This window comes from Crotalus tigris, unplaced genomic scaffold (genome assembly GCF_016545835.1).
Source record: "Crotalus tigris isolate CLP2741 ecotype Arizona unplaced genomic scaffold, ASM1654583v1 scf7180000018954.1357295, whole genome shotgun sequence".
Classification (NCBI taxonomy): domain Eukaryota; kingdom Metazoa; phylum Chordata; class Lepidosauria; order Squamata; family Viperidae; genus Crotalus; species Crotalus tigris.
Genome location: NW_024097293.1, coordinates 723941 through 786731, shown reverse-complemented (window position 1 = coordinate 786731; position 62791 = coordinate 723941). Strand labels below are relative to the sequence as shown.

Here is a 62791-nt window from a genome sequence, read left to right as displayed (position 1 = left end):
GAGTAAATGGCTGAAAGCTTTAGGTTACTGTACTGTTTCCTAGATGACTGCAAATAGATTCTCAAGTGACACTAGTATATGAGAGAGAGAACTATAAGCAGAGACTAACCAGCTTTTGGAGCTATTTTTTTTAAATGGTAGCTGAATTTTTAAATTACGAATGCCATTAGCTAAAACAAGTTGGGAGTTCACATATTAAACTTAAATGACTATTTTGAATCCACAGTAGCTGGGCTCACATATACACTGTAGTTTACAAACAGAGCCAGTTGTAGTTAAGGCATCAAACCAGCAATGAGAAGACTTTAGTTCTAGTCCCATCTAAGGTGCATAGCTGGCTATCGTGACCTTGTTCCAGTCCCTCTCTCAGCCCTAATAGGCAATAGCAAACCAGTTGAAAAACCTTGCCAAGAAAACTGCGGAGACTTGTCCAGATAATCTCTGAGAATTGGACACAATTGAGTGGAAGAAGTTTATAAACCAGTATAGCTGAGCTCACACAATAAATATATACAATGTGTGAATGCAATGTAGCAGATGCTAAGTTTTGTTGGGGATTCATATACCAGTGAAGATTGATCCACAATACATTTTTTTATTTTGCTGACTATTGAACGCTTGGAGAAATAGGATAGCACGTGCTTAAAATTCTGCAATATTTAATAAATATATTTGGATGAAGATCCATGTTTTCATGAACTGAAACTACTTTTCACAAGTACTGAAAACCTTAATGAAGACTTATGCTACACCAGTGGTTCTCAACCTGTGGGTTGGGACCCCATTTGGGGTCCAACGACCATTTCACGGGGGTCGCCAAACAACACAGTCGGCCATTTTTTCCCCCTTTTCCTTAGCTGTGCTACTCCCTTTTATTTTATTGGCTTTTGAAAGCCAGTAGGAATTGTCCAGGCTGTCTCTGCCCTGCTAAGCCCGCCAAAAGTCCCATTCTGCAAACAGTGCTGCACCAGTTGAGTAGTCCTCGACTTACGACCAGTTAGGGGTCGCGGCATTAAAAAGGTTGAGAACTACTGTGCTACACTATATATTTTATATTGTGACTTTTAATACAATCAAGGTGGTCTACATAGCAATTACTATTTTATCCCAACAACAATTTTCTGGTAATTCTGGTTGACAGAGTGATTGGCCCAAAGACATCCTTATGCCTTCATGGACGAGGAAGACTTAGATTCTTTCTGGATTTAAACATAGCAGTAACTGTGTTAATTAAATAATGCCTAATATCATGTCTAATGCTAACTTAAGTCATGTTTCAGAAATCAAAGTGGCTGGATTCACACAACATGTAAAACAACCCTACATTATGGCTTTCCTTGATGTGTGAACCCCAGTAATTCTGTTTTTTTTATTTCAGTTAACAGTGAATAAATAAACATTGGCCTTATGTGGTATCAGGACATATCTCAGGCAATCAACAATTCAGACTTCTTTTAGTATATGACATAAAGCCAACTTCTGATGTTCTTGTAATTTCATTAAAAAAAAAGCTAGTCTAAAAGCTGAAGTTGCTTTTTGTCTTACTATAACTTTTTTATTTGCTATCTAGGAGTAGTACATAACAGAAAATATAGGAAGCGATGAAGGAAAATACAACCCAGATAAAGCATTCTGAGAGTATGAAGTATCTGACTTAACTTATTTTCAACCAATGTATGGCAACTTATATTATGACATAGTCTAAGTTCTGTAGTGATGTGTAGTATAATGTACTAAAATGCACCAAATTTAAAATTAGCAAAGTTTAGCAGGTGTGAATATAACTTTTAAGACAATGTGATTTCTTTGGTCTAGCTGAGACATTTTACTTTGTAAACAATTCATGTGATACATAAACACAAACATTGTTTTGAATTATTTATTACATTGAAGTCTCTGCCTTGCCAATATATTGAAAAATTACATGATTGCAAAAAACACCTCCTATAGTACAGTTGTATGGATGGCAATTTTAAAAAGCCTATATTGAATATATTGGGCAAATCACAATAACTTCCTCTATTTTCTTAATATGAACCACCTGGAGGGTAAAAGATAAGGCCATTTAGATGTTAATACAGTAAAGTAGAACAATCAGGATTAGTTCATTCTTTTACATTGTCAGCAGAAATACAACCATTTCTCCTCTTGTTTCTTTACTCAATTGCTACATAACTTTGATAATATCTTGAATGGGGATGGGAATAGAAAATAAAAAGGAAGATGGGCATTTAGTTACATAGCTTCTCTGTCCATGTGCTATTCATTCGTTTTGAATTCATTAATCCTTGGATGACTTCCTGGTATTCTTCCATCATTCAAGGTTGACTCAGCCTTCCATCCTTCCGAGATAGGTAAAATGAGGACCCAGATTGTTGGGGGCAATGTAAAATATATATATATACATTGCTTACTGGTGTACACCGCTTAGAGAGTGCTTGCACTTAAAGCGGTATATAAGTCTCATAAATAAATAAATAAATAAATTCAGCTTTATGTTCAACACCTCACATTTTGTTAAGTGTCAGAGGTTGATAAAACTATAAACAGAAGCCCTAACTTTTATGTTTACCTCTATATTAGCTACAGATCCTGGTAGTGTGAAAAAAGACAATGAAATGTCAGAATATTGTATTCAGTATGACCAACATTATATACTGAAGGACACTGATGTATTAACAGGGAGTATGGATTCCAGTTAGATTCTATAGATGGATTCTATAGATTTCAGATTATTAATCTAAATTTATCTCTTTTCCCAAGAAGTGGTGCAGCTTAGACTCTACACTTCATGATGTAAAGAGACAGTGCTATTAGACAATCATATCTTACTTGAGAATGAATTAAATGAATCCTCAATTTAACAGACTAATGAAAAGAAGAGAAATCTGTTAAAGTAGAATGTCTGTTGAATCTCAGTGGGCTTGCCACTTGCATAAAATAGCAAAAAGACTTTTAGGCATGTGTATGTATAAAATAGTGAGATTTTATATATGGTATTTTACCTAAAATATAGGATAGGGTTTTACGGATGCACAGAAGCTTATAGTGTATTGAAGGAGTTTATTGCAGTTGAATTTTTTAAAATGTTTACTTCATACTATAAAATTGCACTAGTAAACAACTAATTGGCTGCTCCTGACTTAAGTGGTCTTTTTAAAAAGTAGGACAACATAACAGTAGTTAGGACAGTCTTGCAGTTTTGCAATTGTAGATTACAATTTTATGATACAGCTCAATTGTACACAATTCAAAAACAAGATCAGTAAAGCCTTCAGGTTAAGTTCTTTGTGCTGACTGCTCATTCTTGGTTTGTTATTTATCAGGCCATCTTCTACAGTAGATCTTAATTTCTTTGTCAAACTGTTGGTTCATTCCTTTAACTTTGACATGTTACTGAATTACAATTCCCAGAAATCCAAGCACAAGCGTGGTGTGCCAACCCAACATGGATGCTAAGAATTGCAGAGATTTCTCAAGATCATAGATTACTCACCTACCATACATCTTATTCCTGAATCTTATTCAATATCTCTCTAAATTTAAAATCCATCAGAAAAATTACTTTTTTAGTTATTTTCTTTTTGTTTTGGTTAAAAACTCATGAAAACTGCCTTGTAAATTGAATCCAAAACAAAATCATTCCAATTGAAACAAACATTTTGATGATCTGCAGAGATATGTGCAAATGGATAGTGTAAATAAAGTTAACCCCTAAAACGGTAGTGTTAAATAAACTTAAAAGACATTTTCTAGTATTCTTCTCACAAAGGTTTGAAAGTTTGCCTTTTAAGTACCATGTGTGGATGGACTATTTTGAAAAACAGTTTGCTGTTGGAGAGAGAAGAACTAATTCTCCCTAATGCTATGAATACATTCTACAAAATATTTCTAGGCAGCAAAAAGGAAAGAGCTGCCTGAGCAGGGGGTGAACTCGATGACCTCCAAGGTCCCTTCCAACTTTATTATTATTATTGTTGTTGTTATTGTGTTGTTGTTGTTGTTGTTGTTGTTGTTGTTGTTGTTATTATTATTATTATTATTATTATTATTATTATTATTATTAATCTCTACCTAGATAAATTAACACATGGCACCAGCAGGATTTAAAGCAGTTTTCATTGTTGTCATTTTACATTATCTATCTGTTGAGTCCTCGAGTCAACGGCGAATGAATACAGCACATTCTGTAATTCCAACAGCCCTTTATTTCAGTAGTTCTCTCTCTGTCACAGCTCTGAGGCTCGCAGGCCCCTCTGACTCCTTTAATAGAATCCCCGGGCAAAAAGGTAACATTCTGGCGTGCTTCTGCGCCTCGCGCATGTGCACAAAGCCGGCGCCACTCAGTCTGGTCCCGGGCAGCTTGCAACTGCCCCGGACCATTGCAACGTCCCGAGCCTGCCTTTGCAGGCTCGGGACACAACACCCCTTCCCCCCCGAATGAGACTTATTAACTATATAGGTAGTTATACGCGACCTCAACACGAGCATGGTGTACCAACCCAAAACCTGCACATCTGTTGCAGCTGTTCACTAGCTACACCACAAATGGTACTGGGCTATTGTTTTGGAATTAACTGCCCAACACTCACACTCCCAGTTTCCAACAACAGCAGGCACCCTCTCACTTTCCTTGCTTTGACAGCAGGGTTACAAAGTCCTCAAGATACTTGGGAGATCTTTTTACTCTCTGTGATCTCCTCAGGTTCTGAGAACCCCCTACTTCCTCTTGTGCAGAGGATAGAGTGGAGTTGCCCCCTCTTTCAAACCCTGGCGGTCCCCGTGAACTGTGTCCTGTTGCCTGGTCTGCTTGCTTGCCCACCGGGCTCGTCAGACCAGGACTTTGCTCCCCCCTGAACCTGGTTGACCTACCTAACTGTAGGCTCTCGGGCCCCTTTGTATGCCTGCCAATGTTTGGCATTTCTGTAGAACTCTCCAAGTCCACAATGGACCTATCAAGGGAATGCATCCCTTTACTCCCAAGCTCCGTAACGGGATTGTCTGGGGTTTCTGCAGTGCCCCAATACTCAGTTGCCCCCCAATCTATGCCAGAGGTGCCAGAATCAGGATTTGCCTCTCTGACTACCTCCCTATGTGAAGACTTCCTTTTGGAAGCAGTAGCAGTACTGGGCCAGCTTGACTGTTTGTGTGCCAGTTCTCTTGCAATGTTTGGTTATTTGGATGCTCCCGGTTATTCTCCCTGACTGGAGTGCTGAATGGTAGTTGTGAATGATGAGTATGTCCCCTGGGTGACTCCCTGGCTGGAGTAGGCACTGGTGCCTGTATTATTTCTTGTTCCCCTGAATTCCTGTTTGGAACACTTGCGGAACCCTGGAACAGGCCTTCGGCCTCTCCGTTTGGCCCCGGCTGCTGCCAACACCCTTCCCTTTGCCCATAGTGGTCCCCCTCCTCCCTGGAGAAAGCCCAGGAGTTGCAGAGGGTAAGTCCAGTCTCGTACGCAGCTGATCGATATGCCGCCAAAGGATACGACCGTCGTCCAAGGAAACCTCGTAGGACAATGGACCAGTGACCTTGCATACTACAGCAGGAACCCACAAGTGACTGGGCCCATAGTTCTGGGTCCATACTGGGGCACCCACTTGCAGACACCGCGGTGCCCTGGGTTGGGTGACCTTAGGATGCAGTCTGTCTGGGTGCAACCTTTCAAGTTTGGTGATCAGTTTGCGCCCCCAACGGAGTTCAGCTGGGCTCTTCCCAATGGAAGTTGAAGGTGTGGTGCGGTAAGCAAGAAAGTCTGCCAACCTGTAGTGCCAGTCCCCGTAGGTCAGTTTCATTAAAGCATTCTTGGTGATGCGAACCACCCGCTCAGCCATACCATTGGTGGAAGGGTGGAATGGTGCAGAGGTGGCATGACGAATCATGTTGGCCTGCAAGAAAGCCTGAAACTCGAAAGAAGTGAATTGAGGACCATTGTCAGACACCAGGACATCAGGGAGCCCATGTGCAGCAAAAATCCCTCTCAGTACTTGAATGGTCTTGGCAGCAGTGGTGGAAGAGACAGGTACAACCTCAAGCCATTTTGAATAGCTGTCAACAAGGACCAAGAAGAATTGACCCTGAAAGGGCCCAGCGTAATCTACATGCACCCTAGACCAAGGTGACTGTGTTTTCTCCCGTCTATGTACAGGAGCCTGAGGCATTTCAGGGCATGAGCGCTGACACAAATGGCATCCATGTACTTGAGCCTCTATCTCCCTGACTAACCCTTGGCTACGCACAAGTGCCTTCATCCTGACAATGCCAGGATGACCCTCATGAAGGGAGGCCAAGACCCTAGGTCTCATTGAGGTAGGAATAACAACTCTTCTGCCCCACAACAGACAACCCTGAAAAGTGGATAACTCATGGTTCTTGAGCCAGAAACTCTGAAACTCAGTACCTGGAGAACTCTCAGGCCATCCAGACAAAACCCAGGACAATACATGAGTGAGTGTGAGATCTGTGGCTGATTCAGCAGCCACATCCCTGGCATTTAAGGGAGACTCAGGCAACGCCTGAATGGAAAGAATGTTTGATGGCAGGGGTAGGGTCAGCCTCTAGCATTTGTAAAGGTAATCTACTGAGGCCATCAGCGTGGCCCATTTCCTTGCCAGGTTTGTGAACCAGTGAAAAGTAATAGGCTGACGGAAAGATGGACCATCTCAGAATTCTAGGGGAAACAATATGGGGAGTTTGTTTGTTTGTAGTAAACAACCCCAACGAGGCTTATGGTCAGTATAGACCGTGAAGTGTCTACCATATAGAAAATCATGGAATTTTTTAATTCCAGCAACAATGGCCAAGGCTTCTCTGTCTATTTGAGTGTAGTTTTGCTCAGCAGAGGACAAAGTTCTGGAGTAATATGCAACAGGAACCTGAGTTCCATCAGTTCTTAAATGGCTAAGTACAGCTCCCACCCCATAAGGGGAAGCATCACAAGCAATGCACACAGGAAGAGTTTCATTAAAATGTGCAAGCACATCATTTGATGTAAGTAAGGCCTTGACCTCATTGAAGTTTTCTTCATGTGCTTGTGACCACTGCCTGTTTTTCTAAGAGTCTATGAAGTGGCTCTGCTACATTAGCTTTGTTAGGTATGAATGCATTGTAAAAATTCAAGAGGCCCAGAAAAGCTTGTAACTCAGCTTTAGACTTAGGCCTAGGAGCTTGCAGTATAGCCTTTAATTTAGACTCAGCAGGGTGAATACCCCTGGCATCTATTCTGAATCCCAGGAAATCTGTAGAAGACACTCCAATTTTGCATTTGTCTTTTTAAAGCTTGAGACCTGTTTTCCTGAAACGCAGCAGAACAGCCCTCAATCTTTCAGCTAAATTTTGAGTGGATTCTCCTGCTATTAGGACATCATCAAAATAGGAGCAAACCCCTGGTATACATCTCAGGGTGTTTTCCATTACACTTTGGAAAATTCCAGGAGCTACATTTACTCCAAATGGTACTCTTTTGACTTTGAATGCCCCCCTATGAATTACAATAGTCTGTGCTTCAGCAGCAGCTTCATCAACAGGTAACTGTTGATAAGCCTGTGCTAAATCCAGCTTTGCAAAAACACGCCCTCCCTTAAGGGAAGCCAGAATGTGGTTGACTACAGGTACAGGATAGGCATGCTGTTGCAATGCCTTGTTTAGAGTGCATTTGTAATCTGCACAGATGCGAATGTCCCCATTAGCCTTGAGAGGCGTGACTATGGGAGTTTCCCATGGACTTGAGTCAACAGGTTCTAAAACACCTTGCTGAATCAATTTGTCCAATTCAGCATCAATTTTCCCTTTCAAAGCAAAGGATATTCTCCTTGCTTTCATCTAATGGGAGTGACAGTGGGGTCCAGTTTCAAGGAAACTGGGGGGCCTTTGTATGCTCCCAGCTGGGGGCTGAAGACATCTGCAAATTCTTTGCAGACTTCTTGTAGACCTCATGTTTGCAAATTGTGAAGCCCTGTAACTTGTATTCCCAAGGCCTCAAACCAATTGAGTCCAATGAGACTCGTTCGTTCACCCCCAACTACCAATACATCTAATGGACCTTCAAAATCCTTGTATTGTACTTTAAGGGTGGCCTCCCCCTTAACACACACCTTGGAATTTTGGAAGTCTGTTAAGCTATATTGGATGGCCTAAGCTTGGCCTGGAACCCACTGCTAGAGCAAATCTTTCTGAAAGTGTGAATAGAAATGATTGAAAGGGCAGACCCAGTGTCCAGTTCCATAACCAATGGAACTCCTTGCAACTTCACCTTAAGTGACAGTTTCTTTTTAAGTGGCCTGTGTGTGCCTGTCCTATAAATGCTTCTACGTGATGCACAGAAACCCACCCTGTTTTGTCTGGGGACCCTGGTACCTTTCAGGCGCAATTCTTCTCAGGGTTGTACCTTCTGACGGCCCAGACACACAGCTGCTATGTGGCCTTGCTTTCCACATGCTCTACAGATTGCAGAACGGAACCTGCAGTCGGTCCTCTTGTGGTGACCTCCACACCCGAAGCACTTGGGTACAGCTGAAGACTTTTCTTTGCCTTCCTTCTGCTTCCTTTCTTTGGCTGGGTAGAGATGATCCACCTCATCTTCAGGATCTTCTTCCGAGCTCTCCTGGACTCCCTCATGGTGCACGGAGACGGCTTCTGGGTTGTTCCTGATAGGCCTCATGTTCTTGACTGCCCCACCTGCTGCCTCTTCTGCAGTGACCTCTCTCAAGGCATCTTGGAATGAAATGTCTTCCTTTGCAAAGAGTCTCTGTTGCAAGTCTCTGTTCCTAAGCCCACATACAAATCGGTCTCTCAACCTTTCTTCTAAATCTTTAAAATCTTCTCAAGGCTGCAATGTATTCTTTAGCTGATTCACCAGCTCTTTGATCCCTCTGTTCAAAAGTGTGTCTCCACGCAATAACAGACAACTTGGGCTGAAAATGTTCCTTCAATAATTTTTTAAAATCTGTGTAAGTGACAGATTCAAGAGGAGCAGGGGCTGCCAAATTTTCTGCAATTTCAAATGCATCTTGACCACAGACACACAGCAAAGCAACGGCCTTCAAGCCATCTTCTCTTGTTTGATTTACTCCAAAGTAATTTTCTACTCTGGCAAGATAAGACTCCCATCTTTTTGGGTGAGTGACATCGAATTCAGACAGTCTCTCTATCTTTACCATTCTTGCTTCAATGTTAGGAAGGGATCTGTCAGCCAGCTTACCTCCAGCGACGCTGTTCTGGCAGGCCAGGTGCTGAGTTTAATGCCGTCTTCCTCTCTCCAGGACTCTTGGGGTAAGCTTACAATTCTTTGTTTTTGTAAGCCATCCCACCTTCGTTGCCAGTGTTGAGTCCTCGAGTCAACGGCGAATGAATACAGCACATTCTGTAATTCCAACAGCCCTTTATTTCAGTAGTTCTCTCTCCGTCACAGCTCTGAGGCTCGCAGGCCTCTCTGACTCCTTTAATAGAATCCCCGGGCAAAAAGGTAACATTCTGGTGCGCTTCTGCGCCTCATGCATGCACGCGAAGCCGGCACCACTCAGTCTGGTCCCGGGCAGCTTGCAACTGCCTGGGACCGTTGCAACGTCCCAAGCCTGCCTTTGCAGGCTCAGGACACAACACTATCCATGGGATTTATTGGTGAAATACAGTGCCTTCTGTGCAGTAAGAACTTATTATGTGATTATCTATCTTGGGTATCTTCCTTTAGCTAGTCAATTGGAATGACCTCCACATCTGCTGAAAATATTCTTGGCATACACTCCTGGAATTTTCACTCATCGCTCATTCAACACCCATCTGGCTTCCTGCTACAATAAGGCAACACAATGGGGCTTTAGGAAGAGAATAACTAACTTACAATGATCAAAGATAAAATCTCTCCAGAATGCATATGGGTCAATATAAAAGAGAAAAAAGTGACATTGCCATAGGTGTATCTTACAGGCCATCCAACCAATCAGAAGAAATAGATGAACTCTTTGCCCACCAGTTAACAAATATATGTAGGAAGCATACCACAGTAATAACTGGAGACTTCAACTATCCAGGTATCAACTGGGAGACAAACTGCAGTGAGCGGGAGATCAAACAGATTCCTAACCAACCTAGCCGACAACTTTGTCACCCAAAAGGTGGAGGAGGGAATTAGATGTAAAGCTATACTGGACTTAATTCTTACTAATAGAGAAGAAGTGAGAGAGAGAGTTAAAGTTGCCAGAACCTTAGGTGAAAGTGACCATGTCGTACTGAAATTTAATATAATACAAACACTAGCAATAGAAAACAACCCAACCAGTGTCTTAAACTTCAAAAAAGCTGACTTTAACAAACTCAGAGAGAACCTAGGAAAGATCCCATGGATGGAAATCCTAAAGGGGAAAACAACCCAAGAAGCGTGGGAAATCCTGAAAAAATGCAAACATAAAAGCCCAGACCAGCACAATGCACTGAAAAAAGAAAAACAAGACATTCAAGAAAAAACCAACATGGTTGCACAAAGATCTCTCTGACAAACTGAAAGACAAAAAGGACAAATACAAAAAATGGAAAGAGGGGCACATAACTTAGGCCGATTATCAGCAGACAGCCAGAACATGCAAAGATGAAGTCAGGAAAGCAAAGGCTCAGAACAAACAAAGGGTTGCAAGAGAAATCACGGATAATAAAAAAATGTTTCTTCCAAATATTAACAACAAGAAAAAAATCAAGGAAACTGTAGGTTCACTAAAGAGAGAAGAAGACAAGGAAATAACAGGAAGAAAGCAGAGCAGCTTAACTCATACTTTGCATCAGTCTTCACACAAAAAGTAACTATACCAAAAAAACATACCAAAAAACTCACTGCAAAAGACAAACTAGAAACAAAAATTAAAATAAGCAAGAAAATGGTAAGAAAACACCTATTTGACTTTGACAAATATAAATCACTGGGACCCAATACATCCCAGAGTTCTGAAGGAACTGGCAGATACTATCTCAGAACCATTGTACCACACCTTTCATAAATCCTGTAACACCTGAGGATTTGAAAAGGGCTGATGTGGTTCCCATCTTCAAGAAAGGGAAAAAAACAGACTTAAGAAACTACAGACCAATCAGTTTTACATCAATACCTGGGAAGATCCTAGAAAAGATAATCAAAAAACAGATCTGCGAACAACTAGAAGCAAACAAAGTTATAACTAATAGCCAGCACAGGTTTCTTAAAAACAGATCATGCCAAACCAATCTTATTTCATTCTTTGATAAAGTGACTAAACCAGTAGACCAAAGAAATGCTGTGGATGTAGTATACTTAGATTTCAGCAAGACATTTGATAAAGTAGACCACCACCTACTCTTTAATAAGCTAGAAAAAGATGGAATAAACAACATCACCCCCAGATGGATCTTTAGTTGGCTGGCAAACCGTACTCAATGAGTAGTCCTCAATGGCACTACATCCACATGGAGAGAAGTAAGCAGTGGGGTATCATAAGGTTCCATCTTAGGACCAGTACTCTTCAATATCTTCATCAATGATTTATTGATGATTTAGATGACGGAATTGAAGAGGAACTCACCAAGTTTGCAGATGACACCAAACTGAAGGAGTAGCTAACACCCCAGAAGACAAACTCAGGATCCAAAAAGATCTTGACAAACATGAACAATGGGCCTTATCCAACAAAATGAGTTTCAGTGTGGAAAAAAGCAAAGTTTTACATTTAGACAGGAAAAACCAAAGGTACAAATACAGATTGGGCGAGATCTGACTTAAAAACAGTACTGTAAGAGGGACCTTGGAGTCTTAATGAACAATCACTTGACTATGAGCCAGCAGTGTGCAGCAGCAGCCAAAAAAGCTAATACAATGCTGGGTTGTAGAAATAGGCATAGAATAAATATCACATGAAGTATTAGTACCGCTTTATAAAACCCTAGTAAGACCATACTGCAGCCAGTTTTGATCACCATATCACAAAAAAGATGTTGAGAATTTGGAAAAAATTCAGAGAAGAGCAACTAAGGCAATTAAAGGCCTGGAGACTAAAACATATGCAGAACTTGGGTTTGCTAGTCTAAAGAAAAGAAGAAATAGGGGAGACATGATAGCAGTATTCCAGTATTTGAGGGGCTGCCACCAAGAAAAGGGGGTCATGTTATTCACTAAAGCACCAGAGGGCAGGACAAGAAACAATGGTTGTAAACTGATCAAAGAGAGAAGCAACCTGAAATTAAGGAGAAACTTCCTGACAGTGAGGACAATTAACCAGTGAAACAGCTTGCCTCCAGAAATCATGGGCACTCAATCCCTGGAGATTTTTAAGAAGAGGCTAGACAATCACCTGTCTAAGATGGTATAGGTCCTCCTGCTTGAACAGGGGGCTGGACTAAAAGACCTCCAAGGTCCCTTCCAGCTCTATTCTATTCTAAAATCATCCAGCAGGCTTCCAAAGGAAAACTAGAAGTCATAGTTTCTTAGGTTGTAATTCAGCAGCTGAACCCCTACAATAATCAGCAAGATCCTTCACAAACACAACATCAAGACAGCATTCTGCACAAACAGAAAAATATCCACCATCCTAAGAAACCCCAAAGACAAAATTGAGTTAGAAAATCAAGGAGTATATGAAATCCCATGCACCGCTTGCCCCACCACATACATCGGACAACCAACAGAAGAATAAGTGCACGCATTGAAGAACACAAAAACTCAGTCAAAAAAGAGGGACCAACTTCTTCCCTGGTCCAATACCTTAAAGCCACAGGACATGAAATTGACTTTAAAAATACCAGAACTATTGCCAAAACTGAACACTTTAATAACAGAATAATCAGAGAAGCCATCGAGATAGAAAAACGCCCACATAGCATGAACAAATGAGATGATACATCCTGCCTACCAGCCATTTGAAAACCCACCCTTTTGACAAATGAGTCCCTAACACAAAGTATGACACCAGACCCAAACTCACGAAAACCACACACGATGTCACCACCACACATCCACGCAAAAAGCAAACCCACACCGATGATGAGGCACGACCACAAACCAGAAGCCAGACCACAGCTGCATCATTAGCCACTTTAAACCCCTCCAATCCATACATGAAGCAAACTGACACCCACCATGAAGATGAGGCACGACCACGAACGCAAAGCCAAACAACAGTAACGCAGCTCACCATCTCAAATCCCCCTGCAACTCAGACTAACCTGAGCACAACAAAGCCCCCACCCAAACAGAACACTCCCCCATCCAATCAGAGCACAGCCAACCCCCCATCCAATCAGAGCACAGCCAAGCCCCTAACCAATCAGAACAAACCTCCACCCAATCAGAACACAGCCAAGCTCCCACCCAATCAGTTCATACTCCCACTGGCAGTTAAAAGGAAGAAATAGTCACGATCACACATTGCTCCTAGAAGCACGAAGCCGAAAACACCAGCCTGAAGATGACGAATGGGACTTCGTCAAAACGATGCCATGACACTTCCAATTTTACGCGGGAGAAAACCCGAATAACCAAAGACACACACACACACACGCACACACACACACATACTTTTTTGAAAAAGCAAAATTGCAACTTGTGACAAAAAGTCATAAAATCAGGGCAAAGGTAAATTCAATATTATAAGCAAGCGTTGTCTCATTTAGAATGCAACTATCTTTCCCAGTTTATAGTTTCCCAAATTGTTGAATCATAACTATTGAGCATACTGGAGATAAATTATGAGAATTGTAGAGAGTTCAGAATGGGAAGATTAGGTTGTCTAAAAAAAGGATACATCGATCTGTCTCACAACTGAGCAAAAGTGACAGAGTTCATGTACAGTAAAGATTTCCTTAATCATGATTAAATAATTACAATTATCTGGGATCGTAGCACACATGTTTACCCAAAGCAAAAAAGTCGTTTTCCTATTCCTATTCAGATATGGCAAATACTCGGAGTACTTACAAAATTTAGTCCCCTGCTAACTTTACTCAAATGGTACACAAACAAACATCTACCTGTTTGGGAATGACATCTACTGTGGGAAAACCTTCACATTTGCAGTCATGGATAGTTTGTTTTCTGTACAAATCATGACTCTTGCATTATCACCCATCACCATTACACATACTTTGTTGCATACAAAGCCTTTCCTTTTGCAAAGAAACATGCTGAAACTATGGATATCTCTAGAAGATTGTATAATTTGAATATGTTGAATATAGTTTTTAATAGGCATTATGCATTTCTGTGTCAATTGATGCTTCTAATAGAAAAGATAACAATAAAATAATACCTGTAATTTGTTAAGTATTGTGCAGATAGAAAGTAAAAATCTTCATATTTCTGTTGCGAAGAACGTCTACCATGTTTTGTGTATAAATATATATGACTTTTCAAAATCAATTTATGAAAAACAATTTATAACAAAGCAATTGGATTGGGTGCTGATAACACTGCTAGGGAAAAACAGTATTTCCTACAGACTGAAAGAACCAATTCCTAGAATTATTTGATTTGGAGATGGTTGCACACACCCCATATTGTCCATAGTTCAATGCAAAATGCTTCTGACAAAGCAACAGTAAACGAATTACTAAGGCTTATGGGTACTTCCATATTTGTATAAGAATTACAAAATTAAACATTTTTATGCGTTGATTTAAATAGCAGCAACAAGCAAACGTATAGGATTTTCCAATATCTACAGTAGACGGGATGTTAAGTTTTTGAAGCTTTCTTATGTTCTGGCAAGAACTAATCCAAACAACAATTGTTATATTCGTTGATTATCCTTTTGATGAAAGCTGGGTTTCATTTCTCTCTATTCTCTCTATTCACTAATACAATCAAAATACGGCTGCATTTTCCAAATCTCCTGTGTGATTTCTTCGCTTTTTTCATTTCCAGCTTAGTGGCTTCTATGGGAAATTGGCGTGGCTTACTGGTTGGCAGGAAGAGGGTTAAAACCATAGAGCTGGAGCTGTCAAGTAAAGCGGAGGCGGGAGACAGGATAGACTCGAGGGGTGCTTTCCTGTGCTTGAACCCGCCACTGCCTACACACGGGCACGGGAGTGGCTCTTTCCCAGGCCTGCGGTTGGCAAAGGCGTGCAAACCCCGCTTGGATTCCTTCAATAAGAATGAATCGGTGAGATTCTGCAGACAGACCCAAGGTGGAGACCGATTTATGGGGACAAGGACGGGCAGCACGTAACGCATAAAAACATCCATTTATGGGCGAACGCCTGTAAGAAGAGCAGCTCCATCCACCACCTCCATTCACTGTTCGTCTCCCAGAGTAGTTCGCAGCGGGGAGGATCTGCCGTGGAAAGTCCTGTCTATATTTCTCTTACGGCTTTTTCTCTCTCTTTATTTTATCTATTACTGCGACGGGAGCATGATTGATACTGAGCGCGATTCATTACTATACTTGTGTAGCGTAATGGACAATATTGGCTGTTACCTGTTTCGTCTAGGTTGTAGCTATAACGCAAACCTAGAAAATACAAACACTGATTTCTTTGTAAGGGTTCATAGAAATGTTTCATTTCTTGTTCATAGAAATGTTTCATTTAATTTTTCCACATTCTTTTCCTATTAGCCATGTAAAATTTAATTTATATTATGTTTATTTTATTTGTATATCAAACCTTTATTATTTTTATAAATAATTCAAGGAGGAGGATACCCCTTCATCCTATTTCCCCCACAACAACAACCATATGAGATGGATTGGGCTAAGACAGGGTGACCAGCTCAAAGTCACTCAGCCAGCTTTCATGCCTAAAACAAGACTAAAATTAAGGGTTTCCCAATTTCTGGCCTGGTGTCTTAACCACTAGATCAAATTTGTTAAGAAATGCTTTTGCTCATATAACTATATACAGAAGGAAAGTACTGAAGTCAGGTTAAGACTGTCTAAGCAATATTATTGAATGCTCTAGGAGCAGAATGTTGGTATATAAATTATACAAATAAGTGTTAAATATTAATCAAATGAGCAATGTTCTAGATTCTCAGGTACACATTTTTCTATCTGAAAACTTTGCAATGTAAAATAAAACAGGTATCTATTGAACTTATATCTCTTAACAATACTGTATCATGTAAAAAAAACAACAATAGAGATATAACTACAAAGAAAGTGGTGCCAAATTAATGGTAACAGTGCAATATTCCAGAGGCTAGTATTGCAAATACCTTAAGGGAACATAATTTTCAATATCTTTTCAAAAGAAATCCAAAATATATTTCTTTTAAAAAAATACATTTTCTCCAATACATAATAAAAAAATAATATTGCTCTTCTAAAATTTTGATTGAAATGCTGGCAACATAACATATAGCCAATATCAAAACTTCTTCGAAAATGATTTCCTGATTTCCTCCATTTAAGATGCAGAAAGTAATTATAGCAAATACATTTAGAACTAATTTGCTCTCAGAAAACATACTAATGCAATCAGCTACTCGTATTAATTACATTCTTATACCCTCATCCAATGAAGTTGATAAATGCTTTTTTCCTTTTTCCCTCTTAGGGAAAACTGCATAGAATCCTATAGGTTTACTTAAAAAGAAAGCCCATCCGATCATTCAGAGGATTTTATTTTCAGATGGAGTAGAAAACTATTTGGCATATCAGGTTGTCTGAATTACAATTCCAAACCTCCATCATCATTGGGAGCAGCTTTTAGGCAAAATTGGACCATAAATACCTTACCCTTGCTGTCAGGCAAGTGTGTTAAGGACAGTAGCCTATACAAATGATCAGGATCAGAAGAAGTTGGCATATGATCTTTATGCAGTCAAAGTCTTGTTTACTTTGTGTATATTTAAATTATAAACTGATTTGGAAACCTGTCATTTTGAAAGAAGAAAAGTGAATTGAATGAAAGATGCACCACTACAGATTAATACATCTAAATTTCACTGGCTTGACTCCAGACTTAGTCATGCTTAGAATAAATTTATTAGACTCAAGAGGACACCTCAGACATGGATCCCACTGATTTCAACGAGCCTACGCTAGGCATAGCTAAATCTGGATCCAACCAGTAAAAACAAATAATTGGGACTATTTATATTGATACTAATCATTATTTTTAATTTACAGAATTTTCATTCTCAAAGAGAGAATATTCTGAACATACAGCATCATTATAACTTATTTTTAAAAAGAAACATCTGGATTATGCATATGTGAATTACAGAGCAGATAAGAATAGAATATATTTTTAAACTTCATTTGTATTACATTGTTTCTTTTCCACCCAAATTACTCAGCTTTTGGCAGGAGCTTGTGTTTTCTTTCTTTTTTCTTTTTGAAATTCTGTTTTTCTCCCCAGCAGGTTCTGAAGGCAAAGTTATTTCCCAGGATCTCAGAGATGTTTATCAAGCTTTAGAAGAAAGACAAAAGCCAGAAAATCATAACCGATAACTCAGTTCAGGGGTTGAAGGAGTCTTTTGAGGTAGAGCACTTTAGCCTCGTGTCAGAAGAGCTAGCCTGAAGAGTGTCAAGAAAGGGTCTTCTTTTTCCTACCACCACCACTCTCGCAAGACTGGCAACCATGGGGGAAAAGTCCCACACTTGCCCTTACTGTGGGAAAGGTTTCCGGCGAAACTCACACCTTACTAGGCATTTAGCTACCCACTCTGGTCTGCAGCGCCCTTTAGGTGGGAAGCGCCTGGGACAGCAAGTGCCAGAGGAAGACCGTCCCTTTAGCTGCAGCTACTGTGGGAAGACTTTTGCCCGCAGTGCCCACCTGGCCCGCCATCAGGAGACCCATTCTGGGGAGCGACCCTACAAGTGCACCTACTGTGGCAAAGCCTTTGGGCGCAATTCTCACCTGACCCGCCACCACAGCACTCACACTGGAGAGCGTCCCTATGAATGTGGTGTTTGCGGCAAAGCTTTCACCCGCAGTGCTCATGTTACTCGCCACCAAGGAACTCACACCGGAGAACGTCCTTTCCGCTGCACACGTTGTGGCAAGTGTTTCACCCGCAGTGCCCATCTCCAGCGCCATCAGGGCATCCATAGTGGGGACAAGCCCTTCTCTTGCAGAGACTGTGGAAAGGGGTTCACCCGTTATGCACACCTTGAGCGTCACCGTGCTACGCATTCAGGAGAGAAACCCTTCAAATGCGCCAGCTGTGGCAAAGGGTTTGGGGCTGCCTCTCATCTTGTAAGACATCAGAAAACTCATAAAGTTTAATGGCTGGTTTTGCACCTGCTATCATCCAAACAAGTATGAAAATTGGCCAGTATGAAGTACTTGGACTTATCCTTTGACTTTATATCTGTTTTGTCCATTCTAAAATCTATTTTTAGAGGGAACTGAGTTCAACCCATTCAACAATATTTACACTTGATCTGCAGACAAATTGAGGCACTTTGAGCTTTTGCCACTTCAGTTTAGCAGCACCCATAGCAAAAACAATTTTAGATAGTAAAATAGCAAACTATTCTAATTTTTTTCATTTGGGAAAAAGAAATCTCAGACCTTTTCTGGTAAGAAAGATTCCAGGCTTATGCATTTATCATACCTCCCTAGAAGGTATTTCAAAATCCCCTTCCTTGTCCTACAGCATCATCTACATTGTGCAGTTATACTATAAATGTGACAATCTGAATCAACAGAAGCATCTTTTTGGCAATTCCCTTGGAAAAATTCTTTTATCAGCTTTGGATTTTGAACCTGTGGCCTGATCATATTGTTAGAACTATGTGCCATGCTCACCTAAGAGACTAGCATTGGAATAAGGAGTTGTTGTGCCTGCATCTTAAGCTCCTCAGTAGCCTTAGCAGCAGAAAAAAATCTTACTGCATCTGAGGCCAATTCTTAAGATTTGTCTGTCTCTTCCATGCCTCTCAAAACTTTGAGGCTTGATTTGCAATCGTCTAATTACAAGTGGTGCCTGCAACACCATATTGCAGCATAATTTATTCCTAGACCATGTAGCCATATCATCGTTCAGAGATAACTCAAGTTATTTTTCCCTTCCTTTGAACTGTTTCCTTTAATAGTATGTTGGAGCACCTATGCATGTTCTGACATTGATTTTCTTTTTAATTTTCTTTTTTTGAAGGGAGGAAGTTACTGCTTTTGGATTGTATTCCTAATTATTTTTCTCTGTTTTTGCAAATTTTGGTATTGTCACATGCTGATAATTTTCCACTTATTTCTCTTAGCCCCATTTGGGTTGCATAGCCATCATAAAATGTGCATGTATTTACCAGCAATATTGATAGTTATTCATGTCCAGTACTAGAAATTTTTTTATGGGAGAAGTAAGGAATAGACCAAGACTTTTTATCAAGTGACTTGCAATGTGAAACTGCAAATATTTCAAGTCTTTTCCATTGGAGTATATGAGTTCTTACCTCTTATTTGTCTTACGTCTCCCAATCCTCCAGCTTTAGTGAATCTGAATTATTTTTTCTTTTTTATAAATAATAATAGCTAACACAGTTACACTGATAAATTTTCTTACCTAACAACAGTGTTCTAGTGTAGGTAAATTAGACTCAAATTCAACAAATCACATTGTTGAAAAACCTGCTTTGATTTTTTGTTTATTTAAACTTTCACATTTTTTTTTAATGGAGAAGGAAGATTTTAAATAATTGCTGTCTCAACAGAAGGAGAACCGTAGAAGAAATATGGAGGCAGCTGGAACCTTTAGCAGAAATTTAAATGAATGTCCTGCTGTTCTGAAGTGCTTCAGAAGACTAGAAGAGGCAGCAGGTAGTTTTTTAGCTGGAATTTCAGATAAACTATGGCTACCCAAACTTTCTGCTTTGATCCTTGGGGAAAATTGCTAAGTTATCACAGCAATTTATTGTCGCTGTTGTGATTCTTATCTGCCTCCTGATCTGTGATTCTTTGAGGATGTGGGATTCCAGAATGTTTAAAAGCTCTAATCATGCAAGAACCTGATGATGTTCTTACATCAAGGATGGCTACAGAGTGCTCACGCTCCCAATGATTGAGTTATATATGACATTTGGACATGGAAACAGCTATAGGCAACTAGGCTCTGTTGTATGGTCTGGTAATAACTTGGGCTGTGTGGAACCAGAGAAGCTCAGCAGAAAGACTGCAGTTGTGCAGCAAAACTGTCAAAAAGAATTTTCAAAAAGAAGTGGACAAATAATAGATGGGAATAATTGGAAATAAGAACTAATCATAACTTGCAAAATATAAATGATTTTACTTGATTGCCAAATAAGCAGGGCTTTTAGCCTAAGTGAATTGTATCTGAACGAGCCTTATACAAGTTATGGTCAGCTACTCTGAATTCAGTCTGTTTAGCAGATGGAGGAACCATTTCCTGTATATTCCAGCATTTCTTTGATGATTATCTTGATCCAGCATTAAAAAAAACAGTTTTTGGAAAGAATATCAAGAATTAACTTTGCTATTCCTCTATGCTCTTGCAAATCTCTTATTTTCATCTATATACACTGCCTGTGATACACCAGCTCTTTATACCAGAATATGAAGAGCAAGTGGCAGCACATTTTCTTTGGCTTTCTATGATTTGAAAGCTGCATTAAGGTGGACATTTGTTTTTCTTTCTCTCAAGTTGATAGAACGCTGTAGAAATGCTGAATCCAACAAACACTACTTTATTTGCATAGTATTCTGTGTTGTAAAGATGTGTGATCCTTGGCTGCTTTTTAGCATTCCAGGAGGCAGCGGTTGCTGAACTGTTCTTGAGATATTCTCCTTTACCCTAACCTAAAACATGGAAAGACTTTCTCTTGCATTTTCAAGAGGCAACTGGACTTTCGGGGGGGGGGGTTCCGCTTCTCATCCAAGAAGCTTCTTCAGCTTTGAGCGGAATAGTTTTTTCTGCTAAAGTTGAAGTTGGTCAGTTTGAAGAATATAAGTCAAGAATTTCCAGTCTTGCTTTAGTAAATGACCATATGTTTTTCTAATTAGGATTCAAATTATTATTTTTTTGATAGCGCCTATTAAGCTACTGTAATATGCCTGGATTCACATATTGCAGTAAGTCATTATAGCTCTTTTGTTTATTTGGGGGATAAACATGTTGGATGAAGCCAACCAATGTGATTTGTAAATTATGATTTATAGCGTAATATGTGCAAATCTTGTCACAGGTATAGTTCAGTAAAGCGTCATTGAACAAACCATGGCTTAATGGAGTCTGTGGGGCCAGCCATTGCCTTCTACTGAATATTGAGCTTCTGAATGGAGTATACAGTTACTTACATATAATTCAATCTGATCATGGAGAACTTTTTATCCTCTCCATTTTGTTTCTTCTAGATTATTTGGATTAGAAAAATCCAAACCCCTATTGATCAAGATGTAATTGTTTCCAGTTTATGTTTTAGAACGTTAGCATCAATAGGGCAAGTTTGTCATAGCTGTCTCAAATCCCATGGCTTTGGATGGTACTAAAATCCCCTTCCTAATCAAATATTCCTCAGACATGTTGGCTTATACACATGTAATGTTCCAGCTTGCAAAGATTATACAGGCCAGAAGAGCAGGCCTGGAGGTATCTACTGAGAATAGCTGAACTGGAATACATTTTAACAGGTAGATTACTATCATTATTCCAGTAAATCCTTTTCCTGATATAGCTTAGCCATCCCCCACATTATGGATGCAGATTTATGCTAAAAAACAGTTAATACTTTAGTCAGCATATTGATGGCACAGAAAAGAAATACAAGTAGTCTTCACTTAACAACCACAGTCAGGACTAGCTAGCAATTTCATTGCTAAATGATGCAGTCAAGTGAGATATTATAGCACTACAACTTGTGATTTTACTGCCAGCTTCTCCATTAACTGTTTATCAGAAGCTCCCTGTGAAGTATGCAAGTGGTGATCACATGACAGCAGGTTGCAACGGTTGTAAATGCCAACCAGTTGTAAAGCACCTGGAACTCAATCATATGACCATGGGGACATTCCAATAGCCATAACTGCAAGGACTGCTCATAAAGTTACTTTTTCACACCATAATATACTAATTAGAGCAATCCTTAAATGAGATCTGTCTGTACTGTCATGCTGTTTCTGAGCTTAAATCAAAATGCACCTATAAAAAAGAAAACCAGAGCCATGCTCATCTCTTTGAAGGCAGAAACAAAACCAAATTTGAGAGTGAAAGAGCACCATGGGATAAATGACTTTCTAAAAAGAAGGAGCCCGTTCATTCCCTAGTCTGTCCTAAAAGATATACTACTGTCTCGAAAAAAAATCTGATGTATCTTTCTTATACAATCAAGTTGTATAATATTAAAAGGAGAAAGAAATAGGAGTGTTTGGACTTGGCTGGTATTGTGGAAATGTTTGTAAGAAAGAAGGAAGACTATTGATCTGGTGTTTTATTAATTTTTCATGCATATACTGTGTGTTTCTTGTTCATAGTAGTATAAATGCCATATTTTAGAGAAACAGAAAATATTATTTCAAATAATAAGAATACAATCTAGAGAAAACAATCAGCCAAGGACCAACTGATGTCAATGGAAATTAAAAATACAGATGAGGGGGCTACAGGGGAGATATAACAGAAAGAATGGGCTGAGCTGGTCACTGGGTGATCCCCCCCCCAAGATAAAAATAGAAAATGATTGAGGAATGTGAGTAGCAAAAGAAACTTATAAAATATTTTCTCTTGAAATGAGTGAAATAGAGGATTTATTCAGAGTGTAGTATGAATATTTTTATGTAAAAGAATGCACAAAATTGGAATATGATTATTCCTATGTATATAATAGACCAGGATAAGCAACTTTCAGATATTATTGCCAGATTAGTTGAAGTTAACAGGAATTGATAGCTAAAATGTCTGGAGAGCTGTTATCTAAATGCATTTCTATACTTTGAGTGCTGCCATCTGTTTGGTAGAATTCAAACCTCTTTAGTTAGAAATTGTGAGTTGTTTGCTGATATGCAGTGGTTTTGGTTTGGAAATAATCAGAAACAAATAATCTGCAACTGTTGATTCTTTTGCATGTGAGTTAGATATTTTGTACAAAAATAAGAAAAGGTTTCAAGACTGTTTTCATATGATCTCTTACTTGAGATATAGTAAGTTCATGGAATTAGGAGTCTTGACTTTGAATACATTTGCTTAAAATTTCTTAGTAACTTTCTTAAGCCAAATACTACAATTCCATATGTTCAATTATAAATGATGTTCTTTATGTGTTTTTTTTTAAAGAACATCTTATATTGCATGGATTTCAGATATTCCCAACATTTCCAATTTTTATCTGGAAAGAAACAACTTTGTTTTCCTTCAATTCTTCCAAACTTTTGGCAATATTACAAAACATTGGTATATATATCATTCTAACCAATATTTATATTTACATAGCATATAAAGATTAGGTATTTGTTTATAATAAATTTTCTGGATAAGTATGCTAAGTTATGAAATAGCCCATTAGACTGGATTCATACAATATATTGTTTTTTAAAAAAACAAAATCAAACCAATGATCTGGTACAGCAGATTAGATTAGGTCTCAGGTTTATCTAACCAGTGACTTTGATCATATCAAACAAATAAGAAAAATTGCAAATCAAAAGTGACATTCTAAAAAGGCTCTATATAGATTTTTTTCATACTGACAGTGTTATAAGACTGTAATTTTAGGATTACATGCCTTTTTTTCTTCTATAATTTTAAACAAGTGAGCTGAGTTTATACTGCCTTCCAGCAAGATCTAAAAAAAAGCAAAGATTAATTCTCAACAGCTGGCCACCAGTATTGCAGTTAATGTATGCACACCAGTCAGGGCTGTTCTTCAGTTCAAATTTTATTTGGATTTGCAAAGAGAACATAGAGCAGGTTTTCCCTTGCAAATATCTGCTCTCAAATTAATAATGGAGATGGATCCTTCCCACTCTCCTAATTATTCTAATTCTGTGCAGCAGCTCCAACTAGTGATAGTGATAATGATTCCCAACTAGAATAGCCAACTATACATTGCCAGTAAAAAAATGCATCATCAAAAGAAAAGACATGGACATGGATGGTTAAAATTCAATACTGTAGGAATGCAGTGGATTTTCAGGGTGATGGAAAAAGCTGATATGGTTCATCCATTGCACTAAATCATATATAATTGCTTTTCAGAGTGAGATGGACAATGTGTAAATTTGCTAAATTAAAAAAAAAATGAAGCTTTTCACCCAACAGTTCCTCAATCTTGAAAGTTGGCAGTAGGGATTCAAGGAGATTGATGTTTGATAAAACATTTTTATTACAGATACTAAAAAGGCAATAATATAGCAGATAATCAGTAACTGCAGCATTGTAGCATTCCCAAAGTTCAAACCCTACATCCCTGAGAGCAGGTTTGTCTCAGTGGAAGGGGTGGAATGCATTTGTTCATTGATGTTCTTCCACTGATGTTATGGTCCTTCTGATCTTGGGATTTTGACCTCTGATCTTGATTATTCTGGCCCTCACAATTTGCTTAGTTTCAGTTTAGTATATTCAGCCAAATTTAGTTTGCAGATCCTGGTTTGTAACTTGATATACAAAGTTCTAATTGTGATTTATTCAATAAAATGTAGCTAAACATATAATGGCTGAGCACAGTGTGTGAATGCAGTCAATGACTAAGTGACTTTTATGCCTACTCAGAATATTGCCTTGGGAAAGTTTATCAATAACCTTCATGCTTATATTGCTGTTCCTTTCTGGATGGTTGTGATTAACCTGGACTTCTGAATAGAGATGAGGAGGGAATCTTGTTTCCCAGTGTTTCTGAACTTAAATTTCCAATATTGTTCAACTCAGTATGATTTAAGGTGCTGTCGGGATTTTTTTTTTTTTAAGCATAGTTGTATTCTGTAACTCAAGCTTCCCCTATAGCTACATTTTAATTAGAAGATTGTCAATTCTAAAATAACTCTTCTACACTTCAAATTTGGGATAGTTTTTTTTTAAACTATGAAGTTTTATTACATTTTAATATTAGTGTACTAGTCTCTTTAAAATAAATATGTAATCCATGCTTCCTGTGCTCTTTTTAGGAAAGAACAAGATAGGATACAAAAGATCCTCTGGAAAACATCTATTGATGTCTTTATTTGTGGGACCTTCAATTAACTGGCCATACCTATCTGCTTTTTCTTAGACTTTTCCACTGAAATATTGTCACTTCCATGTGAACATTCTGTATGTTCTTGAGAACTTTAGTTATACCATAACTCAGATATTTAGAGTCCAAGTAGTTCAAGATGCAGACCTTGACGTATAAAAGTGGTCTCTGGTAATAGGTGATAGGCAGGAATCCTTGCTTAAATTACTGAAAACCCAATGTAATTGTGAACTTCCAAGTTATTGAAGAACCAATGAATGATTACACTGATTAACAAATTGCATTTTATTAATGTTTTCCAACATACCTGGCTGGATTTATATAGCAGCAAGCCAGAATTTGATTTTATCTCTCGCTTTTTTTTAATCTAATAAACTGTGCTTTGCAACTTGTAGTTTATTGCTGAGTATTGTATGTGTACCCAGCCATTTTTGCTTATTCAGCTTACCATGATTAAAATAAACCATAGGCTTGCATGGCTCTACTTTCCACTCCAATATATATTAGTACACTTCGTTGTTGTGCAGCTTTAAAGCATTGTATATAATATCCTTTAGCATTTTCGAACCTAATATCTTCTTGGTATATTGGAGAATAATTCTCACTATTTCCCAACCAAAATAGTTATGTAGTTTTGTCTGAAGAGGGTTAAAACAGTTAACAGTCTAAATGTTTCTGAACTTTGCAACTCTAAGATGTATGGCCTTCAACTCCCAGAATTCCCCTGCCAGCTGAAGTACAGGATACACATTTTAGAGTTGCCAAGGCTGAGCAACACTGGTCTACGACATTTAGAAAGCCAACGAAATTAGGCTGTGGTCTCCTCAAATAAGATGAAATAGTTGCTAAAAGCATTATATGTCTAGCCTAGACCATGTAACTGCTTACTTGCTAGTTACTGGGCATCTTTGCTGTAGTGAAAAGAATTTTATCTTATGGGAAAATATAGGCACCTGCACTGCAGGAGAAGTGGTCACAAGGCTAACACTAGAGACACAACTGATCTCTTCTTCCTCTCTGTGGCTTGTAAAAATCTGCAAAGAAGTATTTAAGGTCCACTCTATAGATGAAATGGAGAAGGATCATACAGTGGATTACGTCAATTCAAGCTGTGGGTAGCACAGTCCAGTTGTGAACATTGTATATTAAAAATAATCATGCATATATACAAACCTTTATGCATTTTAAAAGCACAGTAGGAAAGAATGCTTATCCATCCCTGCTAGATGTTTTGTTTTTCTGTTTGTGTATGTGTGCTTTTGAAACAGCTAACACCATCTGCATTTTCTGTCCATTCTGTCTTCTTCCTGACCCCATTATTGCTATATTCTGCTTTAGTGTAAACCAGATTTCATTCTGCAAGCATTGGTTTTGGACCTGTTGTCTTTAGTTCTTATTTATCTATTCTTTCATCTTACTGATTCCTTTCCCATGGAAAGGAATCATGATAAATCATGATAGTAAGGAACATATGACAGGAAAAACTGAAGTCATAAGGCAAAGATCATTCTGGCACATTGTAGGTTTGGGGCAGCTTTTTGGACTAAGAAGAAAAGTTTTGTTCATAAAGTATGGTCTGAATGCACCCAGCTATGGTACGTTTTGAGTAATCCATTGTTAATAAACCACTTCATTTTTCTCCTGATTGTTCCCATCCTAAACATTTTTTCTCAAATATGATTAAGTTTCGATAGCATTGGTTTTCAAGCAAGCCTGATTTAAGTGGCTGTCTTTCAGATACAAGTTTATGATTTCGTTATAACTTTTGGTACTATCTGCAAATGAAGTTGTGTTGTTGTTTTTCTGACTAAGGAATAGTAATGGAAAATGTGTTTCATTTGCCATAAGGTTGTAGCAATGGGGAAAGGTCACTTGTTGAGGGACACATCTTTCCTCTTCTCAATTTGGAACCAACCTGGGAGTAGCTTCACTAGGCCAGACTTTCCCAAGCTAGTACCAGTTCAGTTAAAACAAGAACACTAAGCCTGATGATTCTGCCTGGCTTTCTTTCATATTATAAATTCATTTTTGGCTTGCTGTGGCTTGGGTGCAGTCTAGAGGGCAAGAGTAAATTTGTTTTGCTTGTATATTGCTTTAAGGCAAGATTAGACTGGATTTATTTGGCAAACTGTTTGGATTGTTCGTATTTTACCTTGATTTGTAATAATGCCAAGGTATACAATTTAACAACAATTATAAATGGCATTGCAATATAGCAAAACTGATATCTGGGTTTCCCAACACCTTAGTTTTCCTGATATTGTCCTTGGTATCTTTCTCTGTTTTCCTATTATATGAATAATATCTGTCTTTTTTCTGTATGAAATAAATTCTTTTTAAAGAGGTTCTGAAATGTCTTTTTTAAAATTCTAGTCCATCTGTGATACCTGTGATTATTTTTACAGGAATTGGGGACACTTCTAGAATGACTTAAATATAAAACAGCACATAATAATAATAATAATAATATCACCATTGACTGTAGTCAAGTCTGTGTGATCTTCTTGCAGCAGCCTACCAGTGGATCACCTGGTAAGCTGCTGCAAGAAGATCGCGCAGACTGACTACAAGCAGCAGCATGACAAAGTAGCAACAATGGTGCATTGGAAGATTTGCAAGAAATATAATTTGCCTGCAAGCAAGAACTGGTGAGATCATAAAATAGAGAAAATCATAGCAAATGAAAATGTTAAATTGCTCTGGGACTTTAGAATACAAACAAACAAGCACCTGCCACATAACTCCCGGACTTAACAATTGTCGATAAGAAAGACAAAAAAGTCTGGATAGTGGACATGGCAGTGCCTGGAGACAGCAGAACAGATGAGAAAGAACTGGAGAAGATAACAAAATACAAAGACCTACTAATAGAAATAGAACGACTGTGGCAAAGGCAAACAAGGGTAGTACCAATAATAATAGGTGCCTTGGGTGCAATCCCAAAACAACTGGAGCACTACTTGAACAACATTGGTATTGACAAATTCGCCATCAGTCAATTGCAAAAGGCAGCCTTACTAGGAACTGCTTCCATCCTGCAACGATATCTGTAATACCATCAATTTAAACATCCACATCTGCCTATCCCAGGTCCTTGGTAAGGACTCGATAGGTAGACAAAAATGTCAAATCCAGTCTGAACATCTGGCTGATTGCGATGATTAACAACAACAATAATATTATTATTAATAAAGTTGGAAGGGACCTTGGAGGTCATCTTGTCCAACCCCCTGCTCAGGCAGGAAACCCTATACCATTTCAGACAAATGGCCATCCAGTCTCTTCTTAAAAACTTCCAGTGTTGGAGCATTTACCACTTCTGGAGGCAGGTTGTTCCACTGGTTAATTGTTCTAACTCCCTAGTTCTAGGTTGCTTCTCTCCTTGCTTAGTTTCCATCTGCTGTTTCTTGTCCTGCCTTCAGGCACTTTGGAGAATAGCTTGACTCCCTCTTCTTTATGGCAGTCCCTGAGATATTGGAATGCTGCTATATGTGTCCCTCGTCCTTCTCTTCATTAAACTACACATACCCAATTCCAGCAACCGTTCCTTATACGTTTTAGCTTCCAGTCCCCTAATCATCTTTGTTGTTCTTCTCTGTAGTCTTTCCAGTTTCAACATCTTTTTACATCATAGTGACCAAAACTGGATGCAGTGTTCCAAGTGTGGCCTTACCAAGGCATTGTAAAGTGGTATTAACACTTCACGTGATCTTGATTCTATCCTTCTCCGTAGGTGAGTAAATAAGAAAGTAAAACATTTATATTCTAGAACTGATATACAATTTCTTCATATTTTGAGTCTGATACATGGATCTGGCATTCAATAGATTCTGACAGATAAATTTGGATCCTAAAAAACCCTCGATTTTTATTTTTAAGTTTATAACATTTAATAAAAATTTCCCACAGCCAAAGATTTCTGAATAATAAGCAGTTTAAATAATTTAAAATAGCAAATCCAATAAAATATCTGAGATCATTACAACTAAAAAAAGGAGTTATAATTAAAATCAATAGATTGATATATTTTACTACTATGGGACAAATCTATGAAAGTATCACAAGTGCAATGGATAAGATGTTCAAGAGATGTTGTCACAGCAAGACTTCCCTGCTAATATTCCATCAAGGTTATTTTGTAATGGAATATGTCAGTAAAGGCAGGATGTATGGGTGTCCTCATCCTTTGGCTTTGTTGTGCCATCTTGGGCATTCCAATTATGTTGCCCCAATGGATTCTCCAAGAAAGCATAGAAAACAGTTACATTCAACAGTATTGGTTTCTCCAGAAGTGCAGTCTAAGCACATGGTTCTCCCTGGCCCTCAATTTCTATTTTTTGTGCACATAGTGACTATGCAAAGCAGGGCAAGATGTACTGTTTAAGGCACAAAGCCATGTGTTGAGTAATAAGATGAGTAAAATTTGAATATAAGTCCCTTGGATTCCTGTCCGGTATTTCACCATGTACATCTCAGCAGTCCTCTCTGTGTCAGCAACTCTGATTAAAAAAACAGATCAATTCTTGCTTTCATGCCACATGTTGTGTTAGGACTGCCAGGAATAGTGTTGGCAGCTGAAAGATAGTGCAAAGCCAGCAAGTCTATACATCTTCAAGCTACCAAGGTTGATAAAGTCTAAGGTCACTGTCAGGAAGAGAAAAATAAGATTTTTTTCTGTTCAAAACTGCATTTAAACAATAAAACCAGCCATCTCTTGCCCCAGTCAATTTCCTTACCTCCATGTATAAGCAGCAATCTGTGTGACAGTGTTTCTCCATCTCAGCAATTTTAGGTTGCATGGATTTGTAGGAAACTGGAATTCTATGACTGCATTTTTTTTCTCCTTGCCAGAAAAATATTCCTTTAAAATTCACAACGGAGAATTCATGTCACCATGGATGCTAGAGGAAAAATCTCTTCACATCCACCTGCCCTTCTTCATTTCATGTTAATTTCCTGAATTATATTTCTCAAAGGAACAAACTGATGAAATAAATAAGTGGAAATGGAAGGTGATGTTGCCTGAATGTAATAAATAAAAGGGATGATGGTAAAGTTATCCTATGGCCTTTTCTGGAAGTGTCTCAGCAACTGGACCACTGACTGGGCAATTTATCAAAAGAATTTAGCTAATACATGCAAACATATCACTATCTTACTTCTTTCATACCTGCCTTTTAATCAGGCTTTGAATACAATTCAAGTACAAAATGCTTCCTAGGACCCCCAAGAAATGAATGATTTTGGCTGGACTGACGCCATAGCCCTTAAAACTTGGTTAAAGTGTGTTGTTGTTAATTGCGAAGTCGTGTCCGACCCGTCGCGACCCCATGGACAATGTTCCTCCAGGTCTTCCTGTCCTCTACCATCTTCTGGAGTCCATTTAAATTCACACCTACTGCTTCAGTGACTACATCCAGCCATCTCATTCTCTGTCGTCCCCTTCTTCTATTGCCCTCAATCTTTCCCAACATTAGGCTCTTCTCCAGTGAATCCTTCCTTCTCATTAGGTGGCCTTTGAACTATGGTGCTGGAGAAGACTCCTGCGAGTCCCTTGGACTGCAAGGCGTTCAAACCGGTCAGTCCTAGAAGAGATCAACCCCGACTGCTCTTTAGAAGGCCAGATCCTGAAGTTGAAACTCAAGTACTTTGGTTAAAGTGTAGGGAGTGAATAAACAGCCCAGCCCCTTTAATTAACATACTGTGATGATTGATCGATCGTGTTCTATCGATACAACCAATGACTGGACTCCCTCATGAGGGCCTCACAAAATGCAACCTCTTTACATCTCGCTTTATTCAAAGTTTGAATAGGCACCTCGAAACCGCTCCCCACGTCTTGAAGGGAGGGTATCCTTCTTGGGCGGAAAGCTTCCGGCCGGCTTTCGCCCCCCCCCGCCACCCCGGGCTTGTTCCGCGTGCAAGGCAGAGGTGATGCCGCTAGAGGGCTCTGGCCATTGTCAAAAAAGAGAGCGAGCGAGCGAGCGAGTGAAGCGACGGTTCTTTTCTTTGGCTGTCGCCACCGCTGCTGCTACAGCTCGCGTTGCCGCTGACGATTTTGGGGGCTGAACTTCCCAGGTCAGAACCAGAGAGAGCGAGTCCTGTTGCTGTTTCTTCTTCTGCTTTCGTAGCAGCCGCTCGGAATCGACCGAGCCCGAGCGTCAGCGAGCCTCTGGATTGTACCAAATCGGGAAGCGTGGAGTTTCGGCTTTATTTATTCTTCTTTTGATAGGCGAGATTCCCAAGTTGGCAGCTCGAGGAGTTAGAGTCGTCTAGGTAACTCGAGGTGATTGCGAATAGGCACTGGCCAAAGTCCAGCCTGGCAACTTCCTCGGTGAGGGAGGGAGGGGAGGGGAGGGAGGAGGAAAAAACCCTTATCACAAACCAGAGGAGGCAACGCATGGCACTTTCTTCAGCGCCTCTTTCAAACAACGGTTGAGTCCCCCCTTTCTTGCCGGTATGAAAATCCGAGGGCTTCTTAGACTCATAAAAGAGACCTAGGTTAGGAGGGTGAAGCAGCAACAGCAATAAGGCTTCCAGGACGTGCGAATGGCAGATCATAAGGATGGATGGATGAGTAGGGAAATCTCTACACACTTCTCCCTGGAAGGGCTTGAGTTACTACAGCCCACATGCTCTGCAGAAATTCAGTTGGTGGAGTTTTCCTCCTAATAGCTCTTTCAGGGCTAGGAAAAGCTTCACCTGTTGAATTTCCAGATGACCTTAACAGTGTGCTAGGATGTGCAGCAAGACAGGTAAGTAGGACTGTTGTAGGATTGGCACAGACTACAATTCCTTATGTACCTGGCAATCAGTAATGCTGACTAGGTTGATTGGAGTTGAAATCCAATAACTAGTGGAGGGGCTGTTCGTTCTAAACTTTATAGGGTGGCAAAACCAAAGGCCAGCTGATGTGAAATCATAGTTGCTAGTACCATGACTGAAAGGCCCATCTCATTATAGGCCGACAGAGTTGGTTTTGGCTTCTGAGCAGGGGAAATTATTCTTTCAGAGGCCAGAGCCTTCTGCAGAAGTGACTGATGTATTTTGCTGAGATACAATGGGCCCTTCTGGACCCATGCCAAAGACCTGTCTACAGGGACATTGTGCAGGACAATTTTGGGACTCTACTGTCGCTAGGTAAGGACTTTTATTTTATTTCTGTTCTTTTTAAATTAAAAAGAATATTGAGACTATTGTAAACGGAGAATCCCAAAATGAATGGGCATAATTGCATTAGTTTTTGTTGCGTTCAGAAAATGTTAAGCCTCTGAAAAACAGAATTCTTCATTAGGCAGGACAGACTCTGTAACCTAGAAAATTGCATTACACTGTCCAAAAATGTCTCTCCAGTAAAATCATCTTCATATGTCTGTTTATTACAAGTAATTAAAAGAAACTAAGCTTGGGATTATACAAAGTGGTGATAGGTGAAAAGATAAATGTGAGCATATTTCTTGCCCCTGTATATTTATATAATTTCATAGCTTCTGAATCATTTCAAACATTTTGATGGAATTTAGCAGAATTCTGCTAGCTAGCTACCAAATGTCAGGAACTGGCAAAAAGAGTTAGCACTTCCTGTCTGTGTCTTCTGAGATTTGGATATGATAGCCTAAGTGATGACATTAGCAGAGTGGAAAGGTATTTTTAAATTATTTCTGATCCAGTTTTTCCATAGAGCCTGGGATGGGCAATACAACTAAAAATAACCTGCACCTGGTAAAGTATCCACTACTTTCTTTAAAATAACATAGCATGAATGGCTGTAACTTCCCCATCACCACTGCTGGCTTCACTCTCTTTCTTTTGGCAGATGGAGGAACCATGAATTCAAATTCACAGCCAGGTGGGCCTGAGGATGTGCAAAAGCAAGTCCAAGGGCGGTCTGAGGGCTCTGCTTATGGGGGACAACCTCCAGCTGGGCAGCAGAGTGAAGAGACAGGGAAAGGATGGGTCAAGCCACCTCTTTTTCCTCCAGTGACAAAAGACAACACCACTATCCCACCCCATGGAATTCATATGGGGCCTGGCCCCAGTCTTTGCATCCAGTGTGGAGAGAGTCTTGCCCAAACTCGGCAAACCCTTGCCCAAACTCGGCAAACCCTTGCCCAAACTCAGCAAACTCTTGCCCAAACTCAGCAAACCCTTGCTCAAACTCAGCAAACCCTTGCCCAGCCTAAGAGGTCTCCCCTCTCTGCTGATAAGCAATACCCCTGCTCTGATTGTGGGAAAAGCTTCGGTGTCAGCTCCCATCTCACAATTCACCGGAGAACTCACACTGGTGAAAAGCCCTATGAGTGCAATGATTGTGGAAAAAGTTTCAGCCAGAGCTCCACACTTGTCCTCCACCGGCGCATCCATACAGGAGAGAAGCCATACAAGTGCACAGATTGTGGGAAGAGCTTTTCCGTTAGTTCCCACTTGACCAAACACCAACGAATCCACACGGGAGAGAAACCATACGAATGCCAGGTATGTGGGAAAAGATTCAGCCAGAGCTCCACCCTCATTCTTCACCAGAGGATCCATACAGGGGAAAGGCCTTATAAATGTGATGAATGTGGTAAGACCTTCAGCGTCAATTCACACCTCACCATCCACCAGAGAATCCACACAGGAGAGAAACCATTCCGTTGCATGGAATGTGGGAAGAGTTTCCGACAAAGGTCTGGTCTTAGCACACATCAGAAAACTCACATGATGCTTGTGAGACCTTATAAATGCCCATCTTAGAAAGTTGAACTCACAAGCCTATCTGCAAGTACCACCAAAATTCTCTATCTCACATACACACAAACACACAGACAAAGAGTAAAAAAAAATACAGAGAAGCAAATTGGCATAACAATTTTATACTGGGAAAGGCAGACTTCAGGAACTCAATTTAGATTTTTATAATTATAATTAGAAGAAGTCTTATACAAATGTGCATATGTTGCCTTAACTTGCTTTTTTTGTGATAGACACACTGTTGGATAGTGTGGAATTTTGATATGACATTTGAAAAGTGAGAAGTAAAGCTCTCAACTCAACTGAGTAAAGATCCAGAACTTACATGCTAGAACAGGGATGACTCAGGCCTACTTGGAAGTTAGATTCCTGGATTAAATCCGTGCTCTCTGATATGCCTCTACAAGTCCAGCTTCCCACTGCAGAGGGCTGGTCTAGTCCCTGACACATTCTGCTCCATGAAGAGACTGATTGGAGAAAGAATCTTACTGAAAATTATGGTAAACTTAGGATAAACTGAGTTGCAAGGATCTTGCCCCCAGCCCACAATAAAGATACAGAATCATGTATCTTTAAAAAAGCAGTTCAGTTTCCACAATATTGAATACTGAATTTACCAAGTAGACCTATCACAATTTATCATTTTTGGGTTCATACTACTCTTTCCAATATTAGTTATTTGGAGAATATCTGAAACATGATTACATATCCTAATACACCAAACACACAGTGCTGGTGGCATGATGGAATCATCCTCTTATCATTTATTCTCCTTTCTTGGGCAATGGCTAAGTAATTCTTAAAGATTCACAAAGCATTTTAAAAGTGAAAGGACACAAGGGGGAAATGTGAATACCAGCAACTCATATCTTCACATCAGTGCTCTGCCATTTTGTAAACAATTCCTTTAACCTAGTTGTTTCCCATTTCTATCATTTTTAAATGGTTGTTAGTGTAAGTGTTAGCTATTTTCTCTGTTGTATGACTGTGAGCCTCATCTGGGCCTGTGGTGTTGATTAAGAAGTGGGATAGCAATTTAATCAGTCATAATTAATAATTTCTTTCTGAAACAAAGATGATCAGGGGATTGGAGACTAAAACATAAAAAGAATGGTTGCTGGAACTGGGTATGTCTGGTGTAATGAAAAGAAGGACTAGGGGTGACATGATAGCATTGTTCCAATATCTCAGGGGTTGCCACAAAGAAGAGGGAGTCAAGTTATTCTCCAAAGCACCTGAAGGGAGGACAAGAAGCAATGGATGGAAACTAATCAAGGAGAGAAGCAACCTAGAACTAAGAAGAAATTTCCTGACAAAACAATCAGTGGAACAACTTGCCTCCAGAAGTTGTGAATGCTCCAACACTGGAGGTTTTTAAGAAGAGATTGGACAACCATTTGTCTGAAATGATATAGGGGGTTGGCTGTGAATTGGACTAGAAGACCTCCAAGGTCCCTTCCAACTCTATTATTCTAGTCTAAATGTTTGAAGGAATTACCCCCTCCCTAATTCATTACCCAAAAAGGATACATTTCCTCTGTTTTAATTTAAAAGAGAAAAAGAGTAGGCTAAAACTTTACACAGAGTAAGACATTTTTTGAGATCTGCTTTGTCTTTTTGAAAAACCCAGAACTACAGAGTATCAAAGCAGTGTCTCCTGTGCTAATTCTGGTCCACCTGATTTATCTTCAGTTTCTTGCTTTAGCTAAGTGGCATTCTGAATAGAAAGAATGTTGAATACACCTACATTTATTTAAGCTTAAATAGGATCTCTGAATCTGTCTGGAAAGCCTGACTCTTAACTGCATTAGATACATATGTCATCTTTTGTCAACATGATGCAGACCAAATTGCTTCTTCCATGTGTCTCCAAAATAATGACAGCTGGAAATTACAGCAATGAAAATTCAACATAGGTGGAGACCACCTGTTTGAAAACAGCTAACATAAGTGCTACTATCAGAACTAGCAAAACTTAAAGAATTCCTGCTTTGTTTTCTGTGATAATCTATTGTTACATTTTTGTAGCTTTAGAAGCTTTTTCCAATTATCAGCCATTTATATAAATCTCTTGCTACAGTCTGACCCTGTAATCTGACTTCACTAAAAAAGAATTAAATTTCAAAGAATTGCATGAAAGCATTTTGTGTGCTTATTTTTAAGTGACTGCCAGCAGAAGTATTGTTTTTATATAAGATTTGTGTCTGGATTTTCTACCCGAAGCAGCTAGCAATCGAATAAAACAAATAGACACAACTGAAAAAAAGCCAGTAAAAATAGAATTTGATTGTAAACATCAATTTAAATTACTCACATAATTCCTGTACTGCATTTAATTTGCTTCCTCATCCAAAACAAAATATTTAGAACAAATGTCAAGAAGTTTAATGACAAAAAGAAAAGGACTTTGCACTGATCATTTATTCTGTGAGTGATATTGCATAAATCAGCTCATGACTTAAGAACTATTCCTGCTCTTTGTAGCTACCTGGATTTTTGCAGCTCAGACACAATTGAGATGAGAGTTATAATCGATGTTTTCATTACTTAAAAGTAATAGCCTTTCCTTTCTTGTAATGGAGGTGACAAATCTCATCTTAATATACATTAAATATAAATTTTCTGATTTCACTTTCTATAATAAAACCAACATGCCTTCCACATATTTTAAATTATAACACCATCAATTTCAATCATTCATTTAATGTAAAAGTTGGTCAGAATTTTAGTCCTTAGAACATACAAAACAGCCTCCCCCGATAAAAGTAGAATTGTTATTACCTCTGATGGAAACACTAGTCTATATGGCAATTGTGCATAGGAATACTGTTAGAGCAGGGGTATCCAATCTGGATGACTGAGGAATTCTGGGAATTGAAGTCTACAAGTCTTAAGGTGGCCAAGGTTGGATACTCCTGCTGTAGGAGAAAAAGCTAATCATTATCAGAGTACTTAGTTATGGGTGCACCTGAAAAAAAAAATTCTATACTAGATTTGGAATAACTTGTCTTTTAAAAAATGATCACACTATGTTTCCATGTTACCAACTGACCATGTCAATTTCCATAATATTCTGCAGCCCATATTCAGATCTCAATTTAGGAAATGGTAAAATAATATTTATTACTTGTTGATCCCAGCTTCAGATTAATTATCAAATTAACCTCTGAATTTAACATGACCCATCTCCCTAAAATGTAAATTGGCCCCCAAAAAATTAGTTTGTCCCTTTTACTGTATTTTCAGTACATTTATGGTGACATTTCATTTTAAAGGTAAATTATTGCATAAAAATAAAAATGTTGATTCAAATGAATACAAAACTGATATCGGATAGTTTCTCAGGGCACAGACCTATGTAATTTTCTTTCCCCATGGATATGGCATTATTACAAATACTATTTTCCACCCTTTTAAAAATAGCAAAATTCTTTTTGCATTTAATACTGTCCACTCTCACTGATGTAACTCATGGGACATGTAAAAAAATGGAATTTTAAAACAATGGCAAAAAAAAAAAATCACAATGTTCAGGAAAGCAAAGCTAGGAAAGAATAGCAGAAAAATGGCTGGTACCATGGGTTTTTCTGGGAGATCTCGTGGCTGTGGTGCTCCAAACATGAATTCTATCTACAGTATAGATTAAATACAATGTTAAAAACCAAAATTCAACTACTTGTTTTGGGTGAAGGAATGTGGGAGATCAGTTTCAACATTTTTTTGTCAGCCAAACCAGAGGAATGTTTTAAAGAAAAGGGATGAGAAAGAATTACCTAAAAGTAAGTTCTATTGAACAAACATGTCAATTTCTATATAGTTTTAAATAGTATTGAAAAAATTAAAAAGCTATTTTAGTAGGTATGGAAATTGAGCTATAAACCATCTCATTTTCTAAGAAATGTTCATTCTTGTTTCTTAGGAGGTCCATGGTCCCAATGAAATTCTATAGAAATTAATGTAAATCACATTTTATTTATTGCTGCCAAGTTACACAGCCACAATATATCAGATTACAGATAAGCAAATGTGGCTGACTTTTGAAAAAAGACTGGTAATATGTAATTCCTACTTGAAAGCTTTTTTTTTTAAAAAAATAAGAAAATGATAACTATTGTGGAAAATATTCAGATGCATCTAGCTGTATATAAATTAGACTCACAAAATGATTGTAATTTGAAAGCAGTAGATTTGCTGGAAAGAAATAAGGGTTCTACAGACTTAATGCTTACAGAATTAAGAATTAACTTGAGTTGATTCTGCATGCCTCTTTGAAGTTCAAGCCTGCATTCTTTTACAACAGGGGTGTCAAACTTGAACATCACGTGACATGTCGCAACGTAGCATGACTTTTTTTCATTGCCCGGCAATGGGGTGAGCTGAGCGCAGTTTCAGCATGAAGCATCCAGCCTGCAGTTTGACATCCCTGTTTTACAGCAACAAAAACTTGACTGATTAGACAGGTGATAAATTGGCTTTCCCTAAGAAAATTAAAGGAGATTGGGGAATGGATTTATCACATTTAACTGCAAAGTCCAATTTCATCTGGACTTTTTGGGGTAGATAGACTAACTTTGGACATTGGGCCTATTATATTTAACCAGAGAACAATTGACTGAGCTAGTAGTAAGAACCAAATATAGGTATTTGATCCAGGATGAATCATGTTCTCTTCTGGAATGATTTGGGATAAATATTTGGAATGGTAAGTTTTCTACAAATTGATTATAATAATAGTTCGTTAACATGTTTTGAAATTTTAATGTTACAGCCATGTGTTTGTATAACTATGCTAATATTTCAAAATGCTTAATATTAGTAAATTATTATTAGTAAAAAAACAGTTTTTGTTCAAATGTTTTATCTGCTTATCCATTTTCTTAAACAATGTTTTCATTTTGTACTGTGATTGAATGATCTTGAAGGTAAGACTAAGATTTCTTCATCAGTAAGCATCCTAAATGATCTTCAACACAGTGCATACAATGTGGCCCATTAACAGAATAACAGAGTTGGAAGGGACCATGGAGGACTTCTAGTCCAACCCCCTGCTCAAGCAGGAAACCCTATAACATTTCAGACAAATGATTGTCCAACTTCTTCTTAAAAACCTCCAGCGTTGGAGGCATTTCTACATTAATTTAGAATTTCAGATAATTTCATGGTCACACTTTTCTTTTTTATAAGTGTAGTTGAGTATATTTGCAATTCAGCCATGAAAAATTCCTAAGTATATTTAATCTAGTGAAAACACTGTTTGAGGAGAGGTGTATTAGCTGCCATAAAATATAAAAAATCAGTATTCTAAACAAGGAGTGGCTGAATCTATATAACTCTGAGAACTACAAGTTGGCCATGGACATTTTAACATTGTGCAAACCCAGCCAGTGTAGTTAGTTTATGGTTTGATGTGTCATATAAACTTAGACCATTGGATTAACTGAAAAACTATTTGTGAGGTTGTACTATCAGTTCTGATAGAACAAATTAAACTTTTTATTCAAGAAGCAAATGACCAAGCTCAAATTATCTTATTTTGGATATATTATGGTAAGACCCAACTCCCTTAAGAAAGTCATAAGGCTTGGATAGAGAGAAGGAAAGAGGATGACCAGAGGCAGGATGGATGGACTTGGTTACAATGGTGATGGGAAGCATCATCCTGGAAAGGAAACGATCAGTCAAAATAGTTATGGGTGTATATGCGTATCCATGTATTAAAAGTGAAGTTTAGTACTTTTTCAAATGTAACTTTCAGCTTTTTCTATACAAAACCTTTATTACCTCCAAGTAAATACAAGTCCACGAAAGCAAAAGCAAACTTTATTGCATTAATAGAGATTATAAGCCGCCTGCATAAAAAAAACAACAAATCTGCGATTTGCTCAGGAGGTTTCTTTTTTTTAAAAAAAAAATCTAGGTTTTGCTCTAATGCTTCAGGAATGGGCACCGAATTGGTGAAATGCCTTGCAAGGGAAATACGACTCCTTCAACCACAGCAAATAAATAGAATCCGCTCACTCGAAGTACACTTCCAAATCTGCAGAACGCGAGATTAGGAAAAGCGACTTATTTTAGTCGCATCTCTAGTTCTCTTTGAAATATATTTTTGGAGAACAGCAGGGGTTAAAACCACAGAGCAATTCAAGTTCCGCTCTTGCCTGTGGCTAGAACGGTTAGCTCTTCTGATTCTGGGCTAGAAATGTTCAATTCCTGTCTTTTCTTCTTTCAGCCCCGCCCTAAATCACTTCCAACGCAGCCTCAATTCCGAGCATCGCGAGATCCGACTTCTCCTTGCGGTTGGAGTGAGGAGGTCTCAAACTCGAGCCATAATTGAGCAGAGAAATGAGGTCAGAAGCGGAGCGTTTGGAGCAATGGCCAGATGTAAAAATGGCAAAGGGATAGGAAAGCTTTTCCATCTTGTGCAGGGAAATATTGGGTGCTCGGATAGTGTTGGACCATACGCTCTGTGCACGCAAGGATGGATTGAAGTATTAGGAACAGAGGATGCAGAGCTGTCAGATCTATAATAGAAAATCACCGTGCATTGAGAACGCTTTAATGCAGGATTTCTCAACCTAAAAAAATATAAGATATGTGACTTCACCTCTCAGAATTTCCCAGCATGCACACTGGTTGGGGAATTTTGGGAATTCCCTTTATGAGGCCCACACATCATAAAGTTGCTAAGGTTGAGAAACCCTGCTTTAATGCAAGAAACTCTTCATCTCTCCATCATATTCCAGGAACTCCTGCCATTTATCAGTTACAGTATTTTACTTAAAAACTTCAGATCTCTTTTCAGGATCTTCAAGCTGTGGCCAGGAAATCAAGTTTTCCTGGCTATAGGAAAAGAAAAAAGAAAAACTCAAATAACAATTAAAAGGGCTTTAAAATAAAATTGAGGGGGAAGGGTGATCAATTTTTAGAATCTCTAGAACAAAACCAATCATAAATCCCAAGAAAACAAATCAAACAATGAGGTAGGGAGTGTTGAGAAAAAAGAAAAACTCAAACAACAATCAGGAGATGTAGGAAACATACCCACGGACAAGTATAAAAGTCTTAGATGCTTATATACAAATGTTCAAAGCTTGAGGAACAAACAATACATGAGGGCAAGTATGACATAGTTGGCATTACAGAAACCTGGTGATGAAACCCATGACTGGAATGTATGGATGGATGGTTACAAATTGTTCAAAAGAAACAGATCTACAAAAAGAGAAGGGGGAGTTGCACTATATGTAAAAGAACAGTACATATCTACAGCAATGTACGTGATCAAAGATAAATTCCCTACAGAATGTACAGTATATGGGTCAATATAAAAGGGAAAAAAGTGACATTGCTATAGGTGTATATTATAGGATAACCAATCAGAAGAAATAGATGAACTCTTTGCCAACCAGTTAACAAACGTACGTAGAAAACATACCACAGTAGTAATGGGAGACTTCAACTATCCAGCTATCAACTGGGAGACAAACTCTAAAGTGAGTAGGAGATCAAACAGTTTCTTAACCAACCTAGCTGACAACTTGGTCATCCAAAAGATAGAGGATGAAATTAAAAGTAAAGCTATACTGAACTTAATTCTTACTAATAGAGAAGAAGTGATAGAGGGAGTTGAAGTTGCCGGAACCTTGGATGAAAGTGACGATGTTATACTGAAATTCAATAGATGAGGGAATAGATGGGAAACTCATCAAATTTGCAGATGACACTAAACTGGCAGGAATAGCCAACACCCCAGAAGCCAAGCTCAAGATCCAAAAAGATGTGACAAACTTGAACAATGGGCCCTATCCAACAAAATGAATTTCAATGAGAAAAGCGAAGTTGTACATTTAGGCAGGAAAAATCAAAGATATACTGTAAGTACAGATTAGGTGAGACCTGGCTCAAAAACAGTAACTGTGAGAAAGATCTTGGAGTCCTAATGGACAATCACTTGACTATGAGCCAGCAGTGTGCAGCAGCAGCCAAAAAAAGCTAATACAATCCTGGGCTGTATAAACAGGCTAGAATCAAGATCACGCAAAGTATTAGTACCGCTTTATAAAACCCTAGTAAGACCATACTGGAATACTGCAACCAATTCTGGTCACCACACTGCAAAAAAGATGTTGAGACTTTGGAAAAAGTTTGGAGAGAGCAATTAAAATGGTCAAAGGCCTGGAAACTAAAACATGAAGAACGGCTGCAGGACTTGGGTTTGGCTAGTCTAAAGAAAAGAAGAAACAGGTGACATGATAGCAGTGTTCTAGAATTTGAGGAACTGCCACAAAGAAAAGGGCATCAAACTATTCTCCGAAGCACTAGGTTGCAGGCCAAGAAACAATGGTTGGAAACTGACCAAAGAGAGAAGCAACCTGGAATGAAGGAGAAACCTCCTAATAGTGAGGACAATTAACAAGTGGAACAGCTTGCGTTCAGAAATTGTGGGTGCTCCATCACTGGAGGTTTTTAACAAACTAGACAGTCACTTGCCTGAAATGGTATAGGTTCTCCTGCTTGAGTAGGGAGCTGGACTAGAAGACCTCCAAGGTCCCTTCCATCTCATATTATATTTAAACATCAGGAGGAAAGTTTTTAGAGATTAGCTTTGACTGGTGGGTCAAAGAACTGCAGGCAAAACCATCTCAGCATAATAGTCACATTACGTGGTGCTAAATGGGTGGCAAAGACCATCTGTGATCCTAGCCACCAGCCCTGCTCCTCAGCAGAACTAAAAGGAGGACCTCTACCTGCAGAATATTACGTTAGCTTACTACATTTGTAAATATAGTTAACACGATAGGATTGGGAAAGCATGAGAAATTGCAAAATATGTAATTTAACCACTGGAGGGCACTGTAAATTGGAGTGTATGCACAAACTGCATTTGGAAGAAGAAAACAGTCAAGACCAGTGCTTTTCAAATTTAGTAACTTTAAAATGTGTGGACTTCAACTTCCAGAAACGCTTAGCCAGCTTACTAGCACAGGAATTCTGGGTGTTGAAGTCCACTCATCTTAAAGTTGCCGAGTTTGAAAAACAATGGTCAAAACTAAAGCTCGTTGGTACTTCACCGAGAAATCAATTTAATCAAGAAATATTTAAGTGCTGATGAGCCCACAGAAGAATAGACCCTGTACAGCTGCTCTACACATAGTGGGTCTCTATTCTTTCTCCATCCTACTGTATGAGATCCTTCTTGCCATGGGCCTCGTATGTTACCAAATATCAAAAAACACACCAAGCCTGCTCTGATATGAGGAAGAATGATCTACAGGTACTAGTTTTGGACTGTCATTTAGCAACAATAAGTAACTATTGTTGAAAGAAAAATCTTCATCGGATCCAGTCCAAGCCAGGAATAAATAAAATGGAGACTGCTTTAAAAAGAAGGTTCTTGTTTATTTAGTTGCCAAAAACTTCAGTGACAGCAGCATGTTTCTGGGGTGGCTGATCACATGGAGCTGGAGTGGTGGGTTTTTATACCTTCTTGAGCTTTTGTATTTGGAGTTTTCTGTTTGAGCCTGTTCCTGTGGCATGAACTTTGACCTGAGGTTTAGTGTGCCCTTTTGATATTCTATTGGTGGCTTAATCCTATTATGTCCTAAAGATCATGTCCTGTTCCCTGGAGCTGAGGCTGATGACTATGTCCTGTTTGGATTTTTGGGTGAGAGGTTACTGGTTCTAATCCTATCACTCTGATATTGTTAGCTATCAGTTTTGCTACAAGGGATTTCAAAATATTTTGTATTGAATGGCTTCTGCCTGCTAGTATTTGCTCATGAATGGGGCCTGAGTCTTTCTGAATGGAATTATCAAATCTGCATTTCTACAGAGCTGGCCTCTGTCTGGGGCTATTAAGAAAAAACTGGGCTTGCTTTTCTGCCTTTTAAGATCCTTTGGGGAAATATAATATTCTGCCTTTTCAATATTTCCTTCTCTGGGGGAATGCTGTCATCCTACACTATGACCCCAGGATTATTTGTCATCTCCAAATCCCAGTATTTCTTTTGTTCTGGCAATTCTGGCATTTCTCTAGTTATTCTTGTAAAAATTATAATTCCTAAAAAGGCTAAAGAAAGATCACTACAAAGAGAAAAATAATGAGAAAACAATCACCCTTCCCATATGCTTAGCAGCCCTTTTCTATTTATATCTTCATCTTACCTTCAATAGTCTACACAAAATGTTTACAGCTCCTGCCATTTTAAAGATTGCTCTCTCAATTTCAGAAAATAATAGCAAGATTGAACTAATCAGTTGGATTAAGTAGGATAATGTGCCTGAGCATGCAAGAATAATGGAAAAGCTAAAAATTTATCAGATCCGGAACACAAAGACGAAACGAGCAGATGCTTCCTGAAAGCTCCTTAAGTAGAAAACTTTTATCTGCTCCTACAATCACAGCAACAGGTATATGCACTGCCTTACCCCCTGTGAACATCAAAGATGCATTTACCTATGTAATATTCATTGACAAATCCTCCATGAATTTGTTAAACTACAGCAAAAATTAGGACTTCTACATCTGTTCTGCAAAATGCAAATGACCAGCAGAAGGCAGCAAAATAACAGAATATTGTTCATATCCTTGCTGTTAATTCAGTAATCCTCAGTTTATGACTGATCACCTAGCAACCATTCAAGATGTGGTCACGTTTGCATTTTGACTGCTTGGCAACCTGCCCACCTTTACGGGACTTTACAGTGTTCCTTATTCTTATCACTAGTTATGACATTTTTTTGCTGGAAATTGGCATTTAGTCCCGGTTTTCAGCAAAAAGTGTCCATTGTGGACAATGCACAATGGATTTGTTTAACGACCACAGTATTTGTTTGATAACCATAATGTTCACCATATGATTGCTGTATTTATTTAATGACTGCCGCAAAAATAATCATAAAATTGGGTGTGGTCATATTGTTACCACTTAATGACCAGCACGACTTACAACTGTAATTCTGGGTTCAGTTATAGTTGTATGTCAAGAATTACTTGTACTGGTTGTCTTAATGATTGCAACCCTGTTCTAGAAGCTATAGCAGTCCTAGAAATGACTTTTCAGTAAATATAATCTCGGCAACTGCAATAAATGAAACACCAGGATGAGTTCAGCTCAGAATGTAGTGTTTCAAAGATCATATGTAAGTAGAGATAAGATGCATTCATTCCCATTCCTTTTTAGAAGTTAATTTCTAAAGAAAGGTTTCTCAGAAGTGAACTGAAGTGATTGTTTCTTCGTAAGAATGACAAGTTATATAACAGAGTTTCACTTCTACAGAATATAGCTTTCTTTCTAGAGGTTGTGTAATAAATTCATAGTTGTTATTCTGCCATTTCATCCTAAAATGAAATATCTTATTGTAGCCCTTTTGCTGTGGGAAAAGGACATGAAAGTGCAATATTTTGTATTAAAAAGTGTTAAACTGGCTAATGAGCTTATGAAAATCTATTTAAAAGTATGGCATTTGAGTTTGAGAGAGTTTCCCTAAAATAATTAGGCATAGAATTTCAGCCTTTATGAATGAGCAAAGCTGAATTTATTAATTAATCCTGAATCAATAACATATTTAATTGATTGATTATGTAGCATCAAGCCATTGTTAACTCTTAGCAATTGAATATTTTCTCCATGATGACTGTCCCTAATCTGGTCCTTCAGTTCTTCCAAAGATGCTCTCATTGCTACTCTAAATAAATCTAGCAATCTTGTTGCTGGTTGCCCTTTCCTTCTAACTTTTTCAGCATTAAAAATTCTCCAGAAAGCTATTGTAATGTGTCTAAAATAGAATAATTTGAGCCTTGATCTTTGGTAAATATTGGAGGCACTTGCAGATAGGGAATGTTTTCTAAGGTATCTTGAATATTGCCATCTCGGTTGTACAGTATTTTGGTATAGTTTTCCCATCTTCATTTGATCGCCTTTAAATTGAATTTGTCCATTAGTATCCTTTAACACAGAGGACCCCAACCTTTTGGGCACCAGGAACCGATTCTGTGGAGAGAGGTTTTTCCACGGACTGGACGGGGTGTGGTTTCATGTACTGCCTACATTCCATGAATGGGGCTTCGCTTGTTTGTGTGGCCCGTTTCTGGCATGCCACAGCCCGGTGCCAGTCCATGGACCAGGGGATGGGGACCCCTGCTTTAACATACTAATCAAATACTGAAATATTATTCTGTGCTCAAAGAGCTTTTGAAAGACTCTCCTTATTTTTCCTTACCTGTTTTCATCTTTAGTGTCTTTACAGATGATGTAGTACTGCTTCTATGTGCATAGAAATATTGTGTATCTCCTTAGCTTTAGGATTACACGTAAAAGTTTTAAACAAGAGCCATTTTAGGAAGAGCAAACGAAGATTGTAAAGTCAGTATCTGCCATATGTAGCCTCACCATCACTACCACACTCTTCTTTTGATTGCAAATGATTTGCTATCCAATTAATTGGGACATTTCAGATGGACATAAGAAGTAAGGTTTAGTTGCAAGGTTTATTTTCTGGTTTTGGTGGCATGATCCTATATACATTTCTACTCAAAACTCCCACTGAATTCAGTGGAGCTTTCAGGTATCAAATATCAGTTTAAAATTGTCTCTAGTATCTTTTGGCAATGCTTAGCTGATCTCAAAATGTTAAACAGGTTCAAACCTGATTAATATTTGAACGGGACATTATCAAGACATCCAGGAATTGTAGCCTAAACTGGAAAATTGAAAACTATTGTTTAAGGAGGCAGTGACAAACACTTTCATACAATTTCCCATTCCCCCTCCCCCGTAATTTTAATAAAGATAATTACAACAGTAAAAACTGATGCAAACTAAAAAAAGATAGCAAAATAGAAAGGAGTAAAAGGTGCAAAAGGGAAAAAATAGAATAGGCATAAAAATAGAAAGAAAAATAAGAACATAATAAAGAAAAAAAGAGAAATACATAAATGATTTCCAACCTTCGTCACAACAATTAAAAACAATTTTAGTAACTTATCACCTTTTCTTAAAATATAACAAACTATCTTTTCTTTCCAAATCCCATATTTTTTTCAATAAACAAATCCATAAAGCATCATCATAGCTTTCATTGTTTTGACCTAGCAGACTAATAAAATATGTTGCTTATTTGTTATATTTTAACAGAGATATTTGAACCAAGGAACTGCCCACTCTGTGGCTCCAAGAATACTGTCCTCAGCAGGCAAAGGTGGTCCCAAGATGAACAGAAGAAGATATACCAGCTTGCAGATCGTCGCCAGCACCTCACTTCCTTGTGCCTGGCTCTCTCTGCCATTGCTGGACACTGCAAGGCAGGAGGGACACGCTGGAGCCAAGGAGGAAGAGGAAGAGGAGGGGAAGAATGTGCCTGCTACAGTTTTCCAGCTATGCTGTTTGCGGGTGGGAAAGTGACACCTCCCTCACCCCACCCCAGCTCCTTTTTCAGGTAGTAGCTCCTCTGTTGGAGGGGGAACATTGTGGGTGGTGATTGTGAGGTGCAGCACATGGTCACCAAAGGTGTGATTGATGTGCAAGTGGTGGTGGTGGTGGGGCCACACTAGGGTCTTCTGCAGTTAATGGTGGAGAGTCAGCGCAGGAGCTTCAGACCTGGTTTGGGGAGGGGGGAGAAAGAGACAGAAGAGAAAAAATTGAGAGCTTGCCAGAGAGAGAGAGAGAGAGAGAGGTTGAAAAGGGCCAGTTGTGGAGGGATATCTGGGGTGTGAAGCCCATGGCGGTGGACCGGAGTACATGGGGCCCACATAGGGTCATCTGGGGTTGAGGGAGCTGGGATGTAGTAGCTACAGCAATGTAGCAGTGACCAGTTGTCCCATTCGGGCATCTCTTTGTCTCTTTCTTCAAGATTATCCATGAATTTCATTGCAGTCATCCAGTTTTTTCAGATTTAATTGACCTACAGGTTTTTAAAAGTTGAAGGGTAATTTACAAGCAATTTTCAAATGCAATTAGAAAAGGAAATATGCAACCTTAGTATCCTTTTAAAGGGTTTGAGGAAAGATGCCTATTGTCTCCCAGTGCTCAAAATCTACAGTTGTCTTGTAGTCTCCTTACAAAAAGCAGCTGCAGGAGGATTTGTGGGGGATCTTAAGTCCTCACCTTTATTGAGAGAGATTCAGAGAGTTGGTCTACCCATCAGATCTTCAGTTTTGCTCTGGTCATCAGTTCTCCTTTTTGTAGAGCTATGTTCAGTCAACCATTTCTTTCTCTGAGATCCCATACTATTTTTGGGGAAACTGGCCATGGATGTGTCCAAGAAATCATCAGGGCTCAAACTGGACTGGGAAAACACTATATACTTTGAGTTTCATCCTAGATAATCACTATCTAATCACATTTGTGACCATCTTTACTTTCATCTTCCACAAGAGGACAAAGACATTTGATTTGATCCTGAAATTTCTATCTCAGGACAGATACCGAGAAGATCAGCTATCTGTCGTTTCAATCTTCTGTTAGTTACTTTCTGACTACAATAGCACTGGTTTCATAGATACTTTTATACCAGAACGTAAAGTAATGAAAACTAGGCAAATATGAGTAGCAAATGAAGGCAACCATTTGTATCTAATCAAAGCATGTATCCAAACTGTAATCTGTAGATTGTTTGTGACAGCACTGCCTTCCCATCCTAAGGGTACATCAGAATCATGGTAAATGATAAAACTGGGAGAAATAAGAATTTTGGTAGAATTTACTAAAATTCTCAGGATTGGGCCATATGTAGCATGCAAGGGTTATCTTGCGAACTGTATCAACTTTTCCTCTTATTCCTAGCATAATAAAATTTGAAGGGCATCCTGTTCTTTGAAGAATTATCTTTCCCAGTCAAGTAACTAAGCAAGTAGAATTCAGCTGATGTATACAAAGATAGCTACAGTTCTTACCCTTTGCTTCCCTTTGATATTAGATCACGGTGTCCATAGGGAGGGGTCAAAAAAGTCAAGGTCTCAATATGTATCAAAAAAGGGGGAGAGCTTTAATTGCATGTCTATGACCCCCCTCTTCCTTTTTGTCCCCCCTTTCAAATAATCCTATCTGACTTCAAAGGAGGATGGACTGTAACAGATTCTCCCCTTTCTCCTGAGACTTTCTTTGTGTAGAAAAGCCTTATCTGATAGTTTTCCCAGGCTTGATTATCTACAAGTTGAATTTAAGTGTTTGGTTGACAGATGGTTGTTATTTTCTCCATTTTCTATCTTACCCTCCCCTCCCTTTTTAGTGAAGGATTGGCATGTCTCCAGGCCTTCCACTGGATTCTAACGTCTATTTATCAGATAGGAATGTCTGGATGAATTCCATAGCTAAACACAAAATCAGTAACTAGTCTTGGATTACACATCTGAATGGCTGTAGCATAAAATATCAGTGAGTGACAAGACGTGGTTATTTATTTTTCTAGGAGATCACTTCGTAATGAAATTTTACAGGCTTTTTATAAGCAGAGATTTCAAATTGCAACTCAAGATGTTATAATTTTGAAAGAAATACCTTCAAAAATTCTTAGAAAAAGAAAGGATTTTGCTTTTTTGGCTGATGAGCTCAAAAAACGACAGGTCCAGTTCAGATGGGAGATACCGGCTGGAATAGCGGTGAATTATGCAGGGATATATCATAGACTTAACACAATTTCAAAGGCGAAAGATTTTTACCCTTCTGTTTTGAAGGCAGGCTCTCCATTATCTTTACGACCTGAGATTACAGAAGAAAAGTCGGAAGGACAGCCGGTTTAAGGTGTTATGCTATTGGATGTAGGAGACATGCAGGCTGAACCTCTGCAGCAGTCTCTTGTGACAGAAGATTTTTTAAAGAAACCGAGAATGACTCGTGCAGCCTATAGACGTAAAGTAAAAGAACAGCAGAAGGCGGATGTTGGAATAAAGAAAAGGAAATGATGAACTTTTGTAGCAGTTTTTTGAGATAGAAGATGTTTTAAAGGAATAGTGAATGATTTATGTAATATATAGATGTAAAGAAAAAGAACAATAAATAGTATGTTTTAAAGGAATAGTGAATGATTTGTATAGTATGTAGATGTAAAGAAAAAATAATAGAAGGTGATGATTTAGTGGAAAAGTTTAAATATTTGGGAGTATATATATTATAAAATTTTTAATTTAAAGTGTATAAAATAATTATGAGATATTATGGGTAAATGTGTAAAAGAATTTAAATTCTAATGATCTCTGTTGGTGAGAATTTTAGTGATTAAGATGAATGGTTTGTTGTAATTTCTTAAGCAGGAAGGTATCAATAGATTTTACACCTGTTTGAATGCTGGTACCTCTTCCTCTAATTTAATTTGACTTGATATGTTGCCAAAGTAAACTGCATCATAGTCCAGATAGGCTTCATATTTTTTTTCTGTCTGGTAGGATTTTATCCATTATTCTCTAGGTTACAGGAGTGCTGTGACAACCAAGAGATTTTCATAAATTGAAACAGTGTTTGAAATATTGGAAAGGCTTTCTTCTGTGTAGAGCTCATCTCCAATCTTATTTGCCAGAACCATTTGGTTAACTATAGACAGATAATTGGGGCCATTTAACTGATCCCATAAAACTCTAGAAACAGGGCAATTGTCACTATGTTAGTTCATTGACACCTAACAAAATCTTACAGGGTACCCTTTGCACCTTTTCAGTGTGTGTGGCTTTCTGGACTAAGTGATCTAATTGATTTTGCATTTCCAATGCTTGCCCCGTGTTCTACCAGGGCACAATCTGGCTTGCGTTTCTCTAGGAACATTTCTGAGAAGGCTGTGTGTTTTTAAACAATCCTAGAACTTTTGTCTTCAATTTTTTTAAAAAAATTGTAATATATGTGGTTTGGTCCAGATCAGGATCATCAGCATGTATGTGAAAGGAAGTTCAATTATCTCCCAAGTTTGTTTGTTGTTGTTGTTTTTAAAAAAAGTCAGCCTCCACCTGCACAGTTGTGTTGGTGACTTTATTGTACAAACCTACCTTAGAGAACGTGGAATATTTTTTCCTCTGTGAAAAGGCATAAACTTCTTCATATACTGTGTCCCAGACTTCATCAGCCACTTTGCATTTTCATCAGTATAAAATTAAAATGGGACACCTATTGACCATGTTTGCATACTATGCTAATTTGTTTCAACGTAGTGCATTATGGGAACCCATTGTAGTTTGCTTAGCATGTTATACGAATCCAGCCAATTGTACTTATTCAATGGTTAAGCAAATATTGTATGGTTTAATGCAATATGCAAACTCTGCTATTATAGTTTCTATGACTTTGCAACACTACAGGAAAGAAATAGCATATAATACCAGCTGGTTAAGTACTATATTATCTTTGACTTTTATTTCCCATGGTTGTGTTTAGAGAATATGCTAAACCACAAATCAGCCAGCCATATTCTAGGTTAGTGTGTCAGACCAACCAAGTCTGTTATGCAGAATTGGGCTATGAAATAGTCGAGTATGGATAACTACATCACATGAACACAACCTGGAGGGGCTTCTTTTATTTCCAAATTCTGTTATCCTTTTGCAGATTGCTTGTTGTTGCTTGTCCCAATACTATGTCCTGCAAAACCATACTTGGAGATGGCTAGGTTGCAGTTTTACTGCCAACAATTCATGGCCTTTTTTTCTTCCTACCAGCCTCCCTAAGGATGTTCCCAAAAGGGAAATGATCATACAGAGAATTGAGGATGGGGAGCTCTAATTGTCACCACTTGCTTGGAGATTAATTAAAAAGACGTCTCCAGATATTTCTCTGTTTGGAGTATAAATAAGCTCCAAGGAAAAACTTTTTTTACATGCTTCCCCTCCCACCTAAGTATCAGTTGACTAATTAACTAAACTCTGTTAAAAAGTTAACACTTTCTGCTGACAACATTAGACAAATCAGGTGCATCCCTGGAGACTCCAGAGGCAGCTGGCATTCAAGACTTTGCAGTTGCCATTGTGGTTCCTCCTCTTTATAATTAGCACAGCTTTCAAAGCAAAAACTTTGTGCATTGCTGAGATGTGATTACATGAATTGAGGCATACTGGCATTCCTATGTGAATAGGAGCCCCACATGCTCTTCCTAAAGGACCTGATGGGATGGGTAAATATAACTGGAGAGAGGCAATTGCTTAAATAACTAGGCACCCATGCCAGCTAAGAGCATTCTGAACATTACCAGCACCATGAATTGAACTCGGAAGCAAACTGGTACGTAAAATATAGCTTGTAGAGCCAAAGTGTAACATGCACTGATCTAGATATGCACATAAATGCCCATGCCACGTTTTGTACTAGCTAAATCTTCCAAATGATCTTCAAGGATAGTCCTTGTAAAGCACATTACACACTAATCCACGAAAGAGGTGATCAGGCACGAGTGATTGACCTATAGCCACCTGATCTAGAATGGGCACAACTGGCACACAAATTTAAATCACAAATCTGCTCATCAAGCAGGAGTCATGAGTTCAGAAGGACCCCCGTATATGCACTAGACTTATCTGGGGCAGTGCCCCTTCATCCAGAACTAAATATACTGAAAGCCACTGAATCTTACCAGGATAGAGTTGAAGCCTTTGTTCTCCATCCAGATCCCAACAGACTATTGGCAATGAGACAGCTCTGTACAATATATGAAATGAAACCATGTAGCTTATTTATACTTTCATGAGTTTGTCTATGGGCCATGCCCAAGCCAAAAACCAAAATTGCAAAGCCCAAGCAGCTGTAAGCAAATACATCAGAAACTGGTAAAAAAACCAAAACCCTATATATGTTGCTTCCCTATAAGACTGCTTGGTAACAAAGTAGGGATATAGCAATCATGGCTAGTGGGATCTATGAACCAGGATATTTTAATGGATTTGGCTGGTGGTTGAAGGATCCTAGATTGCAATGTAGGGGATGGATGGTCTGCAAAATACTTTTATGTTCCAGTAACTTTTTATTAATGACATACTTCCTGACATAAAACTTATGTGAGCAGATGGAGCAGATAGTCAATGTGTTTGTTTTATTATACTATTATAATTACTTAAACATAATCAAGATTTCTCCATTTGTTGAGTATGAGGCCAGGGCACATTCTTCTCTGCCTGCGCAATCCATTGTTTCGATAACTAGTACTGAATCTGAAATTTTAAAAAAAACACCAACCTTTCCCTGTGATGAACCAAAGAACAACAAACAGCAAGGTGATATGACTGGCAGAACCCACTCACTGTTCATTTGAAGAAAAAAAAAACAGGTTACATTTTTCCATCTCCATGGTAGGACTGATTCTCTAGATCAGCGGTTCTCAACCTATGGGTCGCGACCCTGTTTGGGGTCGATCGACCATTTCACGGGGGTCGCCAAGCAAGGCTACCTGCCATTTTTTCCCCTTTTCCGGCGGGTGCCTTACCTCCCTTGGGCTGGGCCAGCTGGTGGCCCAGCCGATGGTCGGCCTGCTCTGTCTCTGCCGCTTGCTAGCTACGCCTCGGCCGGCGCAGGGGGCAGCACCACGCATGCGTGGCGCTCCTAGGCAGGGAAAGTCCTTGACTTACAATCGGTTGGGTAGTCCTCAACGTACGACCGGTTAAGTCCTCGACTTACGACCAGTTGGGGGTCACGACATTAAAAAGGTTGAGAACCACTGCCCTAGATAGAAAGAAGTTTTCTGACTCTCCTGTCAAGTAAGCGAGTTTTGATTCCACAGACGTGCAAACATAAAACACTAATTAATGTCGATTAACATACAAGACATTTGTGATCTGCCCAGTGTTACAGTATTGCCAGCAACATGAGCCATTGAGATCTGCAGTTTAACTTATACATGGTTAGAGAACTTCTATCATTGATGTAGTCCAAATATCATATATTATACTGCCTTCCAGGATCTCAGGTACAGATTTCCCTCTGCTCTTTGATATCCCATTAAGTGGAAATATTTTTTTTCATGCTTTTCTATGCTGTAGAGGTAATCCTCGACTTACCACAATTGAGCCCAAAATTTCTGTTGCTAAGCAAGACAGTTGTTAAAACAGTTGGCCTGTTTTATAACCTCTCTTGCCACAGTTGTTAAGTGAATTACTAAGTTAGTAATACAGTAAGAGAATTTGGCTTTCTCATTTGACTGTCAGTAGGTAGCAGAAGGCGGTCGTGTAAATCACTGAATGTCATAGATGCCAGTAACCAAATGTCCAAATGGGAACGCTACAACAGTCATGTGAAAAAAGACCATAAGTCATTTTTTTTCAGTGCCATTGTAACTTTAATAATCACTATATGAATGATTGTAAGTCGAGAACTACCAGCAGGTGGGCTCAACCAGTCACTATTTTAAGCATCCATCTACAGCAAAGTTACCACAGCCTTACTACTCTAAAATTTAGAGAAATTCACACAGTGCTTTATTCCTAGACCAGTGGTTCTCAACCTGTGGGTCGGGACCCCATTTGGGGTCGAACGACCATTTCACGGGGGTCGCCAAACAACACAGTCTGCCATTTTTTCCCCCTTTTCCTTAGCTGTGCTACTCCTTTTTATTCTATTGGCTTTTGAAAGTCAATAGAATAGACTCTCTTGAATAGAGTCTAGGCTGTCTAGGAGTCTAGGAATTGTCCAGGCTGTCTCTGCCCGGCTGAGCCCACCAAAAGCCCACCATTCTGCAAACGGTGCTGCACCAGTTGAGTAATCCTCGACTTACGACAGGTTGGGGGTCGCGGCATTAAAAAGGTTGAGAACCATTGTCTTAGACAGAAAAAAAAGCAGAATGGAAAGGTGTTGGTAATTTTCTTAACAAAATAAAACCAAGTTGGCTTAAAAATATAAGCCAGTAATACATGAGTTGCAAATAGAGAATATTGTGCTTTCAACAGAACAGACTATAGCTCAGAATTGAACTGTTTTCTTGCCCATCTGCAAGAAAACAACCAAGCTCAGAGAGTACCAAGGACCCCACAATATTGTGCTTTTTATTTGTTGTTACAGCCTTATTTATGAGCTGCCCTGTTGGAACAAGCCAAGTGTTTGTGTCCCGTATGTAGCCAGAAATTCTTGGGAAAATATATCCCACCCCAGCACCTGTTAGTCTAGTGATTTATTGTCATATATGTAAAGATTTAGCAACCATTTCCCAACATTAAGCTATTACATTGCCTTAGTGTAGGTCAACCTATTGGTCCAACAAGATTAATGTGATCCACTCTTTCTGGAAAATCCTGTTTTGGATTCCAGTCAAAAGGCATTCCCAGTCCTACTGACATATCATTTTTAACTAATAAGATCAGGGATTCAACTTGACTCCCGCCATGCAAAGCATATGCTATACTATTGCACTACAGGCAGACTAGAGACAGGTCTTGGACACACTCTCCATCTGTGTCCTTCAACAGCAGACTGTATGGTCTACCACAGTGGCACTGTCCCTTCTAGAATCTACAGTGGTAGCCTCAAAGACTTTGCCTTTTAGTAAGGCAACTTTCCAGTTTGCAAGATGCCACAGCACATATTTTTCCAGATTAAAGGAGTCAAAATAACCCTTGATGCCATCTATCTCCATAAGTCACAAGGGTTGGATCAAGCAGCAAAAAAGGCCCAGATGTTCTAAACAGTATGAGGCTGCATGGAAGTTTCTGAAGTAGGCTCTCCTTTCCAGGCTGTAACGGAGTTTTCTCCGGCAGCTTCTCCCTTCCAGGTTACCAGACGACTTTCTGCCTGGCTCGGATCTCCTGTTTTCCAGCCACTGATGGTGGTCTCAGCAGATGGCTCCCCTGTTTTCCAGGCCACAGGAGTAGGAATGATGCCTGCCTCTGCAGCAGGAGCAGCCGTGGTAGCAACATTTGGTTTCTCCTTCCAGTCAGCTGGGGAGGAGGATGTGACAAGAGCCCTGGGGGCATCTGATGGTCCCCCTTTCCAGGCAGTGTGGGTGGTCATGTGGCGTTCCAATAGAGTACGGTGAGAGAAATATTTGTTGCAGATGCAGCACTGGAAGCGTTCAGGGCGGTGGGTGCGCATGTGCACGTTGAGGGAGCTCTTCTGGGTGAAGCGCTTGCAGCAGATGGAGCACTGGAAGGCTCGCACACCAGTGTGGGTCACCATGTGCTTAAGCAGATAGTCCCGCAGTGAGAAGGAACGCCAGCAAATGCTGCACTGATGGGGTTTCTCACCTAGAAAGGGAACAGTATAGCAGGCCAGTTGAGAGGACCAAATTTTCATTTCTGAACAAAATTTTGCTTTTCAATGGGGGAGGGGGAGAGAAACCAATCAGCACCCCCTTTTTTACAATCCCAAAGCATCCCCAGATTATGGAGGGAGGCCTGTTAAACCTTTGTTTGATTTATCACATCTATTTTTTTAACTTAGAAACAGAAAAAGACAAATGCATTCTTTCCAAGAATGTGACAACATTGCATTACCCATTGCAGTACTTGGGAACTCAGAAGGTTCTCCTCATAGCTATAAAGGTGCCTTGTCTGTTTTGCAATGCAAAGATCCTTTAATTGAATATAGTAACAAGGCAGGCACTGTAGATATCTCCAGGACAATTACACCACATATTACTGCATACAGGTAGTCCTCTACCTATCACAATTCTGGGAAGGCCAGAATTTTGGATGTTGAGTGAAGCAGTTAATAAGTGAGATGCCACATGACCACTTTGCTCAACAATCTCAATCCTAGCTCTCCCAGTTGTGGTCATTAAGCAGCCATGTGTGTTTTAAGTGGAATGCTGAGGACTTGGGTCTCTTAGACACTGTGTGTTGGGAAGATGGTTTGGACCTCCCACATCATCCGGAAGGCTTGGGCCCTCTCCCCAACCCATAGGGAGAGCAAACACAAGAATGATGGCATTTCCTAGTGTTTTTGCCATAGTTGTGGTCTCCTAGCATGTCAGAGAATTTTTCCTCCCTGCATAGGGGAGAAAATCTACCCATGCATAAAAACTTTTGGTGCACTGCAGGAACAGATCTCGAATCCAATGTGAGTCATAAATGGTAACTACTCATAAATGCAAATAGGCATCCAAGCATCCAAAATGTGGTCATTTGAATGGGATGGTGTCAGCACGATGTTTTACAATGGCTAGAAATGTTTCCCCATTCTGAGGCTGTTGTCATTAAACAACTGGTCATTGAGGACTACTTGTATTGTCCTCAGGTAACTTGGCTGTTAAATGGCTATTAAATGAACAAGTTTTCTTGGCAAGGGTTTTGGAAGTGGTTGCCATTCAGAGTGACTGGTTCAAGTACACCCATGCCTAAAATAGGGGTCCTCATTCCTCACCTGTTAGATCAAATTATTATTAGGCAATTATAAAAGCAAAAAAGAGTCTTCAGAGAATACTGGGATGTAATTGTCATCCCTGTCTCCAACTCAAAGCAGCTATGTCCCAGTGATTGTAATGCTGTATTTGCAGCACTCTATAATAAGATTCATTTGCATTCTAAAATTTGGCTTGTTATAACCATGATTGTTTGAACCATTCATAGTAGCTTATCCTAAAATCAAACAAATTCCATCAACAGTAGTCACCAAAAGTTTGCCTAAAGTTAATTAAAAATTAAATAATTATATTTAGCTGAAGTGATATAATGGAGAAAATCAATTTAGGAAAGGGTTTTTAGCCAAACATTGAGATATTCACTTTTTGTTTTAACTGCACCCATTTCCCTTTTGCCCCATCCCTATTACTAATTTGTTCCACAAAATCATGTCAGATGGCTCTCAATTTAAGGAATTTGTGCACAAAGTAATTAATATCAAGCTGGTTTGGCTTCCCTGAAACCCAAGTATTTAAATACCCAGTACCGGTTTTCCAGCAGGATGTCAGAGGAGGAGGAAAATAAAAGTACTGGCAGGAAAAGATATTGCAGCAATTGCAAAAAAAAAAAAAAAAGATTTTCTCACCCTCAAGCTTCTTGCATCAAGCTTCTTGCATTTCCTTCATTCACTCAACCTTTTCCCTTAAAACATGTACTAACAAAATAGTCAATCCTACTGTCCTTCTGTGATAATTTGTATTTCAATAATAAGACAAAGGTGTGAAAGATTTGAGTCAGGTGTGAATTGGCTAATTTCAGTTTCTCATTTTTATTTCCTAACTTTCATCCATCTGCACATTATTACAGACAGTTCTTGACTTACGACCATAATGGAGCTCAAAATTTCAATTTCTAAGCAAGACAGTTGTTAACTGAGTTTTGCCAAAATTGTTAAGTGAATCAATGCAGTTAAGTGAATAACAGGGTCATTAAATTAACCCAACTTCCCCACTGACTTTGGCCGTCAAGTCATAGAAGATTGCATGACCCCAGGACACTGCAACTATTATAAATACATGCCAGTGGCCAAGCACACAAATTTTGAATCACATGACCACAAGGATGCTACAATGATTGTAATTCTGAAAAACAGTCATAAATCACTTTTTTCAGTGCCATTGTAACTTTGGTCACTAAAAGAATGGTCATAAGTCAAGACTTAGCTGAATTGGTTTGAGCGTTTGCTTTTTTAAAACATCTGTGGCTTGACTTGAACTTTTGTGTATATTTTTCCTAGGTGCATGTATTCACTTACGACTTTTCTTGGAAAGCAGCAAGAAATATTCTTTCTTTCCAGCCACTCTCTAGTGCAATGTTTCTCAGCCTGAATATCTTTAAGTTTGCTGGCTAGTGAATTCTGGGGGTTGAAGTCCACACATCTTAAAGTTGTCCAGGTTGAGAACCATTGCTGTAGTGTCTGCCTTCATTTATCAATCTCTCCAAATACAGTAGGAAAAAATGAGCTTGTTCAACCACTGAATAGTGATATTTTCTGACGCCCAGCCATGCTCTTCCCCAGCACTGACCCTCCATCTCCCAGGCTTATTACCCTCAACTTGATATCATTACCAGAATGGATAAACATATGCTTGGTGTAATTCTTCCGAGAGCTGAACGTTTTCTGGCAGTGGCTACATTGATAGGAAGGCTCCAAGCAGCGGGAGGTTCCAGGTTGTTGGTTCTGCTGCTCCCCACCATGAAGAGCACCGGTGACCATTGTGTTGGGGCTGAGCTGTACCATATTGCTGGCACCCGACTCCTGCTGCTGCTGCTGCTGCTGCTGCTGCTGCTGCTGAATGCTGTAGAAGGTCTGGGCTACACCACCAGGCTGGGGCAGATGGAACTGGAAGATGCTGGTATTACTGGTGACTGTGCTGGTATTAGTGACTTCTGCCTTGAGTTCCCGCTGGATGCCTAGGGAGGAGACAAAGGTCAAGCCATCAGCCCCACCACTACTGCTCCGGGGTGGAAACCCAGAGGAAGAGCCACTTAAGTCTTGCTTGAATTCTCCTGTTAAGTTTCTCAGATTGGAAGTCTCCACATTGCAATCAGGATTGAATTTCTCTCTATCTCGAGAGGTGGAAACCGTAGCCTCTTCTCCACTTTCTTCTCCTTGCCAGGATGGGATGAAGGACTCGGAAAAGACATCCTGATTTCCAAAGAAATCCTGACCTTCCGGGGTGACATAATCCAAGTGGAGATTCTCCTTCCGGTCAGCTCCACTGCTACTACCAGAATCCTTTGCCTGGTCACTGAAGTCAGCAGCAAAGGGGCCACTCCCACTGCATTCAGCAAAGCAGGCCAGTTTGGCCTCTCTTTCTGCTTCTGACCCTTCTGGGATTTCCCCGCTGCCTTCCTCTTCATCTTTGATGATCACCGGCATTGTCTCAGACAGCTGAAGTCTCACTGGCTGGCGCTGCTTGCGGCTATGGCAACTAGGGGTGGATTCAGTGGAGTGCAGGTAGGAACCTCCTGTGTCTCCATCACTTATGGCCCCCTCACAGGCAGCTGTCCGAGCTTCTCTGTGCTGGGAGGACAGCAAATCTCGCAGTTTATAACGTACCTCTGAGGCACAAAGCAACTTTGGGGGTTCAAGATGGGCAGTGTCAAGGTCGCCTGGTCGTGAGAGGCTGCCAATAACCTCTTTAGATTGTTGTTCTTGGGGCTTGCTGGGCAGAACTCTGGGAAGAGAGAGGGGTACCACTGGAGCAACAGTGGGGGGTTTTGGGCTGCGATTCTGAGAGATGATCTGAGTGCATTCATCGATGACAGTCTTGATTTGCAAGATAGAAGCAGCAGTAAGGATCTGCAGAGCTTCAGACTGGGCTACGACCAGAGAACCACTATACATAAATTCCACCAGCTGACGCACTACCTGGCTGGGGACCACAGGGGGTACCTCAATTTCTGAATAGCCCAACAACAGTTTATCATGGAAAAAGGGGCTGCCAGCAGCCAGCACACACCGGTGAGCCCGCAGGGTGGCCTCCTGGATGTGCACTGTCACATCACAGAAATGTCCACCTAGACGTTGCCCATTCAGTGTCTCCAGAAGGGACTTGCTGAAGTTCTGTAAATGAATATAATGGACAGCTTCAGCCATTCTGTCTTGTATCCCACACTGGAACCTTTATAGCTCTAGAGCCTTCAGAATATACTCTGAATCACTATTAAGGAGGCCAGGCAAGAGAATCTCTAGTAGAAATCCTGCAACAACATTGGAGGAAAAGAAATGATCAGAGATGCCTCAAAAGGTAACATTAATTTGGCGATCATAAATCAACGATAGGATGATATCAATAGAACTTAGACTTATATACCGCTTCATAGTGCTTTACAGCCCTCTCTAAGCAGCATATTGCCCCCAACAATCTGGGTCCTCATTTTACCAACCATGAACAGTCAGAAAAAAGACAGCATAGCCTGCAGCTGGATAGTGGATGTGCAAGAGGCTCAGAAGGCCCCTTCCTGTTTCTCACACTGTAGAGAAGGCAAGGGTGGGGAGAGAGAACTGTACTTCTACATTTGCAAATTCTGCTAATGTGGCTTTACAATAAAATAGAATTAGCTTATTTTATCTAGTCTACCTGGTAAGGCTGACATGGTACAACAGAATCTTGTTGCATAACATTGGGCACAGCTTAATGCTTGACAGACTTTATCTGATCTGAAAAAACTAAGCAAAGGTGGATCTGATTACTATTTGGATGGCAGAAAATTCCAGAACTATTCACTGGAATTAGAGATCAAAACAACATTCCAGAAGAAGGTAACAACAAGCAGTGTTTGTATTTCCACTAAAGCAAATACATGAAGCCACAGAGAGAAGTAGCTCAATGGCTAGTTTGGTCACACACACTCCCTCACTGAGATTCTACTTAGGGGAATTTTCATTTGGGGGGGGGGGAGGGGATTGATGATTCCGTAAATAAGTACATGCTCTGCAATGCAAGGGCAAAGTCCCAGTTTCCAACTTCAGCATCTCCAAATAAAAGAGACCAGGCAAGAGATAATGAGACAGTTGTCCAGCCAGTTGTCCATTTTTCCTTTTTCCAATTCTAGTTTTGCTTTGATGGGGATTTACTAAGTCGCTCTTTCACCAATGAGGCTTTGCAGAGAGGAAAGACAGAAAGACATTAGATCTTTCCATAACCTTGAATATGAATGTGTTATGTACATTTTATTTTTTAAAAATATACTACTTCATTGAGTATGCAAATCTAATAAACACCTTAGCATATGTAAATCCATATCCTTCCCAAAAGTCACATAGCAATAAAAATCTAAGAAGTCTGCAAACATTCATATACTGCAAGTATGGATGAAAAGTAGGGCAAACACTGCAAAATAGTTACAATAAATAAATAATAAGTACAAACCTGACTTGTCAAGCTTGCTATCTCCAGATGTGTGAGGGCAGTGCAACTATAAGAAAATCTAGGAGTTATATACAGAAGACATCCAGACAAAACTGCAAGACACAATCTCAGTTTGTTTAAAAATACAGGCAACAAGACAATTATAAACATAATTCTTTCACAAAGCCAAATGTGAAAGAATTATCTTAAGTCTTACTAAGAGAAAAAAACATTAAGCTAATTATAGAGGATATTATGAGATGATTTCAAGTCCTGTAAGAATGGAGTGGCCTTAAAAGTTAACTGCATAATTTTTTTTGTGGGCAACTACAGCAAAATGAAGGATACTTCACTGTCTACTTAAAAAGAAACTGATACTCTACTATCTAATCTAGTCTATAGAAAAAAAGAGACAAGTCTATTAGGAAAGCCATCAGGAATACCTTCGAAATGCTGGGCCTAATTAAAAAGTCCTGACTTACTTTTTTATGCACAGAAAATTTCTATCTCTGGACGCTGCTTTTGGGCCTTATCATCCTGCTCTAGCAAAAATGTATCATTCACACTGGCACAAAATGCTCCTGAATCTTGGACCAGATTTCGTTTAATAATAATGGAAGGAGTTATTGGATTTCAAGTTTGGTTAGTGAAATATATTCTTCGTAGACTCCAGAGCTATGGGCTTTCTTCTCATGACTGAACGAGCTCCGGGGCTGAGTTCTGCCTCCGAGTCTGCCCCAGGGCTCCAACCATAATACTCAGCGTCTGAAGCTCTGCCACACCTATTCCAAGAGGAACCAGGCGTCCGGGCGCCCAATCACTCAGTACCTGTACCTGGGAACGGAACCGGCATGGGACTTTGGGAACAAAGAGGCGTGGCGAGGACTCAATGGGCGAGGCTTATGCCCGAGTTGGGGGTGGATCCCTGCACACCTACCTTCCCGATTTGCAGCGCGGAACACAGTATCCACTCCAACAGGCTCTCTGCGGTGACCTCCTTCCGCGTACTGTAAGTCGCCTCCCTCCCGACACTTCCGCACTGTGCCGTGCTGGCGGGCCGCGTATCCATAGAGACAAAAGGTGTAGAGTAGACTCCCCAACCGGAGAGTTTCCATTATTGACTACAATTCCCAGCATCCATCAGCAGACACTGGTTGGGATCTATGATAGTAGTGAAAGGAAAGATAAGGTAGGCACTGTTTTAGGGCTGGTGAATAAAGCGCAGGAAATGCAGTAAACGTTTCCTTTCTTCGCAAACGTTTATAAGCCGTCACAGAAACTTTTGCAGCAATAATATTTGTCGGAGGGCATTGTTAGCCCACACTGGCTTT

General features: G+C 39.4%; 2 protein-coding genes and 1 long non-coding RNA gene across 9 annotated transcripts; 2 read left to right on the top strand and 1 right to left on the bottom strand.

The window, feature by feature from the left end:
- Window positions 1-14947: 14947 nt before the first annotated feature.
- Window positions 14948-27422, top strand: LOC120314560. Its single transcript, XR_005558481.1, has 2 exons — window positions 14948-15113; window positions 17317-27422. It is a non-coding gene; the product is annotated as an uncharacterized LOC120314560 (long non-coding RNA).
- Window positions 27423-30731: 3309 nt separating this feature from the next.
- LOC120314558 (zinc finger protein 3-like) lies at window positions 30732-49678 on the top strand. 6 transcript variants are annotated; one of them, XM_039357798.1, is made up of 5 exons: window positions 30732-31154; window positions 32089-32216; window positions 32893-33551; window positions 46946-47246; window positions 49483-49678. In XM_039357798.1, the coding sequence occupies exons 2-4, from the start codon at window positions 32117-32119 to the stop codon at window positions 47210-47212; spliced, it is 1026 nt and encodes a 341-aa protein (XP_039213732.1). In that variant the 5' UTR covers window positions 30732-31154; window positions 32089-32116; the 3' UTR covers window positions 47213-47246; window positions 49483-49678. The 6 variants fall into 6 exon arrangements, with proteins under 6 accessions (XP_039213732.1, XP_039213730.1, XP_039213729.1 ...); XM_039357796.1 differs by lacking the exon at window positions 30732-31154 and adding an exon at window positions 31161-31352 and having other exon boundaries at window positions 49487-49678; XM_039357795.1 differs by lacking the exon at window positions 30732-31154 and adding an exon at window positions 31161-31352.
- A 4751-nt stretch (window positions 49679-54429) lies between these two features.
- On the bottom strand, window positions 54430-62522 carry ZBTB45 (zinc finger and BTB domain containing 45). Of its 2 annotated transcripts, XM_039357789.1 has the most exons (4): window positions 62398-62454; window positions 61482-61527; window positions 58672-60309; window positions 54430-55947 (listed from the first exon to the last, which is right to left on the bottom strand). In XM_039357789.1, exons 3-4 carry the CDS (start codon window positions 60203-60205, stop codon window positions 55385-55387), a joined length of 2097 nt encoding a protein of 698 aa, XP_039213723.1. In that variant the 5' UTR covers window positions 60206-60309; window positions 61482-61527; window positions 62398-62454; the 3' UTR covers window positions 54430-55384. The 2 variants fall into 2 exon arrangements, with proteins under 2 accessions (XP_039213723.1, XP_039213725.1); XM_039357791.1 differs by lacking the exon at window positions 61482-61527 and having other exon boundaries at window positions 62398-62522.
- Between the last annotated feature and the right edge of the window lie 269 nt (window positions 62523-62791).

Bases quoted from the DNA above. Each gene is read 5' to 3' on its own strand.
- LOC120314558 (XM_039357798.1), top strand. From the start codon at position 32,117: ATGTATTTTGCTGAGATACAATGGGCCCTTCTGGACCCATGCCAAAGA. The intron at 32,217-32,892 runs GTAAGGACTTTT...TTCTTTTGGCAG, and splicing joins TGGGACTCTACTGTCGCTAG to ATGGAGGAACCATGAATTCA. The intron at 33,552-46,945 runs GTATGTGGGAAA...ATATTTTAACAG, and splicing joins AGAAACCATACGAATGCCAG to AGATATTTGAACCAAGGAAC.
- ZBTB45 (XM_039357791.1), bottom strand. From the start codon at position 60,205: ATGGCTGAAGCTGTCCATTATATTCATTTACAGAACTTCAGCAAGTCC. The intron at 55,948-58,671 runs GTAATGATATCA...TTCCCTTTCTAG, and splicing joins GCATATGTTTATCCATTCTG to GTGAGAAACCCCATCAGTGC.